This window comes from Rhea pennata, chromosome 9 (genome assembly GCF_028389875.1).
Source record: "Rhea pennata isolate bPtePen1 chromosome 9, bPtePen1.pri, whole genome shotgun sequence".
NCBI classification, from domain to species: Eukaryota; Metazoa; Chordata; class Aves; order Rheiformes; family Rheidae; genus Rhea; species Rhea pennata.
The window spans coordinates 12,290,467-12,361,787 of NC_084671.1; the positions used below are offsets into that span (position 1 = coordinate 12,290,467).

General features: G+C 48.9%; 1 protein-coding gene across 1 annotated transcript; it reads right to left on the reverse strand.

The window, feature by feature from the left end:
- Window positions 1-4,440: 4,440 nt before the first annotated feature.
- On the reverse strand, window positions 4,441-31,646 carry LOC134144047 (mannan-binding lectin serine protease 1-like). The gene is given in 12 exon segments (XM_062582658.1): window positions 4,441-5,336; window positions 8,905-8,979; window positions 9,993-10,130; window positions 15,599-15,677; window positions 17,256-17,374; window positions 17,865-18,012; window positions 18,403-18,599; window positions 19,408-19,539; window positions 19,919-20,096; window positions 29,020-29,245; window positions 31,416-31,570; window positions 31,572-31,646. Coding segments are annotated over 12 exon segments (2,418 nt in total).
- Window positions 31,647-71,321: the final 39,675 nt, after the last annotated feature.

Genomic DNA, 71,321 nt, shown 5'->3' on the forward strand with positions numbered 1-71,321 from the left:
CTGGACTCTTCTGAACCCGTCATTGTCAGTGCTTCCACGTCACAGCTGGAGAGAGTGACTGAGCAAAGTGATAGTATTTGTTCAGGGCTCAGTCACAGCACATTGACTTTTCAGTGAAATTCCCCTGCTCACCAGCCCTGCAGAGCTATTCTGGGGAAAGGCTGCACAGCTGCTGGAAACAGGGCGATGACCAAAGGGTCACTGCTGGAGAGGGCTGACAGTGTGTCCTCTCCCCCTCCACTCCCCGCCTAGATCTGGGATGTGGGAGCCAGTCTTCTTGGCTCTGTGTGTCTGTAGCACTTCTCAAATCACTGTCTCTCCTTAACAGCACTGCTTGTACCTCATCCCCTTGAGGAGAACCATCCCCCACTGTGATGGGGGGCATGGATACATGGAGCAGTGCCATGCTCTGCCAGGGCCTTGGACGGTACCATGTCAGGCAGTAAATTGCAGAGCTGTGGTGCTGGATGCAGAAGCTGGTCTTGCCTCCATCAGGATATCAGGGGATATAGCACTGCTGTAACTGGGCAGGAAGCATGACCCTAAGCCATGTGAGACCCAGAATTGCATAGATTAGCTGTCCTAAAAAGCTTCTTTCAGATAAGACTTGCTTCATTACCACTGCTCCCTGGTGCCTTCCCTTCCTTGACAGAGATACAACACAGTATGATAATTCCTGCCAGTGTATGGAGGGGGTTAAACCCTGTGAAAATGAGGGCTGAGTTCCCCATGCAGTTCATTCAGAGGTGACACTGGACTGTTTTAGTGTTTTGTTCACCCTCAGTTCACTGAGTAGAGAAGGTTTGCTGGGAATACATAGGTCTGTTATTGTAGGGTCAAGGCTCTGAATCTCACCTCTCTCATGTCTTCTGTGCACTGCAGTCCAGCCTCTGTGTTGGGCATGGGAAGACTGCATATGACCTGACCTGTGATGAGCTCAGGTTGTTGTGGATAGAGGCTCACAGACAGAGAGCAGATGCCACAGGGAAGGGGCAGGAGTGTAAGGCAGAGACTTGTGACCAGCCTTTGCCCTCAACCCCTGACCATCTCCTGTGTGTAATGAAAGCCTCAGGACATGAGATCATAACATACCAAAGTTTTATTTTATCCTCAGGAGGAAGGTTACACAGAACCGCTCCTGTATGACATAAGATATTTTACAGAATGTAGTATCAAAAATGAAAAAAAAATATATCTTGGAGTTACACAGCATAGCCATGAATACAATTCTTAGCATGTCTTCAAGTTAGACCTGTTCCTTAGACCTCTTGCTCCTCTATGTTCCCTACAAATAACTTTTTGAATGACAGGCAAAATAGCAGAGTAACTCATTAACTCTTGATTCCTTCCATGCACAGCAAAACTGAAGGAGGAAGAGGACAGGCCCAAAGGAGGCTAAATGAATGCTGGAAGGAGAGTAGGCAAATTTTTATATGTTGCTGACAGCTATAGGAGGCCTTTATTGGCAAGTGGAGGACAAGAGAGAAAGTGTAGAGAAAGGAAAACTTTCCCTTGGTCAAGGAAGATTGGGTGAGAGATCATTTAGGCAAACTTGACATCCACAGATCCATGGGGCTTGATAGGATGCACCCATGAGTGCTGAGGGAGCTGGCAGATGTTATTGCTGTTATTGCACTGTCCATCATCTTTGAAATATTGTGGAGAACAGGGGAGGTGCCTGAGGACTGGAAGAAAGCCAGTGTCACTCTAGTCTTCAAAAAAGGCAAGAAGGAGGACCCAGGAAACTACAGGCCAGTCAGCCTCACCTCCATCTGATGGAACAACTCATCCTGAATGTCATCTCTAACCATGTGGAGGAAAAGAAGGTGATCAGGAGTAGTCAGCATGGATTCACAAAGGGGAAATCATGCTTAACTAATCTGATAGACTTCCATGATGGAATGACTGACTGCGTAGATGAGGGAAGAGCAGTAGATGTTGTGTACCTTGACTTTAGCAAGGCTTTCAACACTGTCTCCCATAACATCCTCATAGGTAAGCTCAGGAAGTGTGGGCTAGATGAGTGGACAGTGAGGTGGATTGAGAACTGGCTGAGTGGCAGAGCTCAGAGTGTTGTGATTAGTGGCACAGTCTAGTTGGAGGCCTGTAGCTACTGCTGTCCCCCAGGGATCAGTATTGAGTCCAATCTTGTTCAGTTGCATTCATCAATGGCTTGGATGAAGGGACAGAGTGCCTCCTCAGCAAGTTTGCTAATGATACCAAACTGGGAGGAGTAGCTGATACACCAGAGAGCTGTGCTGCCATTCAGAGAGACCTAGACAGTCTGGAGAATTGGGTGGAGAGGAACCTCATGAAGTTCAGCAAAGGCAAGTGCAGGGTCCTGCACCTATGGAGGAAAAACCCCATGCACTAGTACAGGTTTGGGGGTGACCCACTGAAAAGCAGCTCAGTGGAGAAGGACTTGGGAGTTCTGCTGAACAAGTTAACCAGGAGCCAGCAATGTGCCCTTGTAGCCAAGAAGGCCGATGGTATCCTAGTGTGCATTAGGAAGAGTGTTGCCAGCAGGTTGAGGGAGGTCTGATCCTCTCCCTCTACACAGCCCTGGTGAGGACACATCTAGAATACTGTGTCCAATTCTGGGCTCCCCAGTACAAGAGAGACATGGAGCTACTGGAGAGTCCAGAGTAGGGCTATGAAGATGATTAGAGGACTGGAGGAAATTCTTGTGAGGAAAGGCTCCAAGAGCTGGGCCTATTTAGCCTGGAAAAGAGAAGACTGAGATGGGATCTAATCAATGTATACAAATATCTTAAGGGAGGGTGTCAAGAGGATGGGGCCGGACTCTTTTCAGTGGTGCCCAGTGACAGGACAAGAGGCAACAGGCACAAACTGAAACACAGGAAGTTCCATCTGAATATGTGGAAAAACTTCTTTAGTGTGAGGATGACAGAGCACTGGAAGAGGTTGCCCAGAGAGTCTGTGGAGTCTCCTTCTTTGGAGATACTCAAAACCTGCCTGGGCGTGATCTTGTGCAATGTGCTCCAGATGACCCTGCTTGAGCAGGGGGTTGGACTAGATGATCTCCAGAGGACCCCTCCAACCTCAACCCTGCTGTGGTTCTGTGAGATAACCCTGCTGAAGGAAACTATACTCACCTGACCTTGTTCCTTGGCAGAGCTTACTTCTTGGCACAGATCACAGAGGAATCTAGGGGAGATATGAATCCTTACACTACTTTGGGCAAAGTGGGCTGAGTCTGAGGCTGGAGCGAATCAGACACACACAATAGGCCAAAAGAGCCATGACTGAACTCTGGACACCATCAGTAACCTGTAAACTAGCCAGATCAATGGGCTTAAAAACAACCAAAAGGAACTTGATTCCTGTGACAATGGATGAATTGCCATGCAAGACTGCCCAGGCTCCCTAGAAGAGGTTAAATTCCAAGGAAGGGCTGCAGGTGGTTTGGCTGCATTCCCATAACTCTCAGTGGCAGCAGGTCCATTTTCTCTGAAATGCTTTTGCTGAGAATAAATGTTTGTTATGTATATGTCTCCTGCCATGCCAGAAGATGTGATGCTGTCTTATGTGTTGGAAATCTTTCCTTAGGAGGTCTGCTGTGGTTGGAAACCACCCCAAGATCTGGTCTGAAAGGAGGACTGAAGAATGCTTGAGGTAATGGAAGTGATGAGTAAGGAAGGGAGGCAAGAAGGTGGTGGCTGGATTTGGGGAAGACACTGAGGCCAAACTCTGCTCCCTGTCCCTGTGTCCACCCCCACATAGTAGGTAGAGTAGTCTGTCTGGGTCAGTGCTATTTCAGCAGCCTGATGACAAGCTTTCCAGCCACAACTGAAGGTTAGGGCTGATATGGAAACATCTTCGCATCCCCAGAGCCAGGTAGAGCAGGGACATTTGTTTGCCGATAAAAATACTGGCAACACTTCAGTGCTCTCTCGCTGCTCCTCACAAGAAAATACTATCATGCAGTGTGGGGGACCTCTGAGGACCAGACCTGCCCAGCTGGCTTTTCCACATTATCCTCAGCCCCTGTTGCTCCTGCACTTACATTGTCTGATGAGAAGAGCTAGTGTGAGAGCTTGGAGTATGGAGGAAATTTTGCTGTGCATAGATAGGGCTTAGGTGGCAGAAAATCCCTCCTCTGTCACTTTGTGTTTGTCATGGCTTGGAGGGAGCCTCCCTGGGAATGTGGGCAAGCTTTGGAGCACAGCAGTATGAGCTAAGGAAGCTTGCTGAGATGTAGCCCTTTGCTGCCCTCCCCCAGCTCCCTAGCAAACATTTCCAAAGAGCACAAGCAAAGGGATGTGGGACCAAATGAAACACATGACATGGAGGGCTGGCAAAGACCTGGAGTGTGGCTGAGCATCGTGGCTACTGCTTGCGAAAGACCAGAGTCTGGAGCATATTAAAAAAGAAACAAACAAAAAAATAACAAAGCAGCAGCAGCAAGCTGCTTAGTCACTATCTCTCCAGCTCAGGGTCCAGAAATGTCCACTTCTCAGAAGAGCCTGTTTTCTTCTCCACCCAGTCTACATAGTTGGAGACTTTGGTGTACACACCATACACCTGCTTGCTGCCACACTCCTCTGGGCCACCCCAGGAAACCAGCCCTTGGGCCACCCACCTCCGGGTCCCTGGGTCCTGAATGACGAAGGCTCCCCCACTGTCTCCCAGGCAAGTGTCCTTCCCACCTTCGTAGTATCCGGCACAGAACATATTCTCGGTCACACTGTAGTTCCCCGACCGGGACTCATAGCTGGTCTTGCACTCTGCATGGAGCACCACTGGGAGTTTGACGTACTGCAGGATATCGGACAGTGTCCTCATCCCTGAGCTGATAATCTCATCCACGGTAATGTTGGGGTTGGAGATACCCCAGCCAGCCACCAGCCCCAATGTGTTGGGTTGAGGCCCCTCCAGCTCATGCTCAAACTGAGGCAAGCAGACAGGCATGACGTAATTCCCCATGGTCACTTTCTCCTTCAGCTTGACCAGAGCAATATCATGGTTGTAATTCTGGATGTCAAACTCCTCATGGAGGATGATCCTCTCTACTGTCCGGTTGACGGCATCCATTTTGTTCCTCACATCATGGAGGGCAAGGTAGACCGTGACGTGCTCCTTGGAGACAGGGATGATGGTCTTGTCCCGCCTCTGTGAGCGGAGCACGTGGGCGGCTGTCAGCACCCAGGAGTCTGAAAGTAGGGCCCCGCTGCCAAACCATTTGTCATTGGGCACTCGGGACATGTCTTCCACCACAATCAGGGCCTGCCAGGGGAAGAAGCCAGGCTCTGCATTTCGCCCACCAATGATGCGCTTGATGATCCCAGGTAGAGCACGAGTTGGGTGGCCACACACTGGGGGCAAAAGGGACAGGACAGTTACTCCCAGCTGAGCAAGCACTTATCTAGGGAACAGCTGAAAACGGACATCCCTGTAGATTATACCACATAGATAATAATCTTTATAACAAAATGCTCCCTTGTGTCTTTCCTTTCTGTAAAGGACAACTCTCCTCCTTTTCCTGGTGGATAAAGCCTATCCTTTCTGCCATCCTCACCTTCTCTTGGCAGAGTGCACTTAAGAGCTTGAAGCTTGCTGGGCACTGCGCCCAGCTTCAAGTAAGTCCTTAGAGGTATATCTGGAAGGGAGCATGTCTGTCCTTCTGCAGGAGTTTGCTTCCTAAAGGTAGCCCCAGCTCCCCTTTTGTCTCCCTTGCCTGGTAGGACCATTTCTATTGGCCAAATTTGCCTCCTTTTGGAGAAGAGCAGTCTATTGCTCTTCCATAGGGGTAAGGGGATGACACCTGCAGACCCTATTCAGCCCTCACTGAAGCTATGCAGGGAAATCACCAATTCTGTGAATTGCAGAAATCACAGAATTCTGTGATTCTGTGAAAAAGAGGCTAGTCTGAAGCCTGCATGGCTTGTCCAGTTATTTCTGTGAACTAGGGGCTACCCTATATTTCTCTAAGCCTGATGGCTCAGGCATAAGACTAGGACACTTCAGTGCGAGTGCTGCCTCTGTTGCCAGCCTTTTACATGACATTGGACATGTCTCATCACTCTATTGGGCTGAGCTATTTCTGAAAGACTTTTGGAGCATGGAGCATCTTTGTTGTCTCACAGCCCAAGGACAATAGGGACCTACTTTCCAAGCAGTAAAAATATTAATACCAAGCCCTATGTTTGTCCCCTGTTTTCTGTGGTTACAGACAATGAGGCATAGAGTAAGGAAATGTCTTATCTATGGGTCAGTAGCTGGCCAGGACTAGAGTCTAGAGCCTGTTGGTTTCCAGTATTTGGACACCTTTCCTTACACGCCCTTGGAAACTGCAGTCATGGCATCCGCTCCTACATAGCAGCCTGGAGACCCAAGGGAGGATCTCAGTTGGCTGTCTCAGGAATTGCCACTAAGCTTATGGCATAATCTACTTGCTCGGATGAATGCATGTTGCTCAGTGCTATCCATCATTGCAACTTCGGAGCCTGCAGTACCTTCATGATGGGGCAGAAGGCCCTAACTCTCCTTGTATCTCTCCAGGATGTGCGTACTCTGAAGTATGTCTTTAAGATTCCCATGGTTATGGCAACCTGACCAAAACAGGCCATTCTTCACTTCAGAAACAGAAAGGCAAAGTGAATAATCCTGCAACCTCACGCTCCCTGCGAACTTGCTCAGCCCTTTCCAGACCATCCTACCACTTGCCCAACTCCTGCTTTCTATGTGCCAAGAAACCCAGGAGAATGCCACTGAGAAGACTGGAGACTTATGTCAGCCCAGCCCAGCCTCTCCCCTCATTCTGGGGCCTGTCACCAGAACGGTCCCAGAGCTGTGGCGTTTGTGCTCTCAGAGGAGTTATGGCTGGAGAACGCCTGGCTGCGAGACGTTGCCTAGCACCAAGAGCTGCTCTCCCTCCCTCTTAAGTCCTCACCACAGCTGTGGCAGCCAAACCCTCTGCTCAGCTCCTTGGCAGATCTCTCATTAATGTCTGAATAGTCCCATGTGCTGCCTGGTTTGCCTCTGACCATCTTAGCCAGACCCTGCAACCTGGTTTGAGTAGGAGGAGGATTTTGGTATACTGAAGGTAGCTCTGAGTGGGTTGAACTGGGCAGGCTGGACAGTGACAGGGAAGGTCATTGCCCTTCCACAGCTGGAAGAGCCCTCAAATCCCAGCAGCATAGGTGTACTGGGAGGCAGGCAGTGGGGACTGGGAAGACCACCCTCACCCCCCTTGGCACACAAAGGGAATCCACATCCTCCAAGGAAAATGCCAGCACTCTTCCCCATTGTGCTCCCTTGCTAGGGATGCACCAGAGAGCCTGACCCCCCGGAGTGACGGCATCAGGGCTGCAGGCCAGCCTTGTAAGCAGGGCAGGAGCTAACACTAATTTGTTGTGGCTGGGATTTGCTGCTAGGAAAACTGTAACTCCCACAGGCGGCATGGAAGTGTGCCTCTCTGTGCATTTAGCTCCTCTGCCTTTCCCAGTGCTGTAAGGAATAGGAAACACACTTAGGCAAATAATTCCTGTGTCCCAGCCCAGCCCAGCTGTTCTGCTGCACCAAAGCTGACAGCCATCCCAGCAAGATGATTTTAGAGGAAGTGCATCCAGCCAAATATTTATTCTATTAAATTATATATTAAAAATGCTGACCAGGCAGCAAATGCTCCCACTGATGGCAGAGGCAGACGAAGAGTGGTCTGGAAGAGGAGTTTCTACTGATAGGGAGGTAGCGTGAGACATGAGAAGATCTGAAGAGCAGCTGGCCAGCTGCTGCCTGCAGATCCCAATCTCAGGAGAGCGTCACCCTCTGGGATTTTCCATTTTTCTGAAGTATCTCTGACTTCTGTCACTAATCAGGAGGTCTGGAAATGGCCCATGAAAGCAACTATGGCTCCAGAAGATGTCCCCATATGCTCCCAGCTCAAATTATTTCAGGCTGAAGCATCGAGGAGGGATACAGGAAGCAGCCACTGAAACAAGAGCAACCACAAGCCTGGTTTCTGAGCTCCATAGGCACCAGGGTACCTCATGGGATCCTTCCTCTGGGCTTGGGATCGCTTAACACATTTGGACATCCTGCAGTACCCATTATGTGGCAGAGCAAGGTCCTGAGCCCATGGGTATGTGGGGTACTGCAGTTGCTGTACAGTGTCTGAATCCCTGCACCTCTCCAGAGAGGCATCGCTGCACAGCGTGTGTAACCCGCACCCAGAACTGCTGCCAGCTCCCCCCCAGCCTGGCAGCCAGATTGGCCCCATGCTCAGCTGAGGCCAGCCAATGTCCTAGGGACTTTTGTTTGATCCCAAGTGGGCGCCTGGCCTGGAGACTTGCTGGCTGCAAACATTTCTGCCACTGGCTTGGGATTTTCCTCCCCTGTGAACCAGCTGGGTGTTTTTACAAGACTTGGAGATGTGCTAATTACTTCTGCATGTGGACACACTGCTAATGGAAGCTGACAGGTAACACTGACAGGCTCTGGACTGACTGTGGCCAACGGGCTCTGCTCTGGGTGCTGGGGCTGCTGTGTTCCTTCCTCTGCTGGAGCAGAGGGCAGGGGCTGCCTGGACAGCTGGGATGGCTGCAGCACCCATGTTGCCTGAGTCATGGCTCACCACCACCACAGAGATGTCCCTGTCCCTGCTGCTTGGAGACACTCTCTTCACCCTGGCCATCTGTAGCCAATACCCAGCAGGCCAGGGTAGCAGGAGGCCTGGGTCCTCATTACTCTCTTGGCCATATGTTGCAACCAGAGGCAGGATATGCATAGCCCGTGATGTGTGGTGCTGCTACAGAGCAGGTTCCTTATCTAGGGAAGCACCAGACCATATTAGGCATAGAGACAGCCTTGTCCCTGCACATCTCTCCTCTGTACCCCTCACCATGGGGCCAGGCACCCTGCTGTCACCCCAGCCCCTGGTACCTGGTTGGCAGGATGGTAGTTTGGTCCCCAGCTCCTCACTCTTCCACATCCCTGATGCATCACACGTGTAGGTGGCTGGAAGAGAGCGAAGTGTTAGCTGGGCTGTGGCCAAGTGAGGAGACTTTGCCCAGCCATCAGGACCTTTTGAACACTTTTCTAGAGCAGGACATGACTTCCCGCCCATGTTAAGTCCTCTGTGTTCCTTTGTCTGAGGGGCCATGACAGACCTGTCTCCATGCAGGGGGCATGCAACCACCCTTGGTCTCATTGCCCTGAGTCCTGTGGAGCGCTATGCTCTGCCTTCATCCTCGCCTGGAAGCTGCTGTCTCATTAACGCTGCTAGTGCCCATTACACTAATGAGTGCCGGATGCTCGGGACCAGATGCATAGGGCCGGTGGGTTTGCAAGGAGATATGAGCAGGGGCACTGGAATGGGAGAAAATCCTTTGGCTTTCTTTGCTGAGGGAGGAGGAGGACGGAGGGCTGGAGCATGCATTTGGGCTCTGTGCAGCCCCTCCTGCTACCAGAGCTGGGTCTGAAGGGTTCAGTGACCTGTGGGGCTTTGCAAAACACTTTGTGGTGTCTCTGTGGTTGTGAATCAGGGGGATAACATGAGAACTCAACCTGCTGTAATCCCACTGCTGTCTGTTTGTCTTGGCCCTGCTGGACATTTGGGTGCTGGGATGGGGGGCTGCAGAGCCAGGTGAGGCTGCTTTGAGTAAAAGGCCTGGTATAAGGCTTTACGAGCTGGCCTTGGGCACAGCTGATGGATCTGGCTGCCCTGTGCACATGGGGAGTGTTTGCCACTGTGCTCTGCCGAGGCTATGAAAGATATGGTCAAAGCACCATGTGATTCCAACTCTGTTCTACCTTGCTGTGGAGCAGGATGAGGCCACTCTGACACCCAGGCAGTGCAGATGCAGGGTACACATATATAGTTTATGTGCACAGCCTGCTGCTTACAGTGCATACCAGGGTGGCCATCCTTAGCTCCCCCAACACTTGCACACCCGCATATGCACAGATGTGCACCCACCCACACCATGCTGGGCGGGGGGTTTGGGGTGCAGCCCTGCCCCACTGCTCACCAGTACTGTTGGGTGCCATGTGGTAGTAGGGGTGCTCGCAGTGGTACTGGATGCCTGCCCCATAAGTCGTGAGGTTGTTCCTGGAGGAGAAGGTGACAAAGCCGTGCTCCAGCTCTGGTGGTGCTTTGCAGTCAGCAACTGAAAGTCAGCACAGAAGGGAGGTTGAACACTGTGTTGTTTTCACAGAGTACCTTGCCAGAAGACAGGTAACACTGGGCTTTGGCATGCAGCATTGGTCCTACAGGGAAGCCTGTGTAGCCCAGTATCCCCTGTCTAGGACACTGCAGGGAGTATAGCTTGACATGCTTCCCCCTTTGGCAATTTAGTCTGCCTCACGTGGCAGCTGGAGGCAGGCCAACTTGACTCCTAACCACCGATGGACTCTCTAATCCTCTGCTCCTCTGACGTCTGTGTTGGCTTGGCTGCCTCTGCACGCTGCAGCAGGGATCCCTGCAGCTCCATCTGTGCACTGCCTGGAAAGGCTGTGGGGCTCTCCAAGGAGCGGAGAGCTGCTCCCTCTCCACTTTCACTGCCTCACAAGGGGTCAGGAGTCACCTCTGGCCTGCTGCAGAGGAGCTTAAGGGCCTCCAGAACTGTGCAGGAGAGGATGTGGAAAGCCTGTCTGTGACTTTGCTTAATGTAAAAGTTTTGCCTTTCCTGTCTCTCCTAGGCGGCAAGCTCAGCCTCCCCTCTGGTCTCCAGGAAGGCGATGGAGGAAATCTCAGCCCTGCTGAAGTAGAGAGATACATTTCCCACTTCCAAGCTTCTGCTCTAAGCCCCCCTCCTCCCCTTCCCCCACCATTGCACTCCCCCTGGCCAGGCTTCTTTGTACTCCTGGCTCACTGCCTGTCCCCCATCCCCAGGCAGGGCAGCAGTCTGCTCACTGCCTGGCCCCATGAAACGCAGCATCGCCCTCCTGCAAAGATGGGGCACATAGGCAGCACTACTGAACACCAGCAGCAGCCCACAGACTGCGGCTGATACCACTCATGCTGATGGAGGCCTCATCCTGGGAGCTGCTCATGAGTCCTGAATTTAGTGCGAGATCTCTCTGTTATACCTTTGAGAGGGGAAGAGGCTGCACAGGCAGGTAAGAACCTTTGGGGGAGGCTCTGTCTTTGCATCACCTACTAATGGGCAGGAAAAAGCATGCAGTGATTTACTATCCTGTGCATTGATGGACTGCTTTGAGTGCAAGGCTTTGCTAACAGCACAGCTCCATCCCTCCCGCTCTGGGTCTTGTGCACCAGGCAGTGCTGGTCCAGGCTTACAGCACAGGCTGAACATCCACAGGTCCCAGCTGTTCTGTGACAGCAGGAAGTGAGGGACAGAGAGCGTGTGGCTTGGCTGGTCTGCAGATGGGAGGGAAAATGATCAGACATGGGGAAGACCCTGTGTGCTCCATCCCAAGGACATAGGCAGGTTTGGCTCTGCTTCACCTACCCCTGATGTAGGCTCAGGGCCTGGTAGCAGGAGAAGGAATTCTAGGTGCTGTTGCCTTTCCCATGGCCTATTCGTGGTCCATTCCCCTCTCCCCCCCCCCCAGATCCTTCACAGAGCTCTCCCCAGTCTCTCCTCCAGTCCTGTCCCCTAAGTCAGGCTTGTGCTACCCATCCTGAGAAGGATCCCCTGTCTGCAAGATCATTCTTCTTCCAAAGCCAGGAGTCACCTCATGGGTGCCCTATGGGAGCTGCTGACTCCCTGTGGTGTGAATGATTGGCAGTGCATGCTTGGGTGATGCTGTACAGTATCTCTCATTCCAGGGGACCTGGCCCTGCGAGAGGGCAGGAACCCAGCTCTCATCTTGTTGAGGAAGTGCAGCTCTGTTGAGCTAGACTCTGCCACTTCTGAGATGAGGGGTTGAGAAGGGGATGGGGACCTTTGCAGGGAGCAGATCCTGTGGAACAGGGATGATGTGAACTCTGTGGACCTCTTCTCTATGTGAGAGAATTGAGAGACAGTTAAACAGGACAGGAAGCTGAGGGCAGAAGCCCTAAAACTCCTCATGCAGTCATCCAGACTGATCAAGAGAGAATTAGCTAAAAGCAGCTACTGGCACCATCGACGTTTACTGATGTGCAAGGTTAGCCACCTGCCTGGGGTACAAAACTGTTTCATGGCAAAACACTGCAGTCTACAGTCACCAGGGTCCCTTCCACCTCCTGCCTGGTAGGTAGGGACAGCTGGTGATGGGAGATGGGTATGTGGATGCAGTGCAGTTGGGAGGAAGCTCTAGGTACCTGAGTCTTGCAAATAGACAGAGGAGGGGGACACGAACCCCCCCTCACCGTTCCCCCTTGAGTCCCCATCTGGGTTAAGCTTCCTGCTCTCTTCCTGTGGTGCTTGGGAGCATGGTGCTTTGGGGCTGTGGTGCTAGCAACCACAAGAGCTTTATAAGATCCTGAGGGATGCTGGGGCTTGCAGGAAGGAGGGAAGTGATGTTTGGGGACCAGCTTGCAAGTCTGCTCTGGGGCTGATTACGGCTGCAGAGGATAGTTCCACTAATGCACATGGCTTGTTCCCTCCCTGTGTGTCCCACAGGTCTGGGGGAAGCCTGAGGGCAGGAGAATGGTCACTTGCATAGACATACTGCTGCCCCCCATGCCTGCCCTTGTTGTAGGACTTTCCCAAAGGGATAGGGGAGCAAGTTTTTGCCTTCAGGCCATTCCAGACTTTTGTCTTGGGAAAGGGGCTCTTTAGCACCAAGCTCCCCAGTGTACACCTATCCTTCCAGTCACCAGACCACATCCCAGGTCCATCCCAATGAGGCCTTGTGATGCACCCCAGGGATGCATGCCCTGGGCCCCGGGACATGGATGAGGCCAGACATGTGGCTTTGATCTCCTCTAGCTGTGCCTGGCCTGATGCCAACTCATACTTCCCTCTGCCAGGCCAGCAGCAGGGAGCAAAGGGGGAGCAGGGGAGAGCAGCCTCCCCTGCCCTGGTGCTCAGTGCCCTGCGGGCAAAGGCATGCAGCCTCTGATGCCAACCCATCCTCTGGGCCTCTCTTGTATGGGGAAGCTCTGTGAGATGCCAGGACACTTGGAGAGAGGAGAGGAAGGAGTGTTTCTTATTTGTGATGCTGGGCCAGAGAGAAAAAGCAGCAGGAGGTTAAATCCAAACAAACAAACAAACAAACAGGCAGCCGTGCACGTGGTGGCTGTTCCTTGCACAACCGCGGTCTTTGAGGGGAAGCAGAGCCAGGCCATGGTGTCCGAGAGGAGCGGAAGGGCTGTGGAGGATGTGGCAGGGGTTCGCGGGAGCACCTGGGCCCCGAGCAGCACCGTTCTTGCAGGACAGAAGGAAAGGGGGCTTGACTCCGAATTTCCTTCCCCCCCTCTGGAGCTGGAGCTGGAGTTAAGGAAGCACCAGGCGTGGAGAGATTAAGAGTGCCATGCCAGTTAGACAGGCCGCAGAGATGGATTTGGCAGCCGGGCCTGAGACAAAGAGAACCTGCCCTGGATTCCGGACAGATCGGAGAGGGGCACCGAGACAGGCTGCCGTCTCGGCAGGGCGGCCAGCGCAAGCCTCACGCCGCCACTTGCTCCGAATTGGCTCTTCTCTCTGTCTGGTTGTCGGCTCTATCTGCAGCTGCGCCGAAGGCAGAGGGGAAGGAGGAGAGCAGAGAGAGAGAAAGCCGAATTAGTAGATGAGCTGAGAGAGGCATGCAGGAAACCCAATCCCCCAAACACCAGCAATCGTTAATGAGTGACCCTGTCGCCTCAGCAAGCCCTGTGAGGCATTGCAGACCCCGAGCTGTGGTGCAGACGGTGCCATGCTGGGGGCCCTCTCCAACTGCTCCAACATGCTGGGACAAACCTTCATGGGGCTGGTGTTTTCTCTCACTGGGCTGTAGAGCTGTGTTTTATCCAGCCTTGGCTGAGAAGTTATATGTGTATATAGATACATATATATATATATATATGTATATATATATGTATATTTTGCATTTCTTTCCAAACCATTTTTGCTCATGCTTTGCCTCTCCCAGATGTTCAAGGGAGGTGGGAAATACTGCAGTTTGAAGGCCTGAATTGCCTAGTTAGGGGCTTTCTGGCATTCCCAAAAAGCCGTGGAATGTCAGTGTAGTGATTCATATCATACAAGAGGGAAGCAGTTCCCACCTGCCTGGAATAATGTAGGTAAACATTTCAATTTTCTTCAAAAAATAATGCTTTTTTTCATTATTTTGCAGTGTTGGGGAGAGCAGCTATTTACCCATTTTTTTTCTAGCCAATGGTAATTTTTAACTGATCTCTGCTCAAGCATGGACAAAATCCATAGGAGACTGCTGTTGTGCGAGCTATATGACTGAGGAGTTTCCTTTGCAGGGCAGAAACATCACTGACCCTGTATTTGGTAAGGAGCCCTCTCAGGTATGAAATTATTTAGCAGGTCTAAGAGCCTCTGACTTTCCATTTTGAGTGAACAAACATGAATTAAACCTCCAGAAATACTCTCCTAAGGATCTACAGTATCAGTAAAATAAAAAGAATCTGCCCTGATGGGAAGAGCCTGGATCTTACATCCCTTGAGTGCATCTATTCCTGCCTCTCTCTGAAGTTCTTCATTGCATTTCTCTTCTCTAGGTCAGCCTTACAGTAGATTCTGTACAATCTACTGTGTAGAGAGAAGTGAATGTTTCCCAAGGGCTGAAGGACAGCAGCATGTGTTTGAGGAAAAGAAAGAAGTGTTATCAGATACTTGAAAAGCACATCTCCCAAGCCTTAGCTGAGAGAGAGGAACTGAGTTAGATGAAAGAAGAGATGATGCAAATCCTTTCAAAAGAGATCTCCTTTCTTCTGCCCCTTTTCCCTTTTTTGAGATTTGTAAATATCTGGGCAATTTTTCTCAACATTTTCACTTAGCACCTGGTTTGGGCCCAGACCTGGAACCTCTCCAGTGCCCTTTATCCCAATGGGCCCATTTGGAAGGAAATTCAGACCAGGTACTAGATTATCAGTGTCCCAGATTTATCTAACAGGTTGGACAAAACTCTCTTACCCACCTGGGACTGGCCATCCCCCTCCCTCCCTCCCTCCAGCAGGAACCAGTCATTAATGGGCATCACCACAAAGGCAGTTTGATGTGAGCGGCATTTTGCAGTCGAATAGGCTCTGAGGAAGTCTTGACTAATGCTAAAGCTCTCAGGTGTTTTAAATGGGCAGGAGTCTGGCTAGACTCCACGCACACTTTGAGAGCTGGATTCAGTTCCCCTCAAAGTCATCCAGAGACCCCACACCCTAAACATCCTTCATACCATGGTGGACCCATCTCAGACAGTGCTGCTTCTCACTTTGTTGCTGGGGTGCCATCTCTCAAGAGCCAGGGTGGCTCTTTTTTTGACAGTGAGACAGTAAAGCTGGTCACAAATCAAGTTATATGATCAATCTAAAGACAAGAACAAACCTCTTGCCTGTGGCATTTGGACCAAGACCCATTATGTTATCTGAGAAAGAGCCAAAAGAGCTTTACAGAATTATGTAGCTTCTTTGGCTGGGTATGCATCTCTGAGTAAGGAACTGCTCAGGCAGGGCAGCTCCATTTAGCATGGAATGATTTCAGCAGCAGAAGGGCATTGGAAGGGTGGGGAAGAGTATCCTTACTTTTGCAGATAGGGATCTTGTTACTCCATGTCCCGTCCTTTTGACACTCAATCTGGAAGGAGTCGCTTTCCAGGTTATCCTGTGCAGAAGATATCAGTAAAAACACCATCAATGTACCAGGCAAGGAAATGCCACTCTCTTTAAAAGGTCAAATTCTTGGTGATTTAGTCAAGATATATCCAGACTCCCTAGAAGAGGACTTTTATAGCTAAAAATCATAATAAAATCATAACAAGAGTTCAAAGAGTTTTCTTTTGTGTAGTACCAGCAACTCAGTGGCATGCTAAATGCAGAAGAACTGGAGACAATTATTCTTATTCTAGGTGATGGATTACTACAGCCAAATGTGGACCAAGAAGCAGCTCTGCATAGGGGATGAGCCTGGGAAGAGATTACAGAAATACTCAGTTCCATGTCAGAAGTCAAATCGGGCTTCTGATTTGGAAGGAAGACAGCCACCACGTGAGTCACTTGCACTCCCTGTGGTGCTCAGCTGTTTCCTGGAGATGACCTGCCAAAATGCCAGCCCCCTTGACTTGCCAAAGCATTCACAAAGTCCCAGAGGACCACCCGGCCAGCCAAAGCTGGCTGCCCACATGCCCGGCCAACGGGTTTCCCTGGAAGCTGAATCAGAGCCCACTGAGGTGGGAAGCAGGCAGCGTCCTGGCAGTTCCCCAAGGGCTTTTAGTGACTCTCTTTCACAGAGGTGCCAAGCCTTGAATCCTGTGAGCTGGCCAGCTCCAGAGGGATGCTAAGGGGATGCCTTAGAAAAGTGCCATTTCCTCTCTCCTCCTGCTTCTTTGGAAAGCAGTGTTTGTGACTTTCAGAGGAGGCTTCGTCCTTGCCCTGTGGAGAGGGGAAGAGTGGTGCATGGGTCGTGTTCACTCTCCCAAGTGGAGATGAGCTGGCTTTGGCAGGATGGAAAAGCCCCTGATGCTCAGGAAGGAAAGAGTCTTCCTTTGGGCACACAGAGACAGGTGGATCAGAGGAGAGCACCAACTGGGTATTGCACATGCCTGAGAAGCCAGGGGAAGGACTGAGCTAGCTGCTGTAATAGAGCACCAGGAGGATCCACTTGGCAAATGTATAAAAATTGGTGCAGTGAAATGGTGAATAGTCTTTCAGTGCTTGCTGTGGGTGGGACGAGGAGTCACGAATGCTGTGTCCAATGAGCTCACCCTGACCATTATAAAACCCTCCTAACAGTAAGGGTTGATGTGGCAAAAGAGCATAACCTCCTAATTTGGGAGGAAGGACTGCATACCCTAGGGATATTTGAGGACAGGTCATTAGCACATCCTTGGGGACTGAGCCTGCCTTGGATCAGGGGATGGATTCCCTGGGTCCATCCAGCTATATGACACCACATATGTCTTGCCTATGGTGGGAAGATTAGATGATGGTAGGAGAAAAGCCAGATGATGCTGGAGCCTGACAAGGCCTAGTGGCAGTGTGTGATGATGTGTCACACAGTAGTGCTTGGGTCTTGCTGCTCTAGAAGAGCAGACCTCTCTTAAACAAGGAAACAGGGGAGCTGGAGTCCCTTCGGAGCCCTGTCCAGCAGAAGAGCTCTTGCTTCTGCAGCAATCTAAGATGAAAATATGAAGGATCCCTCCCTTCCTACCCAAGTGCCCAGCTTTATGCCATTGCACTATACCTTCAGTACTTTGTATCCGCTGTTGCAGCTGATGACAACCTGGTCTTTGAAGGTGTACTTGGCTTGGGAAGGCTCGATTTTCCCATTGATTGGTGGTTGCACTAGTGGGCATGGGTTCCCTTTGAATAAAGAGCAAGAAAAATGAAACTCATCTGAATAACTGGAGCAAACAGAATCCCAGCTCTACCATCCTGTCCTCTTGGCAACAAAGCACATCTGCCCTGCTCTTTGCTATTACCAGGGCTCAGCTAGGCTCTTTCCCCTCGAGAAGAGGAGGCTCCAGGTCTCTCCCTCAGTCCTAGGCTGCCCCTGGTTTTGGGTGTTACAGGGCTGAGAGTGAAAAACAGTAGTTTGTACAAATATCCCGGCCAGAACCACACTACTTTGCAATATGTTCTCATTTCAGAGCCCAGCTGGAGTAGAAAGAAAAAGCATCCTTTGAAGAGAGGTCTCACTGTTATTTCATTCCTCTCTTTTTGTGATCTCTGCCACAAATCTTTTTCAGACACAGAATCATAGACCACCAAACTCACAGTCTCCACCTGCGGTGTTTACAAAATCCTTCCCCTGCCCCAAGCCTAGAAAATGGAGGAACGCAGCAGGATTTACCAATTGCCATGTAAGACAGCTTCCAGCCCCTGTTCTCTCCTGAGTTGTCACTGTGGAAGAGGATCTGCACGCTGTTAGTTTGCGTTTCAATGCGTCCTGGTGATTTCTCTCCACAGAAAGGGCCAAACTCTCTATGTCCAGCTTTGATCTGCCAGGGGAAATAAGAGTGGGTGGCTTGAGTGGGTGGCTTGAGAAGGAAGTACAAAACCTGGAGACTCCACCCTGAGGCTGATTGCTGGGGACACTTCACTGCAATGGGGTCACTGAAGCTTATGCACCGTGTGATGATGAGATGTGAACAGCTTCTGGGTCCAATGAAAGAGGGTCATCATTGCCTCCAAAGCACAAAATCAGACATGGTGAGACACATATGTTCAGTCAAGCATTGGGCTCCTGCTGGCTTTATCACCCCCATTTAAACTGGGGCAATTTTGATCCTATCACTAGGGACCAGGGACCAGGGACCATCACCCAGTAATACTGGGAAAATGATAAGAAGAGAGAGCAGGACAGGGGGAGCACATAGAGCACAGCTCACCTTGATAAAGTCATAGGGACAGGTAACCTCGGGGTGGTCTTCCACATCAAAGCTGTCCTCGAAGCTCAGGGTGATGAAGAAGCCTTCCTCCAGCTCGATACGGTACAAGCAGTCTGAGCTTTTGGGGTATGGGCTGGGGAAGTCGGCGCTGGTGACCACACCACTTCTCTGGGTGAAGAGGTTGTCACTGCACTCCACTGAAACACAGCCACAGCTTGCTCAGTGGCCTGGCCAGCCAACACCTGGCCCTGATCATGCTCAGGAGCCTCTGTGGATTTGCCTTCCCAATACTTAGCTTCTCCCCATATCCAGCCTCCCCTGCATGTCCCATGCTCAGCCTGGGCAGGTGTCTACAGAGAAATCCTCTATGGTTTTTAGCCCCAGTACAGGGCTGAAAGAACTGTTGGCTTTCCTATGACCTTGATTGACACTGCATGCACTTTGCAGGCTGTGTGATAAGAGACACATGGCCGTTCAGCTTCCCTTCATCCCAGTCACAGATGTATCCAGCCCTTCCTGCACCCAGCTCCCTGCCTGCTTGTCCCCGTAGCAAGCATGGAGTGGGGCCTGCTAGGTGGCTCAGTGTGACAGGGGAGCCATGCTCATGGCTCTAAATGTGCGTACATACAAGAAGGACCCAACATAAACACCCTGCAAACATGCCTTTGACATGCAGGGTCCCATGGTGAGAGTTAATCCCAGCTAATTTACATCAACTCATTCAGATTTAGAGGAGACGCTAAACTTTTTCATTTCTGTGTCTTGAGTAGGTCTATAGGACTTAGATGAAGAGTACAGCCAATGGGGGAAATCAATTCTCTTTCCCATGCAAGATGACAGCACACCTTGGGCACTCTCCAGTCCCAGACTGTCATAGGGGAAGAGGCACCGTGCCCCTCCTGGGAGCAAGAGAGAGCAGTTTTGCCTGTGTTTTGCAGCTCTGTGGCCTACTCAGCACCCCCTCTGTGTGACTATCCCCATGTCTGAGCTGTGCCTGGATGGTACCTTTGCAGGTCCTGTTGTCAGAGTGGAGGATGTAGCCGAACCTGCAGGAGCAGTAGTACCCTCCGATGTAGTTGTGGCAGTAGTGGTCACACGCCAGCTCCTCGTCGCTTTTCTCCAGGCACTCGTCCACATCTAGGGTGGATGGGGAGGAGGCAGAAAGGAAAGGAGGTCACCTTGGGTCAATATATCCCTCTCCACTGAGACATTTGTCATAGGCACTGAGAAATCTGTTGTCTCATGGGGTGGGTCACATTGCAGACACGGCAGGGTGGAGAAAGGGCAGGGGATTAGTGTAGCCGCTGGGAAAAGGTCCTTGGCATGCAAGGCTTTGCTAGGGCACACAGCCACTGGTATGTCTCAACTCTGCAGCCTCTCACACAAAGACCTCAGCTTCTCTTACTGGGTCCCTGGAGGTGAGGGCTGGGATGTGATCCTAACCAGGAGACCCAAAGGGCAGTGAATTTGTTACGCTACCCTGACAAGCTAGTCTCGGAGGCCAAATGCTGCTTACCCACAGCAGTGTAATGGGCATCAAAGCCAGTGAAGCGTTCCTCGTTGGAGAAGTCAGATCTGAAGGTCAGCCTCATGTAAGGACCTGGGGACAGGATCACTTGCTGGCCAGGGGCTTGCTCTGTGTCTGTCGTCTCCCTGCCGCAGAAAGTTGCCAGCTCTTGGTCTTCAGCTTCAATCTGTTAGCAGAAAGATTGAGTTGGTGTTCGGCATTACTCAGGACTTGCTATCTGGGCTCTGCTCAGCACTTGGCTGTGTAGAGGAGCCAAGCCAGCCTGTGTAGTACTGGACATTCCCACTTCCTCCAGCTACCAAACTTTCGAGTAAATTTATGTGGTTTGGAAGAGCCTGTGGAGAGTCCTCTTGGTCAGTGCTTTCACCTCAGCCTTCCAAACCTAGCCACACTGGGCCATGGGAGAGCACTGTAACTCACTGGCCTGCCTGGCCACTCATAGCCTTTTCCTCTCTGTGCTTTCTGCATGAGAGGAGATGACTTTTCCCGCCTGTACAAATCAACAGCCCATCAGTGGCCCAGACATGCAGGCCTGAGCTGGTGGTGAGGAACCATGAGGCTTCAGAGACTCTGGCACTGCATGCTTTGCCCACCCTCCTTGGCTCCAGGAGCTCCGCTCCAGCCCAGTTCCCTTTCCCTTGCAACAGCATCTCCCCTTACTGCTGCAGAGGCCACCAGACTTGTCCCAGCCTCTTAGGGCTGCCTGGGATTTTCCAGCAGGTCAGAAGCACAGTGTTTGATGGCTACAGCCTAAGGACATATTCAACACAGTGCTGAGCTCTGAGCTGCACTGTAGTGCGTGTGTCCTCCTGGCCCCTGCACCCCCAGTGCAGTCACAGCACCTGAGCACAGGCAGCTCTGCTCTGCTGGGTGCCCCTTCTTGCTCTGCCCTGCACTTCTTCAGCCCTCTCAATGTGGGCTGCAGGTGGGCGATCCAGGGAGCCTGGGCACCTTTGGAGAAGTAATTTCCAGCTTTTCCCCCTTCATCTACATCCTGGATGTAGAGTTGCTGGGAGTTTGTAAGGAGAGGGTGCAGGTAGGGATCCTGTTTGTGAGGTGAGGTGAGAGCGTGGGCAGGTGCTGCTGAAGACAGTGTGTGAAAATCAGCCCCAGGCTATGTCAGTCCCACTCAGAGCTGCTAGTTCCTGAGATGCCTCCTCCTTTCACATAAATATTTATCAGTGCAGCAGCATCTGTCTGATGGCTGCAGGGCCAGGTGTTGCTGGGAGGACTCTTGGACCCCCAAGGAAACTCCCTGCCCCTCAGCCCTGGGGATGCTGAGATGGGAAGCAGAGCAGTGCCAGTGTGAAAGCAGGAGTCTGCATGTTCTGGGGAGACCAGGCATTAATTGCTTCCACCTGAGATGTCGCGTGCTCTGAGGTTGCTTATCCTTTCCACACTGCTTGGTCCCCATGCATGTCCCTGTCATCACCCCCTCTGCCTGCTGGGAACAAGCCACATATGGCCTCACCACTGGCACATTTGGAGAGGCTGCATCTCATGTCTGGTTTGTATCAGGTTAGTCAGGTCTAATTTGAAATCAGCTCTAATTGGGATGATGTTTCTGTCCCCTGGACTGGCCTGCACAAGCTTGGTCTTATCCCAGCTGTCCCTGTGTGTATCCCTGCTGCTCAGGTCCTGGCCAGTCCTGAGTGTGCAGCACCAGGCACACTGTCTCAGAGCTGTATCCCATGGCCCAGTGGGCCCTGGGAGAGGCCCATGGGCCAATGTGCCCAGTTGCCATGCTCATGAGCTCGCTAGCCTCTGTGTGCATATCTTTAAAGCATGGACTTGTTGATGCCTGGAGGCACTGCAACCCCTGTAGAAAACCTTCCCGCTTCCCCTGGAAACACCCCCCTGCCTTTTTTCCTCGCTGTTTTCCCCAGGAACATTACAGGTTTGAGTCTTATGATCCCCTCTCAGTCTCCTGCTCTCCCACCCCCCAGTGGGAGGGAACCTCTCAGTTGCAACCTCTCCCAACTCCAGTGCCCAGCGCCCTGTCTGCTCTTTCCCAGGGGATTTGAATATGAATAACCCCTCAGTGGAGGAATGTGGGCTCCCCGCAAGCATGCCAGCCCACCACTGCTCATGCCAAGCAGTGACTATTGAGGCCATGAGGAAAAGAGCAGCCCCTCATCCTGGGACCAAGAGCAAAGAGCCAGCAGCCCAAGCACAGCGACTGCCGCGAAGCGTCTGCAGAAAGCGGCCTGCCTGGCCAGGGACCGTGCGCTGTCGCAGGGTCATCCCGGGCTCACCCTGGACTCAGCGATGAGAGACCCCCCTGTGCTGCTGCCCCAGCTCCCATGGCAGCCACCAGCACCTAGAGACCCTCCAGACCAGGGCAAAAAGGGAAATTTCCCAGGGCTGAGCATACAGGCGGAAACTCGCTCAAGCCAGGGAAAGACGACATGGAAATGGCAACTCAGCATGCCTTGACGTTGCCTCCAGATATTTTCCATACTCTCATATGATCCAGAGCTGGCCAGAAAAGAGAGAGACTTTCCGATGATAAATTTGAGAATTTGGAGAAAAAACATGTGCCTCACATTGGCACAAAAACCCAATTCAGTTTTGTGGGTGTATGTGTGTGTAGGAGAGTTCCGAAACAAGCAAACAAACAAAAAGTTATTTGGGGGTCCATCTGGTTTCAATCGTGTTAAAATATACTGTGGTGCTTTGGATTTTTTTTAAAAATCTCAAATGAAGAACAATTCGAAACGAAATATAATTTCTAAGTGAAAAATGGACGCCGCTACTTCCCAAAGTATAAAAAACCGGCATTTCAGCCACATTAAAAAGGGCACTGTTTTTCCTTCTCCAATGTGAAATCTTGTCCGAGGCAGTATGAACAGACGACACACAGCATCTTCTGTCCAAAGGACCTGTTTCCAGCGGTCTCTATTCTCAGGCCAGCCTAGTTGTCACCTCTGCCTGCAGGGACGTGTGAGCTGTGGCTGTGAACTCATCTGCTTCCCAGTGGCCCGAAACCACGCCGGGGCCATCGAGCAGCAGGATGCAGCAGGAAGCCCTTCCCACGCAGCCCTGGCCATGCCCGCGGTCTGGGGAGCTGCAGGATGAGGCCCCGAGAGCTGCAGCTGAGGGTATCTGCGGCCCCTTATCTGTGATGGGTCCCATGCCCCGAGACACAGGGAGCAGAGACAGCCCTCCGGCAATAAACTAAACAGAGAGGTCGTCCTCCCTGGTTAACATTTGCTGCTGCTGCTGAGGACTGTGTACTTTTTCGTAGATCATTTACATCCAGTGAGCAGGCTGGTAATTAAATCCTGGTTGTTTGTTTGGAGTTTCTCCCTCTAGGGTCATGATGTCGACATTTTCACTAGAGAAGATGTGTCCCTGAGGGAAATATCAATTGCCGAAGAGAAATTCCCTATAAAAATACGCTGAAAGAATCCTCCTTTGAAAAATAGAGTACAGCGACACTCTCGTGTCTTGAATTTACCCTTGCAGAAGCCAGATATCTGAACGCCTCTGCCTCCTGCCGTCTTCCCCTTTTCCACTTTGCTCCTGAGTCCGTTGTTAGGATTTCTCTCCCCAGGGGAATGGAAGGAAATGAAGGTCCCTCCCCAAGCTGCGCTCTGTCCCCTGCATTTTGGCTTGGACTGTGATTAAGGGGTTAGTGTGATGCAGTGGGAAGTGGTGGAAGAAGCTGTGCAGCCCCGATGCCCCATCCAGGTTTCCCTGCTGGGGCTGGGGGTCTGGAGCACCCTGGAGCATTCCCCAAGGCATCAGCTCCTGGAGATATTGGAGCAGCAGTGCTTCAGGGATACCTCTTGTAATGGGCGAGTTAACAAAACTCCGAAAAACCCAAGTGGAATTTGGCCTGGCAGTTCGATGTCTGCCACTGGAAAAGAGCACGAAGCTGCAGTAAGGAAATGTGGACGCCACCCCCACACTCCAGGAATGCACTAATTGGACTGATGAGAGCAAAACATACTGCTTGTAATATATATAAATGGCTCATTAGGCAGAGAATTTGCAGTGCTGGGCTGAAGACACTGGGAACATGACATGGGGAGGAGATGCTTAGAGACAGGGAAGGGTACAGAACAGCCCCTGCAGAGTCGCCTTGCAGTTAAAGTGTATGAAGGAGGATGACACCCAGATTAACAGGACTTTTGCAAAATGACTGATGATGATACTACTTACTGTTGGAATCAAGCCTGGGATGGGACAGCCCAAGCCAGCAGCAGAACCCTGCACCTCAGCTTCTCAGAGAACATCTCCCCAGTATGCATGCATCTTCTCTCCGATATGCTTCCATCCTCTCCTTGATTGCATCTGGGGTCCTTCAGCATGCAAATGTGCACCTGAATTCCCACAGGAACGTGCACAGCAGCTTGGGACAAAGTGCTCCCACCACAGCAGGATGGGGAGGATGGGCAGCTTCTCCTGCTGGGGACTTGCCTCAGCATTTCGAGACTGTCTCTTCCCGTGATCTCGCTGTGCCCACATGTCCTAATTCTCCAGGCTGCCTGGGCTGAGCTTGCTCCCCACTGCGGCGTGTGAGATGGGATACCAGGGTTGCGATGGAGTCGCTGGCTCCTTTCTCTAGCTATTCCTCACTCTTTCCCTCTGGGGCTGCACTGAGTGTGACCATGGCCCCTAACCATGCAGAGGGTGGCAGGTGTCACTGGGCTCCTCTGGTCAGAGCCATCATGATGGGAATGCAGGCAGCAAAGCACTGGGCGCTTCTGTCCTCCTGGCCATCTCCAGGATACTTGACATGCTCTGCTTGGAATTCCAAAGTGCCAGGGCCATGATTACCCTCTGCTGAGCCTTGCTGATGGCATGACCCCCCACTACCGAGTTCATGCCAAGTCCTAGTCCTTGGTTTTCTCCCCTCCTCACTCTCTCTGAGCAGACATGCAATCCCCGGTGCCCTAGGCTGTGCACGGCCCCGGACGTGGCAGCAGACTCCTTCCTCAGCCCCACCTGGTACTGCAGGAGCTGCAACAGCGCAGAGCACTTGTGATCTCTGCAGGGACCAGCACTCAGCACGAGGCTGCATGCACCCCTTCCCTGGTGTTACCCAAGAGCTGAAAAGCAGGCAAATATGGGCTTCCCTTTCTGCCAGTCTGTGGACAGGAGGTGGCAAACCCTGAGCCGAGAATGCCCCATGCAACACCGGTCTGTGACGTACCCGGAATGCCCCGCTCGATCTCAGGGAGAAGTGGCTCCATCACATCACAAAACTTTCACGATCACCCACGGGTTAGAACATTAACTGCTTGCTCTCCCCGAACACTATATCCCTGGCATGGCTGTGCCTTCTCTCACAGTCTGTGCTTGGAGGAGTGAAAGGAAAGCCCTATGGCATGTGCTGAAATCTGCTAGGCCTCAAGCATGTGCCATCCCAAATTGGGACCCAGTGACAGGGCTTGGGGGGAAGAAGGGTAACCTCACCAGGACTGAGCCTGCAAGGACTCATCATATAGGCTGACTGTGGGGAAATCATCTCACCAAAGGCCCTGTCTTCATCTTCTTCATTGAAGAACTTGGTCCCAGCTGCACTGCTGAACTTTCAAAGGCTGATTTAATTCTGGGGCTTGACAGAGTAGGTGCAAAATCATATGGATGGGACCTCAGGCTCAGTCTTCCTGACCAGCTTGGGGATTTAGACATGAAGGCCCCTCAGAAGTGAACAGGGGACAGCAAAGCCATCCAACCCCTGCGTGAGTTGCAAGAAAACTGCAAGCTACTTTGCACACTCCTTCTAGCAGGACCCATCTCCCCATGGCTGGCCTGGAAAGCACTTGGCACCTCTGCGACAAATTGACTCCCACATGGGGTGAATACCAGCCTGGAGGTGCTCCAGACTTACGACCCAAAGCTATGACAGCTGCTTCCCAAGAAACCCTGAAAAACCACAAGGATGTTTTGAGTCACAGCCTTGGAAGCTCCCCTTTCTTTCCCCAGGTCAAGCTGCAGAAATTCAACCCAAGCAGAGCCCATCTGTTCAGTCTGGGACAGAGCCTCACAGCTCAGGTTTCATCTTGCAGCTCCCTGCCTCTGCCACCATGCTCCCTTATGACACCAGTCAAGTCACTTAACCCACTTTTCCCAATTGTAGCCACTGCTTTCTGGGTGCCTCAGTATAGCACAGCGCTTGTGGCACCCTAGAAGGGCGCCAAACTGTGCAAATCCAGGTGAGACTACCCCAGGTGACGTACCCCAAATCAGCGACAAGATGGACCTGAGGATGCTCTGTGGGACTGTGCCACAGTGAGGGCTGGGGCAGAACCCACAGGGGAGCAAATGTCCGCCCTGTCCTGGCAGGGCTGGTGCAGCGCATGGAGTAGAAAGCTGGAGGGTGTGAGTCGAGCAGAGAGCAGAGAGTGCAGTGTCTACAGCTGCTTATTCCCGGTCCCTCCTGGGCCTGGTACACAGTTCGGGGCATGGATCCAAAAGCCTGGGAGGGGCTTTCTCTGACTCACCAGCTCCCTGAGTTCAACTTCCAAAGGTAGCTTGTATGCTGGTGTTTCCTACCTGTGCAGGTTTGACCTTCTTTGGATGCATATTTTGCTGGGTGACTGTTCCCCATGTCCCTTCTGGCTCCCTTCCTCCCTAAAGCAACACTCACAGCCATTGCCATCTCCATTTGCACAAACAATCCTCCTTGCCTGTAAGCATTGCTTTTAAAACTGCAGTTCATTTTATATATATGTATGTATGTGTATATCTATACATATAAATAAACAGCTATTGTTTTAATTAGCCATTGTTTCAGAGCTCTGGAATCTGTTCACTTCCGAAGACCACCCCGAAGGCAGGGATCTGTGTATGTTTGAAGCTTGGCTTCCTCTGAACTTGCCACTCAAGATCATTTTCTACACTGCTCCAGAAGAGGCATGTGGATGGCTGAGAAGGCAACGAAAGCAAAGGCCACAGCACAGTTGCTTTCCACCTGTCCTGAGCAGGGATTTTGTTTTTCCTTGCCTTGCACTGAAGTTATTTCACCCCAGTGTTTGACCTCATTCTTATAGCAGTGAAGACAATGAAGAGGCTGACAGGAGAGTCCAACAGCTTTTGAATCAGGGCCTTGTTCAGGATAAACAAGCAGAGGTATTTCTTCACAAATATATTGATGTACATAATCACATATTTCATCTGTGCAACTCTCTGGTACAGGATGCTGCAGAGATTCACACGGGAGTTTAGAAAGCAACTGGACAAATTCATGGAGGGGGAAATCCATCAAATACTAGCAAACACAGAGATGCCACCTTTGGCTTTTTAAGCTATGACCCTCTTTACTGGAACTGTAGAGTATTAAAGAGAAGCACCTATATACATTGGGTCTAGAACTATATTCTATAGGCATGCACAGTGGCCTCTATCAAAGACAGGGTATGAGCTGATTCTCTTTCCATGTCTTGCCCTATTGGTGATGGAGGCTGCATATACAGACCCAAGGAGGGGAATGGCCATGAAGTCACTTGTGTGCTCTCCTTACGTTTTCTTAGCTGGTGGTCTAGCAGCATCAGGATTGCATCTCAACCTAGTGGAGGAGCTTATGGATCACCCGTAATCCATCCAGATGGACATTTTCTGAGCATTTTTGACACAAATATAATTCCTTGGTGGAGGCTCTGCAAGCTGAGTTTCAGTCCATAGCAAATTTATACAGCTGAGATCTAAATCCCTGTGAAAAACACCGCCTCCTCATGGAAATCCAGTGGCAGGGAGAGTTATGATGCCAAATGGGCACCATGGCCAAATAACAGGGAGCCTTATGGAAAAGGAAAAATGAGCAGGGGGTGAAGGGCAGGAGGAGGGGTAAAGCTTGGAATGGGTAAAGTTTCCAAGAAATTAACTCCTTGAGCCTACTGGGTTTTTAAAGTAATATATCTCTATATATGTCCCTGGCCCTTCTGCTTGGAGAAGATCCAGGAGAAGCAGAAAGAACTAATCAAATCTCAATCAGAGCTGTTAGTAGCAGGAGTGCCAGCGCAAAGGGGAAATTAAAACAGCAAATAGCAGATCTGAGAGGAAAAACACACACATTTGCTTCATCTTCTTAGTGCAAGAATGAAATAATAATTTCAATTAGCTGGCAACTAGTGTCAAGGCTGAGCTCTGTGGCTTCAGGCCTGGGTAGACACTCTACCTGCCTCTGCATGAGGGGCCAAATGAGACCTCTGCCTAGTTTCAGTCCTGTTCAGTGGGACTAACATTGAAAGCACCTGCTTGCTATAGTCTGGCCCAGACTGCAGCAAATCTTGTCTAGACCAAAGAGATGGAGAACCCAGCTTGTTCTAGATACAAGGAGAGCCCTGTACATATTTCAAGGTACAAGGATGATCTGAGGCACAACAGTGTATGGCCTGCTGTGGTTTCTGATAGACTCTGCGCTACGTTGAAGCAGACCGAAATCTTCTGTCACTTGTCATGACAGCTCCCTGGGAATATCCACAGATTGTCTGTGCTGTGGGTATTTGTGAGTAGTGGCCTCAAAATTTGGATCTGAGCTGTGAAATGGGTTTGCAGTGAACATGAGGAAGCCTTTGGGTCTGACCCATGCTGCTTGTGGGAAGGAGGCTGTGGGTGCAGATCCAAGCTTGCAGGCTCGAACTCAGGTCTGAGTTCGAGCCTCTTGCCCCTTTTGGGACTGGATGGGATGTCCCAAGAACCTGTTAGCACATCTGGGAGCCCAGGCTGCCTGTGGGACACACATGGCTGTGGCCTGATGAAGGTGTGCAACTCATCAGACACCCTGCTTGCACATGTTTGGCACTACAGTAGCACTGGTTGGAGGTTTAGCTCACTTTCATCAGCATTTAGGTGCCTAAATACCATTGGGTTCAATGAGAACTAGGTGCCCAAATACTTTCAGAAACCTGGGGCCTTTGTAGTTAGGTTCTGAACATGAGTGTCCCATTCACTGGTTAGTCTAATGTATGCTATCATCTTATCTGTGCTTGCCCTGACATCCATTGGACTGACAATTCTTGTGCCTAATAAATGGTGAAAAATAGCATGTTCCCAGATTTTCCAGCACTACCCTCCCTCAGCTGGCCAGACAGATCTTCCTGCTACCCCTCCATTTGCCATGTAACACCACAGCTCACCTTCACATAGTCGTATTCACAGAGATAGGAGGACTCCAAGTCAAAATGCATGAAGTAGAGCTTGATCTTAAATCCATCGGGCACAGAAATATTCCATGTCATTTCTGAGTCACTGGGATAGGAATCCGGGAAGTTTGGGGACTGGATCTCTCCAAACATATCTGTCAGCTCAATGGCATCCACCACAGAGAGCAAGAAAGCACAAAAGGACCAAGCCAGAGGGTACCTGGAAAACACAAAAGGAGATACTAAAGCTCTTGCAATGCCAAAACCTGTCAAGGGCTCAGTCTGTTTTTCCAAGCAGATCATGTAAGGTCTCACAGTTGAGACTAGTTGAGACTAAAATCTGGCTGTATGACTTGGGGCAGGTCCTAGATGCAACATCAGGGCAACATATGGGGTGTTTGTGTCTGGGGCCTGCTCTGCCCCTTTCTAAATGCTTGGCAAATATCCAGCTCCCTGATGCCATGGTGTGGGGCAGAAAGTGCAGGATGGCTCCTGGCCTTTCAATGGACAGAGCTCCCAGGCGCATTTGTGCAGGCCACTGCACAGGACTCACTGGGCATGGGAGGCTGGGGCCAAAGCTGCAGCTTGCTAGGATGCTTTTTAACACAGAGCTGATACAGCACAAGCATCTCTCTCCTCCTATATGCTCCAGAGAGGGAAGCTTGGAGGGTCACAGACCTGGTGCTGAGTGGAAGAGAAGACACAGTGCTGCGTTCTCGTGAGCCGAGTTGCAGGGAGGCAGGAGGTAGAGTGTCACAGGGCTGCAGAAAGGCGGGATGGGAAGATCCTTGGAGAGGTGTATAAAGTGAGTGCAAAAAATACAGCAAGGGCCTCCCATCCAGCTCCAGGCATCTTCAGGAGTTAAGTATTTCTAACACTTTCTGCGAACAGTTAGCAGTGAGCTAACGGTGCTCTGATGGGTAAATCTTCATTTAACAGAAGAACAAACATGAGGACCCTTAATCAAATAATGATGCTTTCTAAATCAGTTTAATGAAAGCATCATGGGGGTAACAGCTAAGTATTATTATTACTGTTTAGCTTCATCCTGCCAGACTGGGATCACTGACTCTCACAGCACAGCTTTTCACAGCTAGGCAAGTATAACCTAACATGTTCCTTCTTCTCTCTTCTCTTCTCTGCACGCACCCAAGTAGAGAAGCACACAGAGATTAAGGCCCTTAGAAGGGCATCAACTTGCTCATGTCAGAGATGGGCAGAGAATCTAGGTAAATCAACAGCAGTCCAACTGCCCTCCCACCAGCCTTGAGCTCCATTTGCAGCATGAAAGTGAGCATAAATGGAACATTTCTCAGTGCAAAGGGAGGTGAACACAGCTTTGCCCGTGATGGAGGTCCGAACATGAAAGTTCATGCTATTGCATGGGAGCTACCTTGTGTCCTTTACATCCAGTGGAGTGCACATAGGAAAATAAGTGTATAGGAAATTAGAGCCATTAGAAGGGAATATTTAAACTTTTTAAAATAGATGCTAAGGCCTGGCAAAGACTTGTAGGTGTGTACTGCAGTTGCTGGAACTACTTACATATATATGTACATACGGTTTCAAAATTAGGGCTCAAGTTAGCTGTGCTGGTGAGGAAATGGAAGCTATGTAAGTGGATTATTTTTAACCTGTCTGCGTTCTTTTGAAACCAGTGCAATATATTACTGGGGCTCATTTCTGTAGTGCCATCACTTTCCCCAGCTCTTGGTTACAAAGCAAAGTTAATGGGAGCTGAAAATTTTGGATCGATTTCTCTTTCAAGCAGAGTGAGGTTGAACATGCCTTTTTCTGACAGCTTGTCTGAAACCACAAAAATGTATGAAGGAAAAATCTGCTTCTCTTCTGCTCAGAGTACATGCACAAGGGCTAGATGCTCATCTGGTGTAAATGGGTATCACCGCCTTGACGTGAACGGGCCTTTCGCTGGTGCAACCCTTTGCTTTCTCTTTAACAGAGGAAGTAAAATAACATCAACGCTTCCCATTCCAGGAAAGTCTTATCCTCATGTAAAAGTGAAAACTGACCACGGCGCGCACCGAAACACGAATCCCGTGCCGTGCCTAATTTGCACTTTTCGGCGTGCGCCGCGCGCGTAAGGCACGGCACGGCGCGCTCTCACGCTGCCTCTCTGCGAACCGAGCAGCCCGCGGCGGGCGCGAGCGCCTCGCAGCCCGCTCGCGCTCCTCTGCCGCGCTGGCACACAAGCCGAGCTGCAGCGCGAAGCCGAGACGTGAGCAACGCTCCGCTCGCACGCAGGCGGGGAAAGCGAAGCCGCGGTCATCAAAGGGAAAAGCGCTCTCCGGAGGGATCGCCCCTCGGCCCAGCCCGGCCCGGGGACAACGGCGCGCGGGCCCCTGGGGCCAGCCCTTCGGGTAGGCACTCACCTCATTTTGCAGCTCGGAGAGTTCCCCAGTGGGTTCGGAGCGCCGAGATGTTTGTTTGTTTTGGGGGGATGGCTTTGCCTCATTCCAAGCGCTCCGCTGTCCGCCTTATCTTTGTGCCGAGATTTGTGAGCGTGTGAGTGTGTATGTGTGTGTGTGTGTGTGTGTGTCTGGAGCTGTCTGGCATTTTCCATGCAGGTCACGCCTTCCCCTGCCTGCAACGGTTCCCCACATCCCCACACGCGCCCGCACACACACACACACACACACACACACACACACACACACACAGACCTGACGGCACTGAAACTGTCCTCCCCTCCGCCAGCCCGCTCCCGCAGTCCCTCCTCTCGCTCCGTCGGGCTGCCCGATGCACTTCAGCAAAAGCCACGGCGTTCAGCTAAGTTTTTGTCTTCCTTAATCTCCAGAGTTGTGCGTGTGTGTGTGTGTGTGCACCCATGCACATTGTGTTTTCTCTCCTTATTTTTTTTTTTTTTACAGGCTGCTTTGCCAGATGGCTAAAATTTGCCTCTCAATAGGGACAGAGGCTCCAGCAAAAACAGAAGGCAAGAATGTGTGAAAAAAACCTGTGCAAGAATAAATAGCTTTAGATGTGGTTCTGCAGCTGGGATCTACGCTCAGGACTTGATTTTGACTTCCCTGCTCAGCGCTGAGGCTGCTCAGGGTTTGGGACTTTGGTCTGGCTTCCAAGAAACTTTCTAATTGTGACAGTCAAAAGAAAAAGAAAAGAAAGAAAGAAAGAAAAAAAAAAAAAAAAAAAAAAACGGAGCCAGTTTTCAACCTCCCGCAATGCTCAGGAATTGTTGGATTCAGCATTTTGTTCCCGGGCAAAAGAGCAATTTTAGGTGCCTGCTCTGTTCATGACTGAGGACTTTAAACACTAGAACTACAGGTTTTCATCCTGACTCCCTCCTATCAAAAAAGCAGTAAAAACATGAACAGTCCCGGCCGAGCCACAGGAGATTCATTTCCCCTCCCTATGCCAGGAACAAACAAACCAAAACCCCACTTGTCTGCATAACTATTAGGAAGAAAATCTATTTGGGTTGCAAACCAGGGAACAGCCCGTAGGGAACCAAAGGATGCAAGTGACTCTGTCATCCAGAAGTGACACCCTTTGAGACGTGAAAAGCAGAACTTTAATAGCTGTTTACCAACTTCATCTTGAGCTGGTTAATGTAAACCCTGCAGACATCCACTGGCAGGCACAGATACATATGCAGCGTGTTAAAATGCACACACAAACAAGAGCAGCAAAGAGGCAGGGAAACAAGGATGTGTTGGCACCACTTCCAAAGTCTCTCAAGACTCACCAGCCCTCTGATGTCAGGCTGCGGCTCCGCTGTTAAAGGGGCAATGTTAACTCAGGCCTCCCACTTGTGTCTGGGACGTCTTCAACCCGTCTAGCAACGTGCAGCCCCTACAAAAGCTAGGAGTGGCGGGGACTGGAGGAAAGAGGAGAGAGAGAGAGTTTCCTTCTTTTTCCATTTCTTGCCGTTGTGCTTTGGGGGCTGACAGCTCCTTGGCTTTCTGCACAGCCGTTTTAGCTGCTTTGCTTACTCTTGTGGGTCTCTGGTTCTGCGCTGGGGAAGAAATAGTACCTAGGAGACTAAGTCAAGTAAAATAGAAAAATATGAGTGGAAAAGTGCTAAAAAAAACAGCGAAAAGGCTCTGCGTAAAAGGAAGATCTGGGTCTGCCATTATTCGTATCTCGGTTTGGGAAGTTTTAACAGCTCATCTTTGTACAAGCACCAACTCTCACTCACGTGATTCTCACGCGCAGGCAAGCTGATCAAACTAATTAATATCTAAGGAATGTGTCAAATGCAAGACTTTATTTTTGCAAGCAAGTGTGGTCTTGTCTGAGCCGTGAATACGTTGTGATCTATTTTTTCCCTGTCTATTCTGCAGGGTGGGTCCTTCATACCCTCATTTTTCCATCACGACAACCTTCTCTAGCTTTTTGGAATTGGTCCTCTAATTTGGGAGCAACTGTAATTCTGAAGTGACATCTTTGCCACTGAGGACACTGTAAGATGCTGATGCCTCTTTCAAGCCAAATCTTTGAGGGTCAAAGCCTGTGTTTATGCTGCAACTCATGCAGTTGCAACACAAGCTCCATGTGCTTTCTGCCCATTTTGCTGGGTGCAGCATGGACTTAAAGTGTCTGCACTGATCCTATAGACCCTGGAGTGTGAGAGAGGATGAACATTGTACTGGCAGCCCCTGGGACTGATTTCCTGCTGGACTGTACATGGAGTAGCTTTGGGACCATGCCCATCATGCAGAAGGGCTTTAGGGACGGAAAACCCTTACCGCAGCTCTTATCTCTGACCTCTCTGGTGTCCAACTGTTTAGAGATCTCCTTCAGGAGAGGCTGTACACAGCCCTGCAGGTTGAGGCATACCTTGGACAGGGGCAAAAACAGGGATAAATGCCTAGGTCTGCAGTCACCCCTCTCATCCACCTCTGCTAGTGGGGTGGAGAACCACCATCTAGGGCTCTGTGGGGACCTGCGGGCCTGAGCTCTGTGCTGCATCTACCACTCCTACAAGCTCTTCCTGCAAAGCTCCCAGAAACCTCTTCTAGATCATTGCCTCCTGGCAGGGTTGGGAAGCCAACGTTTTGCAGCAATGGCCACCCGTCCGTCACATAGCTGCCCCTGCTCAGTTCTCTGTGGGCTTGCTTGGCTCCTGGGTCAGAGTCCGCCTTACGTGGAATGAATCGGTGCCCTCTGGCTCTGCAGGTGCAACTCATGCCATATTGCAGTCGCTACATTAAAGCAGAGGGATGCCCTGATGGACTGCCTGGTACATGAAATGGCTTGAGCCTTTGGAGTCAAAAAGGTCTGCCTGCTCCAGGGAGCCTCTGAAATGGCACATGCAGAAAGTTGGGATGACTTATGCCTGTGAGTGAGCTGCACACCTGTATCCTGAGGATTTCCCTTGCCACAGTGCATGTCCTCATGCGCCAACCTCCCAAACACTTTGCTTCATGGAAGTGCGGCTCCCTGCAAGCTCACAATGGCCAGCCTGGACACCAGGGTCTTCTCTGACTGCATCTGGTCTGAGTCAGTGTGAGCTCCTAAAGAAGGTTTAGGTCACTTTTGTTGTCCCCAAGTGCTTAAAACTCTCTGCAGCCACAGGGATCCCCATTTCTTCACCCATCTACATGTATGCAAAACTCCGCCCAAGTGCATGCAATGTCCCACACCGCTACTGCATGGCCCACCTCCCCAAAACACCCCTGATGGAGGAATCTATCTGTCAGGGCAATTGTGGTACCTCCCTTGGTTATGGTAGCACAGTCACAAGGGACACTGTGCCCCACAGCTGCTGTGGGTCTGGGGTGCCGGGCTGGGTGCTCCCCAGCCGCCCCGCAGCCATGTGGGATTTGCACTCCAGCTCTTCCCTGGTTGCTGTAGCAACATAGACCCTGTGCTTCAGTGTCTGCGTGGGGAGTAGGGGGAGATGGAAAGGGACCTACAGAGGGAAGATGGAGAATCTGTTCAGGTTGCAGTGCCTTCTCCAGAGCTATTCCCACCTGTCCGAAGGGAGGGACCATTATGGGGCACCCCAGAAATACTGTCAAAAATGCCCCTACTTGCAGCCCCTCTCAAAACCAGACTCCATCTCCAAGAGAACCCAGAGAGCAGGACTTCACCCCAACACTGTGTTGAACCATATCTTCGTCAGTTCTTGGCACACAGTGACGGGTTTGCAGTGTGGTCTGCAGGCAAGTGTTACTGTGTTACTCAGGCAGCCTCAAAAGGGAGTCCTCCCCATCACCACCTGCCTTGCTATTAAATCAAATGAAGTTCTTTGCAGATTAAAGGTGCTTGGTCTAAGAGATGGCCTGTGAGGGAAAGGACCCCAAAATACAAGGACTTTACAGTTTAAAGCAAAACTAGAGTGAAAAGAGACTTGCAAACAGCTTTCTGTTGGCTCATGCTCAAAGAATAGGGTATAGTGAGAGGTTTGAGAGAGGACAGCTTGATTTATCCTCGCTCCTATCCTCCCTATGTATAAGAAAAGATAAACGTTATCAGAAAATTCTGCAGGTAAAAGTGACTTGGAAGGCAAAACTCATGTTGGAACTGGGACATTGGTCTCACCATTCCCTGCCTCAGCGTTAGTGGGTATTTGAGTGATAGGAAATGGCAAACTGCTGGAATGGTTTGTAACACTGTCCTCAAGAAATCTGAGGACACAGGGCTGCCAGAAGCCACTGGTGCCAAATATGCGGCAGAAGTGAGCCAGACATGGCCACTCACGTTGCCATTTTAATTATCTGCTCACAGTAAAGGAAAAAAACATCACTGAGTGGAGGAGCTAGTGCTGATCAGCTAGGACACCAGACAAGATTCACTTTGATTCTGACCTGGAACACTTTTAACTGTTCTTTACCTAAAACATACAGGTTATGAGCAGATATGTCCGGGATATTGAACCTTGTCCCTGCCTTGCATACACATTATCTGAGGCCTAACCACCAAAAAGCAGGCACGTTGAATATTTAAGGAGCAGTGTTTTCTTCCCATGTGTTGATGGGACAGTTGGGCTAAAGTGTGACAAACCAGCACACGGATTTGGACCTGCTTTCTTACAGATTGATCCCATCCTTGAAGACATCATCCCTGGAGCTGAACTACTGGTGCTTCCCTGTGACATGGGCCAAGGAGTGAACCCAGCAGTGCTGTCCAAGACTTTTCTTTAATGCTAGGATCAAATTTGCCTCTTAGAAATAATACCTCTAAACTCAGTGGAGTTAGACAGGAATAAAGCATCTGTGAGAAATAAATCTGGTCCTGCAGGAATAAAACCAAATCATGAATCCATAGCTGCAGTAAATGATCATACATGGACCACGGGCATCCTGCAAGAGGCTGTGATCTTGCTGTCCCCTGGGTCAGGCCAGCAGAGTCTAGTGCCACAGCTACTTTCAGACCCTGTACTGGGCTCATTGCCACACATGCACTGCTTCTTGGCCTGACATGTGCATCAGGGATGAAAGTCCTGGCAGACCCTACTCCCTAACGGAGCTGCGACATCTCCCTAGCTCCCTTCCACTTGGTGCTGGAGGAAAACCTGGCTCCCAGCATCTCTCCTACATCTCCCAGGGCACCGAGCTCTGCTCCTAGCAGCTTTCATTTGGCTCTGATGGGCTCCTGGAGCCCCCTCGTGGCTCTTAGGGCCCATGAAGCCATCTGTGGAGAGACAGGCACAGGCAGAGCCTGCAGCCACTCACTGTGAGGTTTTACTGTGGCTCAGTACTGAGGAGGTAGCAACACCCACCTTGGGGATGTAACTGGGGGGCAGGGTGCAGAGGTGGCATGAGCAGGGCACGTGGTCCCTTTGCACAACCATCTCCTTGCTTCATGAGTCTGGATGAGACAGGTCCTTTGGGGGCTTTTCTGTCCTCTACCCCTGGGGTCTTCTGTGGTGTGCTGTTGTGCAGACATGACTATGATGCAGCTGCTGTTGTGACCCTGGGAAGGAGGAAAAAGAATATGTACAGTCGTGGTGGGGAAAGAAGGATACTTGGGAAGGACATAAAGAGGTGGGAAAAGGAGGATCTATGGTGATGAGAAATGGATGAAGCATCATGCATCAACGAGAAAAGGCATATCTACAGAGATAGGAAAAGTAGATATACAGTGATGGGAGAAAACAGATACATGGAGATGGGAAAAGGTAGATATATGGAGATGAGAGGAGAGCACACTCAGAAGAAGTGTACACAGATATATCGACCAGAGGAAAGCTTGCTCAGTGGTTAGAGCATGGGGGAAAGCTATTTGTGATGCACTTTGAAGCCACCAGGCTTCTGGGTGGCCAGGATACTTACCCAGTGTCCTCACTGCTAAAAAGGTGCATTTTGTCACCTTGCGGCAAGCAGCTCCCTGAGATGACAGCACTGTAGAGGTGCAGCGGTTCATCCAAGGCCCCACTGCTGTGGGGGCCAGGCCTTCCCGCAGCAGCCCTCGGTGCTGGGGCCTGGCCATGTCTGGTGCTGCACAGCAGATCCAGCAGGATCAGGATCTCCCTGCATCCCATGCCGGCCCTGTATGCCACTAGATGGCACTTAAACCTCTGCTTGGCGAGGTTTGCGGGGAAAGTCCTGAAAGTTTGGCCTCACAAGGGTGTCTGCAAAGGTATCTGCCAGCTGGGCCTCCCCAGGACACTGGGGCCAGCTCAGGGAGGGCTGGTGCTGGGTTCCCAAATGGAGGGACAGCTTTGGGGGCCTGTGTAAGGCTGAGGCTTAGGCTCATCCACCCAGCCCATGGCACCGTGCACTGCCAGTGAGGAGGAACCCTCTCTGCCCACCTGGGACTGGCTACAGGCTCAGGTGATGTCTCTCTGGGGCACCTCTGTCTAGGTGGCCTGCTGCCATGGCCTCAAACCATCTAGCACTGCCTGGAGGAGCTCTCCTCCCCAATGGCCATTTTTGCCCAGGACATCCCAGTGGTGGGGCTTGCATTAATGGGAGCGGAGATAGCAGCTCCTTTTACTCTGGGGTCTGGACTAAATGCTCTTTTGTTGGGGCCAGGTGGGGACCTGCTCTGTGCGTGATGTTCCTGTGGATAATTCTGCCCTATGGGTGGGACAGGGAGAAATTTTAAGGGCCAGGCAGTTGTCTGGGCCAGGTGAGTTTTCTCCCTTCCTGCCCCTGGGCTATGCTGGGCCTCCTCTGGTATTTGCCCTGTGGTAGAGTTCATTCCACAGTTATTTAAAGAAGTAACTTGTTGAGATAGCACATAGCATTGATCAGAAGGTACATAAAAAAGAAATGCAGCCCAGTGGCTGTTCACAATAAATCAGTGCTTCATTTGGCTGCAAAAGGAAATCAAATCCATAATGCTGTGGATGGAGCTACCCAGCCCTCTTTTGCCTGTTTTCTGCCCCCTTCCTCTGCCCCTATCTGCATGCAGCGAGACACATGTGCACTCCTGGCAGAGCAAATCTGCAATTGGTGTGAGATGATCGGTATGTTGTTTCACCCACCTGATGTTCCCTGCTCTGCTGAGATTGGGGGATGCTCGGGGGAGATCAGAAGGGTGCACAGAGGAAAAATTGCATTTGACACTGAAACAAAACCAGAGGAATCAGGACACAATTGTCATATATTGGCCCATGCAAATATATCTTCTCCCACTGCTGGATCCTAGCCACTGCATCACCTGCTCCTGACAGCTCCTAGAACTGTCTTTGTGCTGGTATTAAACCATGGGTGATAGCCCCAACTTTGAAGGGTATTTTGGCATTGCTCTCATTTTTATTTCACTAGAGGGGAGGCCCTTAGATGATCTTGAAATTGTGAGATTTGAGTGCTGAAGTGTGATCCAGGCTGATGGGATGTGGGCTTGGCTGTGTCTATGTCACTACTGAAAGAAAAGTACAAGATCTGTAAGGGACTTAGGCATTCAGTACCCACTGAAAGAGGGAGCAGAACACTCCTTACATACCTTTGAGAGACCTCTAGACTCCCATGAAGGTCTAGCCAAGGCTGCTCCATCTCCGTGTACACTGGTGTCGCTTTAAAAGGAACTGCGCCACCGTAATACTTTCAGACAAGCCCAAATCACTGTGATTTCCCCCTAACTGAGCAGCTGTGAAATTGCAGCGGGGGCAGAGCGTGGCATGACTGAAATGATTACGCGGGTGGCAGGGGATGATAGCAAATCTGCAGCGTTGGAGGGGACTGCACACTGTGCCACGCTCCTAAGCGGAGATAACATGTGAGCTGTCCAAGTTCAGTCAACAGTTTGTTTGCAGGGACAACAACAACCTTGCTTCCCTGTAAAGAAAAAGAAAAAAAAAAAAGAACAAGAAAAACTCAGAGCATTATTTCCTTCCCCCTTTTTAATTTCCAAAGTCTTGGCATGTTTGAAGTTAGCTCTGTGTCTAACCATGACAGGAGTCATTGCCAGGGATGGCCCTGAAAGCATCAGTCCCTGCTTAACAGAGGGCTCACAGCAATTCCTGTAGCTACCAGCTGCTCCCAGCACTTTTGTCTGCAGCCCCTATTCTGGGTTCATAATACTCTGCCTGAAATGCAGCCTCTTTCACCTCTGGGGAAGTCTGAAAACCAAAGGCCTGGAGAATCCAAGACTTCCTCCTGGAAACTCCTGGCAATGAACAGACAAGTGGGTGGATGGATGTTCATTTTCTCTCACTTTAACTTTTGGTCATGGTGAGGCTGGGATGGACTGAGGAGCCTTTGTCAGCTGCAGAGGTGAAGGATCCTGCTCCTGCAGATTCTAGCCTGTGAACATCTGGTGTCAGGGAACAATTCACATCAGCAGTGACTCCCAGTGATGCCCTTTGGTTCCTAGGGGATCTGAGATGGGTGGTGATTTACTGTTGTCACTCGGACTGTGGACATTGCCCATGTATGCTGTGGCCAAAGCAAATTTATGCTGCAGTCCTCTACCCACGTCCTTGGTAGGAAGTGTTTTCAAAGGCCCTCATGATGCCAGTTACCTTAGGCAAAATGACCTGGACAGAAAAGTGCACAGAGAAGTCCTGGTATATGGAGAAATGCCACTGTGACATCCAGGGTTTCTGGACTTGTTGAGGCGAAAACTAATGGCAAAATCCTGGTGCTGGGCTGGTTTAGCAATCAAGCAGCTCTTCCTGTAGAGATACTAGTGCCAAGTAGCTCATCTGCACTCAGTGAGGAGTAGGAATGTTTCCTACAATAGCCTGTGTAGAAACCCATGTTTGCAGAGCCTTTTGGTCATGAAGGGAATTGTTCCTCTGGCGTTGATGTGCAGCCGTAAAGCTGCTAAGGCTGGAAGATAACATAGCTGTATAGAGGGGAATTTGCAAGAAGAATGTGACTCAGACAAATCCTTCAGCTGCTGATGCTAGTGTACTCCCTGTTATGGCCCAACTGACCAGCAGCTCACCCACAGTCACAGATGGATTTGTGTCTTGCCTGAGAAGTTGCACCTCAGACACGGTGTGGCACAGCATGGCAGGGTCCCCAATGTTCCATGCTTCAGTTTCGCCTTCTCTATCATGCTGAGGATGAGCAAATGGGCTCCGGTTTTGGAAGGGGTGAGCCACTAAAATAGCGATGCAAACATGTGAAGTGTTTACTCAGCGAACATAAATATGTTTCCCAGTGTTGAGCCCCCTGAATATGGCCAACTGAAGGGAACAGCTAGAAATAATCCATCTTGGCTGATTAGTTCTCATTGCCCTCAGAGCAGGACTATCTGGTGAAGGTTTGGCCCATTTAGCCCTTCCACATTGACCATCCCTTGGAGCAGCAATGCAAGGACTGAAAACTCCTGACAATGAACAGATGGGTGGGTAGAGAAGGCCTCAGTGAAGAAGGGGTGTGGTGAGAGGACTGCAAGCTGTTTGCATTCCTCTAAGGAGGTTCTGTACATTATGCCAGCCGGTGAATGATCATTCTTCATGTTGGCTGTGTGGGCCTTGCTGTGGAATATTATTGACAAACACTAGCTTTGTTCTCGTTAACAAGCTGTTAATCACCTACCCCCCTGTCATTAGAAGGTGTGCAGAGACCCTACGAATGGCAAGCAATGCACAACATACTCCATAGGATGGACGGGGAACATAAGTTACAGATCACATAGCAGGAGACAGGAGTGCTCTGTAGATTTTAACAACCCACCTGCATTTATAAGATCCAGCAATGGGCCATTATTTATCTGAAAAACCTACTGTGGCTTGTGCCTTACGCGGAACCACATTCATAATGCCATTCAAGTCATGTTCTGGTTCTTACTCACGCCCCAAATCAACTCCCCAAGATGCAAAAACTCTGCTGAAGATGAGTTGTACCTTTGGGAGGAGGAGAAGACTGATAGTCCTGAAGGCAGCAGCAGGCAGAAAGTGATGGTGCCCTGGGCTGTATTTGTGGAAAGCAATGTCCACATTATTCATTCATGAGTGAATCCTTGGAGGTGTATTTGAGCACAAAAATTGATACCAAATATTTCTAGCACTGCAAAACAATTTGCACACAGGTGATTTTACCCACAGTCAGGATGCGGTCACTTCTGAGGCAGAATGCAGTTACCAAAAGCCCATTATAAGCACAGAGATAAAGCAGAGTGCAGGCTGATAAAGGGAGAAATTTGAAGCCAGCATCTGAGATCCTGTCTTGCACAGAGCTAGACACACATTTGCCCTTGCCTAAAGACAGAAGTGCAAACAACAGTTTTATATCTTTGGCAAAGCTGGAGCCTCACTCCTAGCACTGTGGCCAAGACCATTCCGCTCATTGCAGAGCCCAGCCTTTACAGGGGGTGATGATCTCTCACAGTGAAAGGTTCATTGCAGCACTTGGTCCCGCAGCCTCAGGGTAAAGCTCAGGACTGTGGGCTTACTGCAGAGCAGGGTGTGGAGGGCTGGTGGCAACTATGGGTTAACCATCCTTGCAGACCTGACTCAGGTGCACTGTGTTTGCCTGGAGACCAGTTAGGTGGAACTCAGGAGACTACATAAGAAGCTACAGAGGCACTAGGGGTGTGTGTGGTGCTGCATCAAGTTTTGGGAGGACTTTCTTTGCTCCTGATACTATTATGTCTTTTGCCTCCTTTCCTGTTTCTGTTTACACCAAGTTCACTCAAGGTGTGCAGGAGCATGATTAACTGCCTAAAAAACCTTGAAGTGCTATCTGAATGAGCTGTGGTGTGTCTGGTCCTTAGGACAAAAGTCTATCTGCTGTGGTGGTGTGGATGGGAGACACCTGGATCCTCTAGCAGATGAAGAATACAGACCTGCAGAGGATCTTCTTGCAAGGTATCTTATATTTGTTTTTTCCTCAATGATATCTTCATAATGCATGTGGAGGCTGAGCTGGGATACAGAAACCTTAGCTTACTTCCAAGCTTGGGCTCCCTAGGGGGGAGAAAAAACAGTCTGCAGTGACTGAATGCTGGTGGGTATCATGTGCAGTGGGTGCCCTGGGGGCCTGGCACTACCTGGCTGTGTAACATCAGTGCTCTACTCTGTGAATCCCAGCTGGTAATAGAGCTGTATTTATAAACTGTGTAGGTGATGAGGATGTTGTGTGCTACTGTGATACAAACAGTGGTAAAGGTACCAAACCTACACAAACAGATCTCTAGTGTAGCTTTGGCAGCCTTAATGAGAGACTAAAGGACCATTCAGTCCTGCTGCTTGTGGTGGCTGCTAAACTCAGAGTCTTCTCACTGCTGGTGATGGCTGGAAAAGAGAACCAAAAAGTGAAAACAAGGATAGAGAAGGGGCACTTTGTGCTGTAACTGTCATCTCTGGAGTATCCTGTACTTTCCTCTGGAAGAGCTGGTTGTGGGGACAGGGCACCAGGGAGGGACACTATTGCTGATCCCAGCTGCTTTGTTCCAAGGTTGTTATTGATATGGGATTTTTCCCTAGCTGTCTAGTCTCACTTATAAAATGCTGAAGTGCCAGCCAGGATCAAGTCCTACCTTTCACCTTCTTCTTTTGCTTAAATGAATATTGATGTAGCATTTATCTTTTAATTAATATTCATGATCTTAAAGGACTTACAACTATTCACTTTTAATTATCCCCTTCTCTGTTAGACAGCCTAGCATGTTAGACAGCCTCCAGCATGTGGAAGAAAAGCAAACTTTTCACCTCCATTGCACAAGTGACAGGTGGTGTTCCTGGATGCACTTCTTTCTCCTGTGCTGTGGTGGCCTGGGAGTAAGGACTTATGTGCAGGATAGGTCTGTGTTTTGTGTTCTCTGCCACACTGATGGGGAAAGTTGAGTCTGCAAAGCCCTAACCTGTGCAGGCCTTAGAGTCCATGAGGGCCATGTCCTGGTTTTGCATACCGGGCAATGACCTGAGAAGGTGGCAAACAGGCTGCTTCAGTGGATGGAGGCAAGTGGCTTGGAAAGGCTGGGGAGTGGGAGGTGTTTCCTCAAATGTGGTTTCCCATTCTACCTCCGCAGCAGCCTTCACCTTTGACTGAACAAGTCACTGTCTCCCTGTGCCTCCATTTCCCCAGTATGAATGGGAATCAGGTGACTTCCAGTGCCTGCCCTCCCTGTTGGCTGAACACACTCCTTCTCTGCTTGCTTTATGGCTCATTAAGTTTCTATTCTTCTGCTACTGTAATTAGCCATCTAAATGAGTTCTGACATAGTGAGCATGAGGCAATGTTTAGGATGGCAAGATAATGACCAGCTCTTCTTCCTTAAGCGGTATTTCCTCTCCTTCCTCAAAACCCGTTTTTGAATGGGTCACTATATTGAGCTCATTTCTGTGCAAATAACCCAGTGGCTTCTGCTGGGAACTTGAACCATCTCTGACATACCAGTCCTGTCTGAGCATCACTAGGGGTTGCACCCTAGCTTTTTAGCATGAGGCTGTGAGCTGCTTGCTGTCTCTGGCTCTTTTTTTTTTTTTTTTTTGACAACAGGGTTGGCTATGGGAGGCAGTGAGCCTGGGAGCTGGTCTGTGGACTTGGATTCTTCCCTGTTGTCTCAGAGCTGGGTTTTCAGAAGTCTTTGAAAATCAGAGCCCTTAAGTTGTGCAAGCCAGAATCCTACATGGAAACATGCCATATTACAGTTATACTCCTGTTCCAAACAATTTTCTGTTCTTGAACTTGCTTTTCAGGAGCAATCAGTCATCACTGGGTGCATCCTGCTCAAAACAGCTGAGTGTTGCATGGGGTTTTCTCACATTTAGTTATCTTCAGCAGCAGTGTTCTCTGGCAGGGGAGAGATTTTAATGAAAAGCTATTTTAATGTTGCTGTTTAAGTGTTGTGTTTGGTTAGGGCTGAGTGGAGCAGCAAGCTGATCGCTTTCATCTTGTAAAATATACATCATCCTATTTTACATAGAAGATAATCATTGCAGACCTGACTATTTTTTTCCCCCTACCTTCATCTTTTTCCTGCTTTAATTACTGTCTTCCTGCTGATGCCTGTGCTGATGTCTGTGTGATGAAATGAGTGAAAATTTAAACTGCCCTGGGTGATGGGACATAGACCTTGCTGAAAAATTTAAATCTCTCCTATTGAGAGGAGGCTAGCTCATAAATAAAGAATGAAAACCCCACTGCAGGAGAAGGAGAGCTAGTGCAGCTACAGAGACTTAACGCCTTCCTGCCCTCCTCCAGCTGCGTGTGCTTGTATGATTCTGCTCATTGCTGGGTTTTTGGGAGCAGCCAGATGCCCTGGATGTTGTGGGAGTCCCAGGGTGACAGAAGCTGGGGACCTGGGCTGCAGGAGCTGGCTGGGTCACTGTGTGTGTAGCTGATCCCTGATGTTGGGAGGCCTTTTCAGAGCATCATTGCTCTGGTACCTGCTCAGCTGTTGTCCACTTTGATCTTGTGTCAGCATTGCATGCTGGTCAGACCAGCAAGGCAAGGTTGGTGGGAAGATTTTTCCTCTTAGTGGACCAGCTGGAGAAAATAAATAAGGGTTTGGGCACAGAATCCCTCTTTCAGGTGTGAAACAAGGAGGAGGCTTAAAGTAAACAAACTGAGCATGGTCATTTTCAATTTAATGGGATATGTTAATCTATTTAGCCTGAGAACTAAAGCTACTGATATATAAATTCAAGGTTCAGTCTCTCTGGACCCTCTGTCCATGCTGCTTTAAGCAGTCATATGGAGGAGGAAATTGTATGGGATGGATCAGTCTTTTGGAAAGAAGCAGTGTAACCTTCCTAGTGAGGTGGTAATCTGCTTCTAAGCAGATGGTACTCCTTAGCTCCTGTTGCAGCTCCACTGCAAGTGGTCCCAAGAGGCCACTATAAAAGTGAAGGTGGGAAAAGAGAGGCCCTGAAGGATGATGGCTCTTTGTGCTTTCTCTTTGCAGGTCTCAAACCCCAGTGATGCCTCCGGAGAGATGCACTGTATGTCTGGGCTTCAGATGCTTTAGTTTGTCTCCTCTTCAGAGTCATTTCTCATTACCTTCAGCCAGGCTAGAATGCTTTCTGACTGTAGGTGGTGATGGCAGGAGGATGACAAATGTGGGAAGGGACATGGTGTAGAGGAAGGAGTCTGACACACTGGACCCTGCAGCTTGGAGGAGAAGAGGAGCAGGAAGAAGAGAAGAAACCCTGCTCTGGGCTTGAAATCTCTCATTTGACAACTTTGCCCTGTGAGTTGGAGCCACACAGCCACCCTCCCCATCTCACCCCAGCTCTGGGTACCTTTGAGCCTATTGACCTGTTTCAGCCAAAGCTGTTATTGGGCAGAGTCTCAAAGATATTAAGTTCCTCTTATGCTTGATGAAAGGGGGAGGAGAAATATCATATTTGGCCTCTCTAAGGGGAGGACATACAGAACTAGACACATGAGAATCCACTCAAAGTACATGAGAAGCTGCCTTCATCTGTTCTGCTGCCTGTGGAAGAACAAATGTGATGAAGTGGGACACAGGTGCCAGCAGATCCGAGCTGTGCCTAGGCAGCACCATGCCACTGGTCCCTCACAGGGAATGGAGAGACAGAAGTGAGGCAGGCTGGAGTATCTATTTTCATTAAAGTTGATAATTGCTTTTGTAATTCTCTTTTCAGAGCTGGGTGCAGTGAGCTGTTCAGTGGCTGAAAATTGCATCGGCCCAATTTCGGGACCACGCAGAAATTGCCTAAGATACAAGGCCATCTTTCATTGGGGTTGCAGAGCTGGGCTCCCTCCACTGCAGTGCGTGCGCTGCAGGAGTGGCTGAATCTGCAGCAAATTAACAGTGACAGAAGAGCGTGAGGGGTGCTGACATCAGTAGGGTGGGGGAATGTGTTCCTGATGCCTTACTCCTAAGGGAAGTCTGTGTGGGTTCTTCCAATTAACCCACTGTGCTTAATTAGCAGAAGCTCCCTGCAGAGACAGATAACTAGGTAAGGACTTCAAAGATTGGTTCTCATTAACTCTGGATGAGAATATTGGATGGGGAAGCGCAGAGCACTCTGGTTTCAAGGCTCTGCTGCCTGAACCTTGGAGAAACTTGGCTCCTATCTCCTGAGATGCTGTCTCCTGCCCTCCAGGCAGCTAACCTCCCTCAGCTGGGATTGCTGCCTCTGTCCATGGGAGCACCATGCTTTCTGCAGGCTGTTTTCATGAGGTGGCCAGCCCACCTCCCAGGACCCAAGGTCTGTGGATTTTATGGGATCAGCTCATGGGCCACAAATGCCTGTTTGCAGGACTGCTTTGGAGGAAAGCTGACAGAGCATCATCCTCTGAGTGTAACCAACACAATTATGGAAGTGACTTGGTGCCTCTGAGGTGGCCTGCTCAAGGGTCTGTGGCAGATGATATGGAGTTCCTCCTACCTGTCTTGTCTTCCTCTGCTCTGGCTGAGTGTTTTCAGCCACCAGATTTGTAGTTTTGAGATCTGAGGAAGGTTTGCAGAAGGCCATAGCAGTCTGTTCAGCTTTTGTTGGCTGTATTCAGCCTGTAGCAAGTGGTCTGTGATAACTGTTGCCTTCAGCAGCGCATAGCCTTTTAATTCCTGCTCCCATCTTCCTTGGGGGAGGCTTATCCTTCCTTGTGAGCAGAGAGGCAGTCTTTTCATTACCCAGCTGCACTACAGAAAAACAAGGAGCTCTGGGTTTTATATTAATTTTTAAGAAATGGATATTTTGATTGTCAAGTCAATCCCAGATTATTTTGGGTGAATGCAATTTGACAGACCATTATTTTGAAGGGACATGGATCATTTAACCAAGCCTAATTGCCTGTGTGTCGCAATTAGTCACTCAGGCTGAGGAGGAATTGGTGTCACCATCATTTTGTATTGGAAGCCAGTGACTAAATCTAATGAAAGTGTTTGAATCAAAACTTTTATGTATGTACATTCATTATGTTGCTAAATTGGCCACATCTCCTTGTGAGGCTGGAGAACTCTTTGAGAGTGTGTAGTAGCTCAAGCTGGCTGTTGCATGAATAAGATGAAATGCTGAGCTGAAGAAAAGTTTAGGAGAGGCTGGAGAGATGACAGATTTTTCAGGTTCATTCTGATTTAGTGTTGATTCAGTAGATATGGAGATGTGATTAATCTCTGGGCTAGGCTGGTGGGCTTCCCTGTTCAGACTAGACTGAGGGAATAGAGGGAGCTGCCCAAGGGTCTAGGGAAGGGAAAAGTTCAATAATCCCCAGAACACTGCATAACCTAGTGGCATAATCAAAAATGCAAAGTTATTCCTTGAGATATGGTGAAAAGAAACTTGAATTACTTGTGAGGCCTCCTGTGTTTGGGAATCCAGCTCAGAGAAACAGGTCTAGACTAGAGATAGTGCTGCATGCATTGCAGGGTGTTGTGCCTTCCCCAGTCTGAGCACTCTGATGGCTGTGGGAGAGCTCAGCATCCCTGCTGCCCTGTTGGAAGTCAGCAGACCTGACTGTGCAGCCAACCCTCTCTGTTGTACAAAACACCCTTTAAAAGTCAGTTTAACCCAAGATGCAGTGGGAGCAAGAATGAAGTGGGTTTTATAGTTTCAGAAGCAAAACACATCTGAAAATTCAATAGTAGTGAATGAAGGGCTTCATTTAGCTCTCATTTTGCAATGGGCTGATATCCTGATAATCTTCCTAAGATAGCCTCTTTCCCTCCCCCCTTCTTCCCCCGCCCCCCCAGATACCCTTGAACTGTTTTTAATGGTGCCCTGCAACAAGAAAGGAATAGTTCAGGCCCAGCTGATCCTGCTCATCCCATAAATCTGAGGTTTGGGTGATTTTTTTTTTTTAATTTTTCTCTCAGCTGTTGTAAGTGGACAATGTGGTATTGTTCCAGCACTGCTAGTTTGGGGATTGGTCTGTCTGGACACTCTAGGTTTCTGTTTTCTGAAAAACTCTTGCAGTGCCACAGGATGCAATAAAAGAAATGAGATAGAAATGTGCTTGTGGATTTATTGTTGCTGAAGAGATCTGGAATGGTACATACATGGAGGGAACACAGGTTCCCCTAAGTAAAATGGAAGAGAGATTTTGCAGTAGGTGATCCTCAGCCACAGGCAGGACACTGTCTCCCTAGGAAGGTCTGCTCCTTTATTTCTGGTGAACATGGTGCTCAAGTGTTGTAATCCCACAGCCATGGAGGGTCAGAGCCAAGATACATAAGGAGGAAACAGGGATCACAAGCCGCTGCTTCCACTGTTGCAGCACGGAGTTGTGTGATGCTGAGAGTAGCTGGGGGACGGCATGAATGCAGTTTGTGAGTTTGTGTTGAAAGATGCGGTCTAAGGCTGAGAGTATTAATTGCTGTTTACCTGTTAAAGTGATGCTAGCAGGTCAGATCTGGCCTATGATACGGACAAACTTTAAGGCCATCAGTTGTCTACAGTGTTGTGTTCAGAGATGATAAAGTTGTAAAAAATAAGTGGTGAGCCTGATAGGAGGGAGGAAAAGTACTCCTATGCTCTGGGTAGTGCTGAGACCAAGATGCCCCTAGAAACTCTAACATTGGCAGGAGGGTGATAGGAACTTCCCTGCTGTGATCAGAAAGCCCAAAGATTGAAAAGTTTTTCTATTTTTCAGAAAACATTCTCTAGCCCAGACTGTAACTAAACATTGCAAGCAAGTAAAGGAGCCAGAAAATGAACTTTTCTATGAAATGAATCAAACTGACTCATTTGTTTTCAAGGTTTTCTACACTACAGAAATGAAAGATAATCATACAGGGAAATAGGAAGGCAAATTGGGTGTTATTTCAAGTATTGCCGGCTCACATAATTTTATTTTGATGTTTGCAAGTATAAGCATTTGTTCTAAAGCTTTGGATTCTGGATTCAGATGAACTCTTGCGAATCTAAGCTTTTAGAAAAGAGATGCTTTATGCTACCTGATCATGAAAAACAGTTTGAAAGTCATGGCCTGAGACTGCAGAAGTTCAGAAACTGGAAAGTGAGTATGGAGAACTCAGTGGGCACACTTTTATCAGACTCGGGATGCGAGGGCCTGGCTCCTTATTTTTGAATGGCTTCGCCCGCAGTGCAGAAGTGAAGCCAAATATATACTGTCTTGATATCTGAAGACACTTGGTGTGAGCTAATTATAACAGAAACTGCCTTCTGTGAAGCTCATTTGTCTGCAGCATCTCTGTGGTTGGAGCCTAGTGGGAAGTGAGGAACGAAGTGCGTGAGTGACTCGTCTCACTGAATGGGGGAAAGAATTGGCGCTGATAGCAGGGGAATATTTTGTGAGAACTGATAGATGTTGTGACTACTGGCTTTGAGTCTGCTCCAGTACTGCTGTCGGATAAAGGGGATGGGTTGGATGTGGTTTCTGCTCTCCTTTAAATGACCTGAACAGTCTCTGATGAAAATGAGTCTGTGTTGGCCCCTTTTCTGTTTTGATCAAGAGAATCTCTGCTGAACACTCAAACAGCAAAATGCACAATCTCTGCAGGAGAGCTAATTATGACAGGCCAGGTAACCTGTGAGTGACCTGTGGCAGGAAACAGCCTGACTTCTCCATCAGGGAAGATAAGGGTCCAATACAATCTTTCCATGTTCCTGGGAGCAACCAAATTTCTAGATCCATGCTGGCTTTGGGGAAAGGGAATGAAGGGGAGAAGGGATCAAATCAGTACAGCTGAGGTAAAATTAACCCAGGCTTTTTCGCATTTCCATCCTGTTCTGAGCAGATGTCACTGTCATAAAAGGACCCTTAAGTTAGAGGCAGCCATCAATGCTTAATGACAGAGCCATGAGGCGAATGAAGTCCAGGATGGCTGCTAATGTACCTTGCAGAGCTGTATCCACTCTTCATTATTAATGTTTAAATCCCTTTCAGAAATACGGCTATTAATTTTGCAGTTGCTTCAGTTTTGAAGAGCCAGCACAGTCGGGCAATTTCGAGAGTTCCCTTTGGCAGAAGAACATAGCGACCTGACTAAAAATGGCCGCCTCTTCTGTTTAGCTGGGCTTCTGATCAATGCAATCCACATTGAGGTTGAATTCTGGGTTTCTGGGTCTGGATTTCTTGTGGTGCTGGTCAGAGGAGCTCTGATTCAATAGTCTTTGCAATGAAAAAAGGACAAATGTCTCAGCCTCTTTCCTCATCTCTCCTGCAGCTCGTTCAGGAGCTTGCTTGGCTGTTGCCCTGGCTTACTTTGCCTATGATATACTTTCTAAGGCAGCTGTAATTTGTTGTTTTAAATTGTCCTACCTTTTGAAATCGTAAGTAATTTCGGAGGAAAAAAAGCTATAGAGTGGGGGAAACAAAGATAAAGGAAAGCAATCCATAGGGCTTTTGGGACATTTCCAGCTTCTATTTTGTCTAGACAAAGAGAAGAAATGGCCGAAAGGAACAGGGTGATATTCAGTAGAGAAGCATGAATTTCTCCATTATATAATGTTCGTGTCCCCTGGCTGGCTTCAGACAAGTAATTCATGCTACAAGGATATAGCCCAGCCTATCCTGATGTTAAGCATCCAGCTAAAAGAGGATGCTCCCAGTCCCACAAAAATCCAGGCTCAAGGTTAACCACCTTCACCTCAAAACACTTCTAGGTATTTGAAACTTGAACTTGATTGACATCTATTTCTAACTAAGAGACCCATAGTTTTCTCCCTCTGCAAGATTAGGACTTTCTTTGTTGTTAGAAAATGACATCTTACATAGAGATGTGCAGGCTGAGAACCATTTGTCATGTAACTCAGACACTCAATATTTAGGTTACACAGCCTGGCCTCACTGGAGCTAAGTTTTCTATATGATGTCCAGAACTGCTAGAAAGTCCCTGATGAGCTGGGTGGCCTCATGTGATCCAATGCTACTTAGCTAGGAGACCACATCCCCCAATAAAATTAGAGTATGCCAAAGCAAAGGTGTGGAGGAAAACCTTCCTTTGGCCATTGACATGAATGAGATTTAATTACTAGTGTTTCTAATGCTGGATTTAATCTTGCCCCATCTCTGGATCTTAAATCACAGCTTGAGGTCTCTGAAAAAGCAATGGAGCTGGTTCACAGCAGACTTTTACCACCAGTCACAGTGGAAGCGCAGCTGGAGAAGATGCCCTGAGTTCCTATGCGAATGCACATGCAGTGGTGAGTCACAGTTGCTTCACTGCAGAGAGTGCTCTGTTTGATTTCTTCTCCACCCTCTTTTTATTTTAGGATATCCTGGAATAAATTTGCCACTTGCATTATTGACATACACCATGTTGTTTAAATTGCTTGCATAACTGATGAATTGGTAGTTCGTGCAGTCTTGACACAGCAGACTGGCTGTATTACTGTCCATCCTTCTGCAACCTGGGGAAGGAAAGCATATTCTGACCAATGTCTGGCAGATGACAGTCCCAGAACAGAGTATAAAGATTTTTTTCTTGTGCTTTATTTCTTGTCCAATTGCTTTATGTGTCTGTCTAGAGATCTCTCCTTTGATACATTGCATAAGCATTATGTAGCTGGAGCTTCTGCATCTTGTCTGTCTTATCTCTTTCCTAATGCTCTCACATTAACTGGGGAGCTCTGACTTACACAAATAAAAATGGGAAGTGGCAGGGAGTGGGGATGGGCTTATCTGAAGCCACATGGTTCTTGGAGGTAGCTGGGAAGACTTCTGTCTCACCTGGCTTGTTCTACTCCCTCATTTTTATATCTATGCTGCCCACGGGAGGGAAGCTGAAGGTCTGCAATGGATCTGTGGGACTCCCTTTCACAGGCAACAATATCTTTTTTCCTTGCATAAAAGGGGCACAAGGTTTCAAGCAGGCCTATCATCACCCAATAGATTAGGCCTGTTGGGAGCTGTCCTCATGGTCAACCTTATTGTCTGACTGCTTTGCTCTGCCAAGTGACTGTCAGCTCTAGGAGCACCTTGGGCATGTGTTCTCCAAGGAGTGAAAGAAATCCTTGGAGTTGGGAGAAGTGCACAGCACTTTTCCCAACACTTACTGATTCCTGCTTTTTTTTTTTTTGTGCCCATGGGGGCTGAAAACAGCTTGTCCTGAAGTAAGGCAGTGTTAGCTGCAGGTCCCTTCCTGGAGTGTGCCTAGGCAGCCTTTCTCCCCATTCCCACATAGGAGACATGTGCATGCCTTCCCCCCTACCCTTAAGGCCAGACCACCCTGCAGCAATTCTCCAGGTGGGTCATCAGTGATTTTGATGGATCTGCTGTCAATAGTCAGCATCAGCAATTACAGACTGCACAGCAAGTTCAATGGGTAATGGCAATCAGCTATATGAGAGGAGCTATACTGATGCTGGATGCTGGTGCTGGAGCTATTTCCAGCAATACTAATGAGTTCTAACAGGTTGCATGGCATGTTAATGAGGTCTGGGTCCTGGCTCACTCAGCACCTGTGATTCTGTGGGGCAGAATGGGAGCCCCCTGGCTTTGGAGGCTTTCACAGGAGTGAATGGAAGCAGTGGCTGAGAGACTGCTCAGGCAGCACAGAGATAAAGATGTAAAACAGGGAGAATCAAAGGATTTATATTTATGGGCTCTGGGACAATGTAGTAGCGGTGGAGGCTATGTCTCATTCAAGCAACTCTAAAGCAACTGCTTTGGAGAACAAATATCTTCTGAATGTGGGTTTTGGGGAATGATATTTCCTGGCTTGTAGCCACTAGAGGCTGCCCTGCTCCAACTCCTGAGCCTTGGTTCTTTAAGGCAAGGATTAACTTTATTGCCTGTGTTTTAGACAGCAAGGAGAAGGTAGGAAAAACAATGTTCCTTTTTTTTTTTTTTTTTTCCTTTTTTGTGTTGGGAGTTTGAGCAGGTGTCCCAGTAAGTCTGGGTCCTCAAGGAAGAAGATTGTGTCCCTTTCCACGGGTGAAGAAACTGAGGCATGAGGCATGGGTGGGGGAATGGCTGGTATAGCTGATAGCAGGTCAGCTCTGTAACCTGAGGTTACACAGGCAGAGGTCCCAGGGCCTGGGCCTTGATTGCTCCCATCTGTGGAGACAGACATGCCCTCCTGCCTTGGGGAATCAGGTCTAGCTGCAAAATCCACTTGCCCATGAGAGGACTTGGAGGTACTTGACTGTGGGTACAGCTGTGCAGACCTGGTGGCTGGTATGCAGCTGCAGAGATGCTTTTGGGAGAACTGTTGTGTCTTCTGGACCGTATGCTGGAAGGAAACCTTACTCTCCCATCACATCCCACCGCAGATCAGCTTTCCCCAGGCCTCACTGCAAGACATGATTTTGGGGGTTCAAAAACATTCCTTTTATTTTTCACAAGAGGCCAAAGTTTAGGGGCATTTGTACTGCTGCATTCAGACCAACTTCTTCATTCCAGGACCAGAGCATGCTGCTGGAAGAGCAGAGGGTTTTACTTGGCTGTGAACTCATTGCACCAACCATAGAATTAAAGCATGTTTCCAGTCCTGACAGGTTCAGCCCTGGAGTATTTTGTTCAGTTCAGAGAACCTATCCCACTGCATGCATTAGTGCAAGTCTCCCAAGTGGAGAGACTGTGGACTGATCCCCACTGCCTCCCAGAAGTTGAGATGAGCTCAATCCTGTGCTCGCACACCCCTACAAACCCATTCCATGCCCCAACCGGAAACATGCTTGCTGTTTGGCTTGTGCTGGGGCTGCCTGAATCCCATCCCGCTATCCCTGCTGTGCGGACACTCGTTGCATGCTTCAGGGTGAGCAGCAGAGCTCAAAGGCATGGGCTGCTCCCCCAGGGGAAAGAACATGGTGAAAGGCTCTTCTGCATGGAAATCAGTAGGCAGAGGAGGGTGTGAGGAGTCTGCAAATGCAGCACAGCAGGGACATCTAGCTGTTTTAGGAGCTAGCATCTTCAAAGCAAGGAAAAGGAGGTCCTGAGTCCACGAGCTGGAGTGGAGCTGTGCAGCTTCTTGCCATGGGCTGTAGTAGAGGCTGATGTTTCTGAGGGATTCAAAAATAAACTTAACAATTCACAAAAGAACAGCTATCTATTGATGTTATTAATGCAGAGATTTCATCTCAGTGAGTCCCTTGTACTACGAATCCCTGTAGGTTCGGAGATTGTGCAAGAGAAATAGCTCCATATGCTTGAACCCTTCTTAACTTCTTCCTGTGTATTCACTATTGGCATATGCTATTACAGCCCCCAGGATCCTGCGTTAAACAGCCCTTTGGGCCTGAGGCCAGCTGGCCATGGCTGGCTTTGGGGCTGTACTCCATGTTGCCAGCTGTTACCTCCCATTCAGTGGAAACTGAGCCTGTACAGTGCCCAGTATTCATTCCCCTCACAGGCAGAGGTCGTAGCTTGTAGCTGCCCTGGGAAGGTTATACAGTGGCAGATGGCAAAAAATGTAAAGTCTCTGTGGTGATTAAACAGGGAAGAATATGTCCCTGAGACAGTGCTGGTGCCCTAAAATAAAGTTGTGTCTACGGAGCTATAAATTGAGAGCAGGATGCATGAGCTGATGCCGTGGTCCCTGGAGATGCTGGATGTCAGAATAGATTATCCTGATGGTCCCTCATGGCCTTCAGATGATTCAAAAACTTCTGGGCTGATATCACCAAATGCTCAGCAGCACAACCTTCCTGTCTGCACTCTTGGTTTTGGGGATACGTGAGGGCCCCAGCCCAGGTTACTGAAGCTGATTTGCACAGTGCTTATGCACATGAGGCTGTGGGCTTTATCTCACAGGCCTGGCTAGATTTAACTTCATCAGATGCGTTGTCTTCCTCAGGTGTCCCGGCTGGCCTCAGCAGGATCCCTGGGATGTTTGCGATTTGCAGTCTGCTGTTTTAGTACCAGCCAAAGCCTCTGGCCGCAGACATTTGCGGGCACGTGTGTATCCTACTGCTTCCTCAGCAGAGCCTGCAAGAAAGGCAATGCTGGGGTGGGACCCAGGGACTCCAGCAGGATTTGCTGGTGCTCATGGATTAGAGCCCCCATTTCTCCCACTTTGATCTTGCTTTTATTGCTGCTTTCCCTGGAGAGAGATTTTCTCTTCTGTTTTCCCTCCGCCCTACAGGTACTGTCATAAATCTCAGGCTTCTTGCCCTTTTGCTAACAGGCTGTTTTGTGCAGAGCAGGATCCTCAGGAGGTGTAAATTGGTGTAGCTCCTCTGTGATTGCGGCTGTGACACTGGCTTAGCCCAGGTTGAGCATCTACTCCACAATCTTTATTTCATTGTTATCAAAGACCAAGCACTGCTACTCAGGCCCAAAAATTACTACCTTTATAGCACTTGGTCTTTGGCAGACAGATTTGTTGACAGAGATGTCTTCGTTTATCTTTTCAATGCATCCGTTGCAGCCGGATGCTTCTCTGACCCTCACGTTTTCAATAATCTTTTCCCTCCTTCCCTCTGGCATTAGAGAGCCTCTTATTCATTTGAGAGATAAGTGTTTACGTATGTGTTGGTGAGCAAAACTTAATCAATAATGCCCATGAATAACATTTCCTTGTGATTTAGCTCCACCAATTTTTTTTTCACTCCTTTTGTTTCGATTTTTTTTTTCAGGCAGGATTCATATTCTTCTCCCGGCTTTTTTGAAAGTTCAATTGTCTGGGAGAGAAAGCGAACACCAGGCAGAAGCTGTCAATTTGGAGAGACATTAGTCTTATCAGTCCCCAGCATCCACACTGTGCCTGTCCAAAGAGGCCACAGAAGAGGGGCGGCCAGTCCTGGCACTCTCGAGGGAAGAGGTAGCCTCTTCCAGCAAATTCAGCACTGTATCTTCCCTGTGCTGACTTAGCCACAGCGAAACTGCTCTCTAGTTCCCCAAGTTTGGAAACCAACTTCAGTGTAACGCAGCTGCAAAAATCCTCTTGCACGGATTTTTTTTTTTTTTTTTCCTTTTCCCCAGGTGGTTTAAAAATAAAGGACAGATTGTGTCTTCCGCTCCCCTGCAGCAATCTTGCACCAGGCTTCAGCTGCTTCCTTTGCAAGGGCAGGATGCTGCAGGCGCCGCAGGGAGCTGGAGCAGCCCGGAGGTAGCTCTGGGTGACGAGTGTGGAGGACGCTTTACTTCCCGCAGTAACCCCAGCTGGCAGCAGGCTCGGGGTAAACCCTGCTGCTCCCTACACCCAGCTCTCCTGCTGTGGGTTATTTTGTGGTGCCACTGCTGGATGGGTGCTATGCAAACTGCATGCCTGCACTGGGACATGGGCAATGCAGGCCTGTGCTCACCCAGTGGCTCAGCTCAGTGCTTCCAAGTTTACTGTGTGTTGGCTGAGGGGGACCTCAGCATCCTCAGGGATCGTGCTCCCACGTCACCCCGCGGAGGGGTCCTGCCCGTGGTGGGGGTGAGGCCATTTGCCCGGGGCCCGGAGGAAGCGTGGCCGCTACGTGTGTAGTCTGCTCAGCGCCTGGGCTGGCGAGAGGGAAGTCCGTGCACTGTGGAGGTGTGTGTGTGTTTGCAGGGAGCAGCTACAGGAATCTAATGGACCATGAAATTACCCAAGGAAGGAAAAAAAAAAAAAAAAAGAGAAAGAGAATGTTATAGCAAACTGCACTGCATCCACAACCTTGCTACGGTCTCAGCCAGCTTAATGTGGTAGCAAATAAGATATAGTAGGTCTTATGTCAAAGGCAGGAAGGCTTGGCAAATGCATCTTTCCAGGTTATCAGGGTGACCCACCACGAAGCTACATTGGAAACGGCTATTACATGGGGAGAAGCTACAAAGAAGGGTTATTACATTTTTTTTTAAAGGAGGGACTTTGGAAATTGCTCACTTGGCTTTCAGAGGAGAATAGAATAGTCATCAACATCCTCATAACAGTAAAGTGCACTGATCCAGCAAGCTTTATCCCGAGGGATCCTGAAGTGTGTTGCCAAATTATATATACAGCAATTCCTTCTTTCTTTCTTTCTTTCTTTTTTTTTTTTTTTTTTTTTTTTGGCCAGAGTTTCACCTCTGGAGAGCAGTGCACTCAGAGGGCAAAACATGCTTGTAAATTGAGACTGTAGGAAGACACTCAGGGAGACACAGCACGGCTAAGTAGAGGTGAATTCAACAGGGGTGCAGCATCCCTGGGTGACAGAGAAGGAGGCTCTTAATGGTCCTGAATGGGCACAGAATGAAAGGCAGCAGCTTTTCATCAGCAAGCTTTCTATCTGATCTAATCTAGTCCCATCAATTCTACTTTCTATGTTCTTGCCATGGCAATATCTGAGATAGGAAATGATGTTGTCTGCAGTGACTAGAGCTGCTCAGGAAATGTATTACTTTCTCTGGCGAAAAGAAGTCTGGTAAGAATGTACATTTTTGTTGAAATGAAGGAAAAACCCTCTGATTTTTATTTATTTTTGCCTATTCAAAGTCTGAAGCACAGAGTTTCAGGTTTCTGGAGTGTCTGTGGAAATTAGTACCTCCCTCAGCTCACAAGGAGGAATTACCTGGGAAAAAGTAAGCATCCATTTGACTAAAAAGCTATGTAATTTCTGTCTTGCTCCAGGAGCAGACCGTGATCAGAGTCTTTGCTTTACAAACCCTCCTGCTGGACTGTTTGCCCAAGAAACACTCAGAGCTCATTCATCTGCCCTGTCAAAAGCTCTTCATGTGATGATGGCCCTCGGCTGCACCCCGACATGCTCATTCTTGCCCTGATTTTGCGTCATCTGAAACAGAGCCCGGGCGCTGGCCCGGTGGGAATAGCCCAGCGCAAACCCTGGCTGCTCCGTTCCTGCACCATGCACTCCTGTGCCTTGGTTCAAGGAAGCACAGTCCCAGAGGGGAGTCCAGCCGTACGATCCAGGCTGCAACCTAGCCCTGGCACTCAGCCTCGGCCAGGAGACCTCACCGGCTGTGACAGAGAGGCAGTCCCATCTGATAAGGACCTCAGAGTCTATCATCTCAGGGGCGTCTTTTTACCCAATGGAAATGACTGGAGGAGGATTTTCTATTGATAAGAGAGAACCGAGAGATGAAGAGGAATCTCTGAAGCTGCTTTGCGATGGTATAATCTGCGTGGTAATTGGATTTCTCTAGTGCAATGTTGGTTTTACACCAGCTGAGGATCTGAAATGTGTTTGCTGAGTTAATTCTCTTGCAAACAAGAGATAATTGAAACCGATGCTGCACAAATGCTGTGACTTAAAACCTACCTGGAGAATGCAAGCAGATGCAAAAGGCCAAGCACTGCACAAAATAAAGGACAGTGACTGTGTCCTCTGCTAATTACAGCCATAGTAGGGATGCAGGAAGGGAAACAATCATGCAAATAAGAAAGTAGTGGAAGTGCCTGATGTGAGTGCTTTGAGCTGTGCACCAAAGAGACTGTAGCACTGCTCTGTGCCTGGAGGCAGAGAGATCCATGGACCTGCTGAGTGGGCGCAGACAAGCATGTAGCCTATAGGAGCCTATAGGCTCTCCTGAGGTGGCCCAGGTGTGCCCCAGACCCTTGGGGATGCCCTAGGAGAGGAAGCAGGCAGACAACCTGGCACTTTCACCAGGAAGGAGCCATGTAGATGCTGAGAAGAGTGATTCTGGGAGGTGGCATCTGCTCCCCAGCCAGTGTGGGCCAGGTCACCCTATGGGGCTACTTCCCCATACTACCTTGTCCCTTGGGTGCAGATGAACTCTTTTCCCCTCTATAGACATGTCTAAGAAGTGGGTCCAGTCTTGCCACCACACTGGTATCAGCCTGGAGTAATGCTGTTAACTGCTGCCAGGTTACACCAGTCCAGCGCTGGCTAAGCTGAGCGCAGAGCCATGCTCTGCAGTTATGAAAAGAAAGTTACGTTAAAAAAGCCTTTTACCCAGATACTTAATTAAAATAATATTGAAACAAGTAAGACACACAGTGTGCTAAGCACACGGTCACAGCTTCCCACAGCTCATTTGCAAGAGTGCTCAATAATGGCTGTGGGTAATTATTTTTTAATCAGCCAGTGTAAAGAACGACTGGCATGTTAACAAATGGTACTTATTTTCTCTTGCTCTAATGGGGCGAGATCACAGGCTGTGTGATGCCAACTGACAACTATCCCCTGGCACAGCAAAATTCTTCAGTTATCCATGCCTGGATCTTGTATTTGGACAAGCAGAGAAGTGAGCAGCACTAGGCTCGCTGGAGGGCTGCAGTGGTGTGTGTAGCACCAAGCTGCATTTTTGGGGTAGCCCAAACACACTGAGGTGCTCAGAGGTGAGGTTATCTGCTGCTGGGAGCTTCAGGCACAGACTCAGCCCTGTTCTGCTAGGAGCTGTGCAAAGACAGGATGGGAAGAGGAGAGCTGAACAGAGATGCCTTTGTGGCCATCAGTCTTCTATCCCCACTCCTGTATTAGCCAGGACATAATTTAGGATGATTTGTTTTGGATACTAGCTCGGATACTAGCTTGTACATAGATATGGGAGACTTGGGTTGGTTGTTGCATTAATTAGTTTAGATGTTACCAAAGCTCAGATGTGATTTCAAGCGTTGCCAGCAAGCGGCTAGATCTAAGCCTTGTGAGTCTTTCTCCATTCCTAATTGCTTGTTGTCCTGCTCCCTGTAAGCCTAGAGTGGTTCAGAAGCAGGGCAGAACCAAATCAGTGCAGATGGACAATTCATTCCTTTTTTAAATGCTAAATGTCTATGCTTTCCCCTTCTAAACTAAAGAGGCATCAGGAGGAAAAGGGGGCCTTCTCTCCAAAGATTTTACTTCTCTCTCTATGCCCTGCCTCTGGCTGAAACCTAAAGAGTGGATCTGGCCCATTCTGACCTTTTCTTCCCCAGTTTGTCAGCCCCAGTTTGACTTCTAGAGGGCCTTGTGTTCCTGACAGTGCATGGGTAACTTCTAACATTAATAATTCTGCTTGTTCTAAAAACACACTGTGGGTGCCATGAAAATTAATGAATGAGCCTATGGAAATCAATTTCCTGCTGCAAAGCCTCCTCTCGGGAGAGCCATGTACCACAGGCCTTTGGTGGTTATTTTAGGCAGGCAAGATTATATATCCTTGGCCAAAGGGTGTGTTTTCATGGGCTGCTGCTGTGAAGAGATGCTCCTCATTTACCTGCTGAACATGTTCTGCCTCTTTTATGTGAAAATGGAGTAGCGTGGTGTCCCCTTGCACTGACTGCTCTTCCCTGATTATGTCTCCTCATCTACTCTGACAGCAGATGAGTGCTAGCATGTGTCTCCTCATCTCTCTGTTAAGTAACGTATTTTCTCCCAGCCTTTCTGCTCAGCTCTGACTGCTTCCACTGCAGCTCTTGGCACCTTACCTTGAATTGCTGCACAGCCATCAAACAACGCTCCTGCAGGACCGAGCACTGGGACCTGAGCCCTTCCCTGCCTTATGAACACCATTACTGTCAATAAGCTTTTCTGCACACCAGCCTCTCTCTCTCTCTCTTTTTTTTTTTTTTTGCTTGTTTAGCTTCCTATAGTTGATTCCTACTTAATTTGCCAGCCTCTGCAACCTCTTGATCTTTTCTGTCCTAATAATAAAAGCAAAAGTTCAAAGTTGGCTTTCTCTCAGCCCTGTTTTCCTAGTGAGCTTATAACGAACATGTGAACATTGCTGGGTCAGAAACCTGGACTTTTGTGCCTTGGTAGATCCTTCAGTGGAGTTCTTCCTGAAAGTATTAGCCACTGAGGTGGCTCAGTCACTACCAGCCACCTGGTCGAGCACACTGCACAGAGGTTGTCACTCTGCAGGAAAGTGGTGTCTTTGCTTCTCTCGATCTCTGCGAGTCATGATGAGTTTTCAGCCTTTGTGGTGTTGTGTTCCCCTGTTTGAGACACCTGTGCCTGGCAGATCTAGAGAGAGAGGATTCCACCAGGAGTTCCCCAAGACCGATGCTGAGCTGAACTGAGCAAGAAGTTGTCTTTTTGTAAAGCAACGGCCATGCATTCCTGAAACTTCTCATCCTCAGAGGCTGGAGAAAGTTCAAAGAAGCATCCTTGCTTGGGGAATTTGTCATTATCCCATTGGTGACTCCAGAGTCTCCCAGACAACATCTCTGCTTCCCTGCAGCTGCCTTCATTGGCCTTTGTGTTCCCATTAGACTGTGTGGGCTCATATTCCTCTCTTCTTTCCATCTGCTTGATTTATTTCATTAAGTTGCAAAATTACAACTGACACATTCCTCCCACAATTGAGCTGTTTTTTGGGGTGCAAAAAATTACTTGCCATACCACCAAATGCAATAACTGTAATTTTCCCATCTGTGCAGATGTGCCCAGTGTCTCTGGAATTTCAATATTCACATTGCAATAGACAGTTTTACATCCTCTGTGTCCAAGACCTCCATTCTAGAGTGCTGCCCAGGCAACAGAGGCGAGGAAAGGTGCTATCCCATTCTTCTGGTAGACAGCTGTCCATTTAATTTATTTTCATTGATGTTGTTGCTAATTATTTTGTCTGTTTCCTCAGGTGTGGTGAGTTTTTATGTCCTTCCTTCCCTGAAGGGCTTTGAACAGAAATAAACTCAAGCATTGAGTATGACCCAAGCAGGTAACAGGCTAGAGGGTTCTGAAAACTGGTCCCGGTGAGGTTGACTTATTGGTTCCATTTGGAGCCACTGTGCCTGGAGTCATGTTTCTAAAAAGCATTGCAATTTGGGCCTGCTCTTGGGACCTATGTCACCTCCGTCATGTTCAGACCCCCCCAGGTTCGTGCTTAAAGGCCATCCCTGTCGAAATCCTGGAGATCGTTAGATCTCACTCAACTGGTGCCTTAAGGCAGGCTCATCATCTTCTTGAAGAAGTCTGGGTAGGGCAGAGGACCACACAACACAACTCAGTCCAGCAATGGGTATCCTGATGTGACTTGTTCTGGGCTGGGGTGAATGAGGCCAGCTGGCTGCTACTGGATGGACACACCCAGTCATGGGGCTTGGTGATGTGAGCCCACCTGGTGGTGTGGTCAAAACCTCTGGGTACAGAAAGAGTGGGAAGGAAATTAGGAAGGACAGCAGAGGAAGTAAGCGTCCAAGGCTGTGCAGAAAAAAAGCCTCTCTTCTGACTTTTCTGAGTCATGGTCAGATTTTGTCTCAGTAACACTGGGGACAAATAAAAACTTAGAATATTCCAACCCCAGTGACTATGACTGGGACATACAAAGATCTTCATAGTCCAACTCCACCAGCCAAATGTTCCCTTGTCCACTCTCTACCTTCCTTTAATTTGCACCCCTGAATGAGACTCAGTCTGTATCCCTCTCTTCTCCTTTCCTCTGAGCCCTTGTATAAAACAGTCTGGGCCCTCAGCTTTGAGGTGCCCGAGAGTCAGACTTCTCAGAGGATTTTTTCCTTTCTGCCTTTTAAGAGCAATTTCATTAAAACATATCTGTAAACTATGCCCCTTCCCAGGTCCAGCGAGGATCCAGCCAGGGCTCTTCTTCTTGCAAGTCAGTTTTTCATCCCATCCTGCTGCTTGGTGCATTAAAACTCTCCTCTACCAGAGCTGTTCTGGGTGAGAGCACATAGCTTTATTAACCTGGACATGTTTGTTTTGGGAATTGAAAAAAGGGGATTTCTAAGAGGATTTTATCCTTTCAAACGATTCAGTGGTTCTGATTGTATGCTTTGGGGTTTAATTTTCCAGAGTGGAGATAAGATGACTTTGCTGGGTAACTGACCCATTAAGACTGTTCTGCCGGTAGAGGGGAGATGCTCAGAGCAGTAAAATACCAGCACTCAGTGTTTAGAGGCTGCTAAGTCCCTGGTCTGCCTGCTATAGCCGCTCTATCCAGGTCGCAGGAACTGGGCCTTGAGAAATGTTCAGGCTGTCTCCTTCCAGATGCAGCTGCTAACTTTTAAACTGTAAGCATGGGATAAATCAGGTGTTGATTCATGTCAAACTGAGAGTGCAAATAGAGCCAGCTGTCTGGGCTAAACCTAGGTCAAGGAGATTTTTCTTGTGCCAGGAGAAACGCTTGTCACAGTTTGAGGGGTGCTGTGTGCTCCCATGGCTAATGGGACAGGCACTGAAGTGGCCCCTTGGGCCCGCTGGTGCAGCACTGTGGACAGCCGTACTGTGCAGGGCCAGGTTCATTCATAAAAAGTGAAAGGAATGACCTAAAATAGGCTTCATGGAGGGCAAACCTCATGAAATGCAAACGCAGAGTGGCTCAGAGGAACACGTCATAGTGTCGAGCCTGTGTCTGGCAGCAGAAATGCATTCAGAAATTCTCCCACTAGAAATACCTTTTTCAAACCCAATCTGAACCCAAGCTTTCGAGTACCTGCATGCTCCCAGGCTGCACATATACATTCAGCCACACACGTACAACTGCATATGCCTGGGCACACACATACACACAGATCCCTGCTTTAAATATCACTAAGCGACCATCAGAGACAGCACTTGCTACCTGACTGGCATTCAGACTCTCAACAGCATCTAATCTCTTCCTGTTATTAGTGATGATTGCCATAAATACCCATGATACAAATATCACTTCAGCAGGGTGGTTAAAAAGTGTTTGTTTTCCCATGATTTAATTTCCCCCAACCTTGACTATGTTAAAAAGTGTGATTATTCTGCCTCTTCCCACAGCCTTCCTCTCTTCCCTGCAAGGAGACTATGAGCAAGAAAGCAAGTGCCTTTGAAGCAAAAAAGGAGAGATAATATTGAAATAGTTGCTGTCAGAGCAAGATGCATTTTTCAGATGCGTCCTCTCCGCTCAGCGTGAGGCAGTGGCTGCCTGTGTTTCAGAGCATAATGGTACATTACCCTCCGCATGCAGTGTTGGTTGCTTTTGTTTATTATTTTAATTTCCAAGTGTCTAGCAGGGGTAGACGGTGCCGAGGTGTCAGTATGTGAGGAATGAAGCCCTCTCCCTCATCATGCTGCGGGGACGAGGACCAGCCAGAGCAACGCTCACCCAGGCAGCCTCCACGCTTGGCTGTTCATCTCAGCGGGGATTGCAGGGAGCAGGGTCCCACCACCCCCAACAAGGAATTTGGCAATTCCTCATCTTTTCCGGAAAAAATGACGAAGCAGATCCTCTTAACTCAGCTTATATTGTTCTGTTTGATCCTGTGCAGATGGGTTTGTTTGTCTGGGTTTTGTTTTAATGTCTCTAGAAGATAAGGGCAATTTTTGAAGAAAAGAAAAATTACTTTCTAAAAGGGGGAGGGAGGAGAGAAAACGTTTTGACATTCTCTCTAAAAATGCCCTTGTTTCTTTTCTACCAAAATTCTTTACTGCATTTGACCTGAATTCACAAATAGCTCCAGTCCTCCAGAAAGCCTGATTTTCTGAAAAAAAAAAAAAAAAAGAACAATCTTGATTCATTGAAAAAATGTTACCCAGTTCCGCTCAGGGGACCTGACTCTCTGCATCATCTCCAGCAAACATTCATGCATCCCAGAGCTCCCATCCCCAGCCTGCTCCCTAAAACAGCATTTGCTACGATGGCTGTGTGTCTGCCAGGAGGCAACTGCAACTCCACGAGGCACTTGCTCCTTGGCCGATTTACCTGAGGACTGTCCTCCTCAGCATGGCTTTTGTGCCCAAGAGCTGCTCAGACATCCCTAATCCTGTGGGCTGGGCAGGGGCACGTGGTGCTGGGAAACACAGAGGCAATGTAAAGCAGAAAAGCCAAGTGCTCCCTGGCTGCTTGGGGGTATCAGGACCTCCCAGGGCTGCTGCCTTTCTCCGCAGCCTGGTGCATCCAGTTGGGGACACGCATGGGGCTAACATTGGCACCAACATCCTTATTTGTTGTTTTGTCTCTCCTCATCCCTGGATTGTGCCTGTTGCTGATGGCTATGTCTGTCTCCCTCCATTGCCTGAGGAACCCCAGAAGATGGAAGGCTCAGGAGATACTTTTCTCCCGTGAGAGGCTATTTGCAAATACTAATGTAAAGCCTATTTCTATGCACTCGAGACCAAGAGTGGTTATGGTGAATTCCGCTTATCTGATGCATGATTGGGAGCCTCTCTCAAGCTCTGGTAAACCCCAGGGGGGCACACAGCATCAGATGGTGGATGAAAATGGATTAAGCAGTGGGACAACTGATGGCATTTTTCCTTTTACAGCCTGCTTCTGGCACTAGCACAGCTTTACAAGTGAATGCAGTCAGTGGGCAGCAGAGATGCTCAGAAAACGGTGTCTGTTTTCCTTCACAAGTGTGGAAAGAAAGAATCAGTCAAAATAAACAAATTCCAGCAGCTCTAGAAATTGGCAATGCTTCTGATAAACTGAAATGGAGGGAAAAATATATTTTTTTCAGAAATTGCTCAATTTTCTTCAAACCCAAGCTGTCTAGTAGAAGAGGGTTGAGCAGCTCTCACAGCCAGGTAAGCAGCCTCTGCCATTTGTTGAATTGGGCTGTGTCCTACCAAAATCCAGCTGATCCTGATTGGGATTCATCTCTCTTGACCTCAGCACTGCCACACAGGAGTGTGTCCTGAAGCAGCGCCGCAGGCCATGGGGAGAGAAAGTGGCCTCGTGGTGCACTGTTCATCTCACCTGCATTAAAACCCTGTCCTGCAGCAGGGCCTGATCATCCTCCAAAAGTGCCACAGACTGCAAGGAAGACAGGACAGCCAGCACAGACTACATGCTTAATTCTAAGGCAGTCAGATTTGGGGGATCTGAGTCTCTCCTTGTATTTGGCAGCTTCTATATATCCTGAGGGAATGACTGGAAAAGGAATTTAGAAATCCCAGTATGAAATGTGAAAGACTGATCCTGCAGCATGTCAGAGTGATGCCTATGTGCAGGTATTGCCTGCTGTCTAATGCCCATCCAGAGCAAGCACTGCCGGAGGAGAGAGAAATAAAGGATCAAGACGATAGCTGTGAATAAGCAGCACGTGGAGAAATGCTTACTCACAGCCTTACTGGTCTCGTTTTCTACCAGCTCTTGTCGACTGGAAGGAAGAAACCAACTGCTCGATCTCACTTTGTAACAAAATCCTGCTCCGAATATTAGTTTCAGACCATGAACAAGAACTTGACTTTAAATATAAATCACAATCAAAGCAGAAGAAACGGTATGTGTTTATGTGTCCTTACTGTCATGTTATTATATGGCCCAAAGCTGTGACTTTGAAGCCAAATGTTCCAAGTTCAGGTGTGAAACTTCCAGTCTAACCTCACTGAAATGCTTCTGATGTGACCTTGCGTTTCAAACCTGGAGAGGGCTGCTCTGTCCTGTCTTTATTTTGATAGAACTGAAATTTCATGAGATCAAATCACATCATATAGCCTTGCCAGTAAACATACGTTTTCACTGAAATCTGGGAGTTGGGGGAAAATTTCCATTAAAGAAAAAAAAAGAGGATTTGGAGGATTTGCAGCCACTTTAAATGAGTAACTGGAAACTGGCTTGTATTTCACTTTTTAGAACTGATGGTGATGGGGCAGGTTTTGCTGGTTTCTAATGCGGTGTTTTCCAGCTATGTTGTATAACTTTTTACTTCCCGATCTCTTGAGTGATCGATAGTGAGCAATTAAAAAAGGCTAATTTCATTAAAGGGAAAATCTTCTCATTCATTTATTTCCTAAATCAGGGCAACTCTTTCTTTTGGAATGGGGAATATTTAAATGAACTTCCTCCCATTGTAAAGTTACTTCTAAGTCTGTTTTTCACCACAATTAAATCAGAGCAGGCGCATGGATGCTTTCACATTAGTTTGCTTCATAGTAGCTGTTTGAATTAAGTTTCATCATTTCTAGTATAGAGTCCTAGAAAGCAAGGAAATGGTGATTAGCAACAGGTCATTTATTCTGCTTCACAGTCCCAATAGATACCTTGAATTTTCATTGATGATCATCGCAGTCATAAAGAAACGCATTATTTCAACCCATTGGCCAATGTACTCGTGACAGTATTTAATGTGACTCTTCCCTTTTTAAAGATGAGAGGAACGAGAGCCTGTTTGGGAGCGCGAAGGCGGGGAGGGAGCCGCGGTCGGTCGGCGAGGCGGGAGCGGGTCACGCAGGCTCGCCGCCCCGCCGGTGCACAGCCGGGCTCTGCACATCACGGGCAACATAGGCCGGGCTGGGGAAAAGGGGGATTTTCTCATCGTCCGGATAATTCTGCAGCCGCGTGGTGAGCGGGGGGCCGAAGCGGGGCTTCGTTATCTGAGCGGTGCATGCGATTGCTTTTGCAGCCTGCCGGCCGGGATACAGACCATTATCTGCGCCGGGTTTGTCATCGGGCTTTTCTTCTGGTCCCCTCCTGTCCCTTATCAGCTGTCCCCGCGCCTCCTTCCCGCGGGTGCTCTCGGAGACAAGGCTGCGTGTTCGCCTCTGCCCAGGCCAGGACGCAGCCTCTCCGGCTGCTCGGCGGGGGCAGGCAGAGCTCTGCAGAATGAAATCAATCCTAATAATAAAGTGACAAACCACGGGAGCACCTGGGAAGGGGAGAATACCTGAAATTACTTTTAATTCAGAAGTCGGCTCGAGATAAGGCGGCATCCAAATGCCAATATGCTAATACAGATCCTTTAGCAACGTGCACCACCGGTATCTTTTTCCTGCTTGTTTCACATCTGTGACAACCTGTCTCTTCTCAAGCCCAGAGATACATATTTTGTTTAGAGATTAAGGCAAGTCATGTCAATGTTTCAATGTGAATGATTAAAAAACACCAGCCCCCTTACGACACCCCCTTACATGTTCTCTCTGTGTCTTGCCACCGGCTCCCTCCCGCTGAACGTACATCTGCCTGTCTTTGGAGACGACTCTACATTTTCGGGTTTGATCCCTCCCTCCTCTCCTGTCCATTCTCCATTTTTGCAAAGAGAAATTTCCAGTGCTTGACCTGGAGGGACTGAAAACATTTTGCTAAGAAGAGGAAAAATGAACGGAGGGCTCGATCAAAAGAAAAACTTCAGCATGATCGGAAACTGTGTAACATACTCAGCTGCTGTCAAAGTTATCTGCATTATTAGAGCTCTAGGGCCCCGTGGGAATGGGATGGGAGCCTTGGCTCAGGGCTGCCGATGGGACATGGGATTTGGAGTGGTACCAGAAGACATCATAGCATCCTCCCTTGCTTGAGGATGATGTCTTAGCCAGCTTTTTCTATAGAAGCAGAGACTAGTCCGTGGGCACTTTGCCCTCACCCCTCAAGGAAGAGTGGAGAGATGCACAAGGTCAAGCTCAGCTGTTGTCTTTTCTAAAAGCATTTGCAGTCAGTCAGTCCTGCCTCTAAATAAATGAAGTATATCCTCTCCAGTTTACCTCCCCAGGCTCCAGCAACTCAGATAGCTAATTGGTAGCAATTTTCTTCTCTCAGTAAACCAAGCCTTTCTTATTCTTGATTGTTCCCTTCAAATTCATCTGTGACAGAAGGAGAAATCCATTTTAGCATCTTTTGCTTTTTGTAGAAGAAAACCCTTTCCTGTTGCTGAAATGAATCCTGTTTTCAAACCTGCCTCTCTGTCTCTGGGCCTGATTAGTTTAAAATTAAAATTCAGGTGAGTATAGTTCTTGATCCTGACTTTGAAGTTCTGTTTTCTAGGAACAGGCATACAGAGCATAACAAATATGAACAAAAATGAAATAAAGCTGAGGAAATATTATGAAATAGTGTATTCTTATTAGGAGATCCTCCAGTGTTATTTTTATTTCAATATCAACAAGAAGCCATTATTATTGAAACAGTAGCTTTAATCAGAAAATGAATGTGGTAAAATAGACCTTTTCCTTCCACAGATCAATTCCCTAGATATAATTTGAAGCTCAAAATGCTGACTTTAGTTAAAAAACGTGGAAAATGATTTCATTTATTTTCCTCTGAATATAATGACTTCAATGAAAAAAAAACCCACATACCCAAAGAAAAATTCCATTGAAAAGTGCAGAAAACATTTCAACTGAAAATTACACAACACAGAGGAAGGTACGAGCAAATCTGCAAGTGTCACTTTCATTTTTGAATGGAAAAATGTGATTTATTCATGAGGAAAACTGCAACTTTCTAAAAGTTGCAATACTTAATCACCCACCTGTACTTAACCATATTGCTTGACTCCTAGCAAAGCACTTCTGCTGGAAAACGTCTGACTTGCTCAGAAAAGCCAAAGCCCTTCAGGCTTGCCCTTGCTAACTCCCACCGGCAGAGATGGCTGCAGACAGGCCCTGAAGAACCCCCCCTACAGCTCCCCACCTCAAGACACGACTGTGGCAGAGTCTAACCTATTCCTGAAACTGTCAGTATTGGATGGGTGGGTGGATGGGTGGAGGGATGGATGGATGGGTGCATGGGTAGGTGGATGGATTGGTAAATGGATGGATGGGTAGAGGGAAGGCTGGGTAGAGAGATGGATAGAGGAGTGTGTGGGTGGGCGGATGGAGTGATGGATGAATGAGTGGATACTGACTCCTCTCAACAGAAGCTCTGCTTCCTGCCTGGCTGGTGATGGTCTGGCCATGCCTTGGGGAATGAGTCCTCATGGTTACCTAGTGCCTGTCAGATTTCCCAGGGCTGCAGGGGACCTTCCTGGAAGGAAACTCTGGCCTTTCCTGGCAAACCAGCCCCATGGCTTGTGCTGCAGCTGTCCCCATGGGGCTGCTGCACGACTGCTGGCACAGTGGCTACAGGGCAGCTTTCTGCTTGTGGGCTTCAGGGAAGTTTAGTAGCCAGAGAAAAGACTGAGCATATACTCACCCTGAGTTCAAAGCCTGAGTTAAAGCCCAGCCCAAGCACTTCCAGCAGGATAAGGGCTACTTTAAAGAGAAATCACTGCTCCCTTTCCCCTCAGCCCCACTAATGAATCTGAGAGGGGGTAGGAGATATGCTGGTGAGACAGTGTCAGCATGGCAGGAGAAGAATGGCAGAGCTAATCCTGCCTGTCATTCTCACTAAACGTGAGGCTGAAGGAACAGCTGGGGCTGTTGCTTACAGCCCTTTCTCCTGAGAGCAGGTATGTTCACCAAGGCTGTTATTTTCTCCATGTGCGCAGCCTTCTGGCTGCTACTTTTACTGTGCTGTCTGATCTGCTCCAGTGGCATGATGATATTTCCATTCTTTCCTTTACAGCATCCTCCCCAAAGGGGCTCACAACACCTTGCAAGTGTCTGTGGCTACAGGCTTGTCTTCCCCATTTGGTAGGGAAGGAAACTGAGGCAGCAGGAAGAGATGTGACTCAGTCATGGCTACACAGGGAAAGCTCAGAAGCTTAGCTTTAGCAAGAAGCTGTCCTTCTCCTCTGAACTAGGCCACTTTGAGTTGCCTCCTTGGTCTATTATGTACAGGATTTTCGTCAGACATGAAAAGTAAATTAGCACCGTATTCACAGCCATAATCACCTACCAATGATCTCATACATGTGGCACAAAGGGAAAGGATCTGCATGGGATTCTGTTCTGCAAGTATAATCCGCCCATAGCCTCCTTGTTAATTAGCTCCTCTCAAGCATCCAATCTGTGGCAATTATAGCAATCAAAAATGCATTCAGTCCCCTCCCCCCCCCAACCCCTCCTGCTCCCCATCAGCACCTGACAAGCCGGCAGGCGCATTATCCCAAACCATGGCAAGCACACGCTGATAGGACACAAACCTCCTCGCTGCCTGACTCAGGATTCATCAGCCACAATACCAGACCAGGCACAAGGTCTTGCATACCAGGACTTATTAAAAAAAAGAAAGAAAAAGAAATAGAATAAAAGACAGATTTCAATTTTCTCCCATAGTTTTGGGAGCCCATAGAAAACAGAGTGAAAGAAGCTATTTAGCCCTTTGGGCTCAATTGGCATCTTCTTCTTCCTTTTTTTGCTGATGCCAATGGAAAAGTGAATCTCTCTTATTTTTAACGTTGTCTGATTGAAAGTGCTGCTCCCAACATAGTGATGAGAGGCCCAGGTGGGATGAATGCCTGGGGTGATTGATACATTGTGCTGTCCTCCTCGCTCTCAAAGGAGCACTTTGTGAGAGCAGCAGCAAGATTGCACTGTGGGGCTTGGGTAGCTATGAATGGAGCCCTGCCACAAAGATCTGCCAATTAAATACATCTCCTTCATTCTCCCACTGCTTCCCAATGCTTCATATTCCCCGATCTCTGCTGTGTGTGCATGCAAAAAACAGCTGCTAGCAGAGAGCCCAGTTTGCGGATGGACCTATGGGAACTTCTCCCCCCCGCCG